We start from the raw sequence: 72,089 nt of genomic DNA, 5'->3' as shown, positions 1-72,089 counted from the left end.
AGGATATAGGCCCTATTTTTTCACTTAATGGCCTGAGGCATATTTTATGCTTTCACTTATGGTTTTATTGTTAAGTCTGTTTCTTTTCACAATATTCTGATAGCTTTCCCAAATGATCATTAAATTATAGTGGTCTTCTCAAATTCCCTAAATTTCCCTTTCTAGTGAGATTTCTACAACTACTTGTGTAACTATCCAAATCTATCCTATATGAGAAGGGAATAACTATCACATACAAACAGAACTGTCCCTAAGATCCCATTCAGGTTTTCTGTTGTACCCTTCAGTGAAAGGTAGACAGAAATGGGAAAGAATTTGGTGATATACAGGAACATATCTGTGGGTTGCTTCAGCAGAGTAGGTGAGACAACAGTGATGGGAAAATGGTCTGAGACCAGTAAAGTATCACTGGGCATATGAGCAGGGAAACCATAGAAAAGCAGTAAGCAAGACATCCCTATGTTGCTAACGAAACACCAGAAGCTGCAGTAGAAGGAAATCCCCTTAGCTAGTCACTAAAATTAGGGAGATATCTGAAAAATCTTCTGGATTATTGAGATAAATAAAATGAAATTTCTGAAAATAAAGGCCTTCATAGTAGTCTGAATATACAAAGATAGAAAATCTAGATTTGGTTTCTTACTGTAAAATGTAACCAGAGTTTTAATCAACTACTGTACATTCTGTAATGTTTAAGCTAAAATTAACTTATATTTAATAAGGCTAAAAGATGGTAGAAACAATTATCAAATATATGATTGTTTCTTAATTATGAAATTTTATACTACAAATTATCCTGATTGTGCAACTCTTTTAAAAACCCTTCACAAAGTATTTCCTGTTAGCCAAAAGTGCAACTCTAATTTGGTATTTTGTAGTATCATCCTGTAACATTTTAATCTAATTTCCATCTTTCTCCTGTATATACTGAAACATTATTTTGTAAGAATGAATGTATATCAAAGGATATAAGTTGTGTATGCCTCCTATGCTGTTCTGTATGCCTGGAATGCTACACAAGCTCTTATACTATGTAAAAACATCTTTAAGAAATAACTCACTTTTTAGATTTTTCGAACCTTATCCCCTCCTTGTTCACTTCCATTTGCCTTAACCTGCTTGTGAGTGGTGTTAGGTTTAAACCCTCCTCTCTCCTCCTAAGTAATCTAATGAGAGTATTCACCAAGATGTTGACATTTTAAGTTTATGCATATCTTCCTGACTGGATCATGAGTTCCTTGAGATAAATGTTTTGTACTATCTTTTTCCTTTTTTCACATTTTTGGAACTTAACACAGTGTTAGGTGACTAGAAATAATTTGTTAAACATGAATTAATTTGAAGAATCAACAATAAGATGTTTAAACTCTGAAAATATTAGAAATGCTACCAAGAAATACTTTTAAATTTCTATTTTAAAAAATAATTATCAGAATCCAAAATTTCAAGATTCATGATAAAATATTACAAGTTTTGCATGATACTACATAAGTAGAAATCATATAAAAACTATTTATTTTTTGGAATCACTATTCATCAAGCAAGAAGAACTTCCCAAAGTTAGAGTAAAACAAACACATTACTAAATACTATAATTAATTGAGTTAGAAAAAGGAGACACTCAGACTTAAGTTGAAGAATGTACAGAAAATCATTAGACCATTAAGGTAAATCAAATCCCTTATGATTAAACAGTGGAAGTGAAAAATAGATTCCAGAGGTTAGATCAGATAGACAGTGTGCCTGATAATCTATATTTGTAACATTGTACAGGAGGTGATGATCAAAACCATCCCCAAGAGAAAGAAAAGCAAAAAGACAAAATAGTTGTCTGAGGAGGTCTTATAAGTAGCTGGGAAAAGAAGAGAAGTGAAAGGCAAAGGAGAAAAGGAAAAGTATACTCATCTGAAATCAGAGCTCCAAAGGATAGCAAGAAGAGATAAGAAAGTCTTTCTAAGTGATCAGGGCAAAGAAATAGAGATCTCTTCAAGAATATTACTGCCACCAAGGGAAAATTTCATGGAAAGACAGGCACAAGAAAGGACAGAAATGCTATTGACCTAAAAGAAGCAGAAGATATTAAGAATAAGTGGCAAGAATACACAGAACTATACAAAAAAGTCTTGACCCAATAACCACAACGGTGTTATCACTGACTTACAGCCAGATATCTTGGGGTGTGAAGTAAAGTGGGCCATAGGAAGCACCACTAGGAACAAAGCTAGTGGAGGTGACAGAATTCCAGTTGCTCTATTTAAAATCCTAAAAGATGATGTTGTGAAAGTGTTTCACTCAACATGACAGCAAATTTGGAAAACTCAGCAGTGGTCACAGGACTGGAAAAAGTCAGTTTTTATTCCAATCCCAAAGAAGGGAAATGCAAAAGAATGTTCCAACTACCACAAAATTGTGCTCATTTCACATGTTACCAAAGTAATGCTCAAAATCCTTCAAGCTAGGCTTCAACAATATGTAAACTGATAATTTCTAGATGTATATGTTGATTTAGAAAAGGCAGAGGAATCAGAGATCAAATTGTCAACATCTGTTGGATCATAGAAAAAGATAGAGAATTACAGAGAAACATCTACTTCTGTTTGTTGACTATACTAAAACCTTTGACTGTGTAGATCACAACAAACTATGGAAATTTCTGAAAGAGATGGGAGTACCAGACCACCTCATTTGCCTCCTGAGAAAAGTGTATGCAGGGTAAGAAGCAGCAGTTAGAACTGGACATGAAACAACAGACTGATTCCAAATAGAAAAAGTAGTACGTCAAGGCTGTATATTGTTATCCTGCTTATTTAACTTCTATGCAGAATATATCATACAAAATGCTGGGCTGGATGAAGCACAAGCTGGAATCAAGACTGTGGAGAGAAACAGCAGATATGTAGATGACGCCTGCCTTATGGCAGAAAGTGAGGAGGAAAAAAGACCCTCCTGATGAAGTCAAAAAAGAAGAGTGAAAGAACAATGGAAACAGTGACAGACTTTATTTTCTTGGGCTCCAAAATCAGAGTGGACAGTGACTGCATCCATGAAATTAAAAGAAGCTTGAACCTTGGGGAAAAATGATATACCTCAACAACATATTACAAAGCAGAGACATTAATTTGCCTACAAAGGTCTGTAAAGTCAAAGCTATGGTTTCTCCAGTAGTCATGTATGGATGTGAGAGTTGGACAATATAAAAGTCTGAGCATCGAAGAATTGATGTCTTTAAACTGTGGTGAGAGTCCTTGAGAGTCTCACGGTACTCTTGAGTGTCTCTTGGGCAGCAAGGAAATAAAATTAGTCAGAGAGTAGGACATGACTGAACGACTGAACTGAACTGAACTGAACTTTACGGAAATCAACCCTGAATATTCAGTGGAAGGACTGAGGCTGAAGCTGAAACTCCAATACTCTGGCCACCTCATGAGAAAATGTGACTCACTGGAAAAGACCCTGATGCTCGGAAAGATTGTATGTGGGAAAAGAAGGGTCAAGAGAGGATGAGATGGCTGTGCTGCATCCTTGGCTCAGTGCAGATGTGACTGATCACACTCTGGGTGGTGGTGAAGAACAGGAAAGCCTAGTGTGCCTCAACCCATGGGTTTCAAAGAGTGGGACATGACTGCGACTCAACAACAATAGCAACAAAAGAGACATAGTGAATTGCTAACTCTGATGTTCATGTCAACAGGGCAATAGACACATGTAGATAAGTGAGAGAATATAGCTTGTTCCATAAGAAAAAATTGACCAAAGTAATTCCAGTTGCACTTCTTGGGAAACATGACTCAAGAACTACATCTCCCCAATTTAATCACTGTAAGCCTCACTTACTAATTTTGAATTAAATGATTGCCAAACTTCTAATATGATCAAAGCACCATACAGAGCACAAAAATGTAGCAGTCTTTACCCTCAGGAGGCAAATAATTAAAAAGAAAATATGAATACATGTATAGGTTCATTTTAGTAAATATGTTTTAAGCACCTATTTTTTCTAAGTCACTGTACTAGGTTTTGTATCTTAGAGGTAAAAATGGCCTGATTACTAGAACTATTACTCTAATCAGAAGGGTACCTAATTTCTAGAATATACAGCTTGTACCCTTGGGTAAAATTGTGTCCTTTTTCTCTATTATTCTATTTTTAATGGTATAAGAATTTATCTTAAACTTTATAAGTAAAGTCATAGAAGCCAGTACTCATCAAAGACAAGGAACAACCCAGATAAACAAAAAGTAGAAAGTTTTGAAACCAATGCTACAGTCTACATGGGCTTGGAAAAGGCCTAATATGATCCTCAGTTCAGTTCAGTCGCTCAGTCGTGTCCGACTCTTTGTGACCCCATGCATCACAGCACGCCAGGCCTCCCTGTCCATCATTCTACAAATCTAAGTCACTTCTAATACCTTGTAGAAAGGTTATGTCACATACTAATGAGGTCAAAGTCAAATGGTCAATAAAAATGGGGAAGAATTTATCTTTATCACAAACTCATTGGAACCATGAAGCTCATTGTGATAAACTAAATACATTAACATGTACAGTTCAGTTCAGTCACTCAGTCATGTCTGATTCTTTGTGACCCCATGAACCGCAGCATGCGAGTCCTCCCTGTCCATCACCAATTTCCGGAGTCCAGCCAAATCCATATCCATCGAGTTGATGATGCCATCCAACAATTTCATCCTCTGTTGTCCCCTTCTCCTCCTACCCTCGATCTTTCCAAGCATCCAATGAGTCAGCTCTTTGCATCAGGTGGACAAAGTTTTGGAGTTTCATCTTCAGAATCAGTCCCTCCAATGAACACCCAGGATTGATCTCCTTTAGAATGGACTGGTTAGATCTCCTTGCAGTCCAAGGGACTCTCAAGAGTCTTCTCCAGCACCACAGTTCAAAAGCATCAATTCTTCGGCGCTCAGCTTTCTTCACAGTCCAACTCTCACATCCATACATGACCACTGGAAAAACCATAGCCTTGACTAGACGGACCTTTGTTGGCAAAGTAACAACAAAAATTGGAGAATTTTGAGCATTACTTTACTAGTGTGTGAGATGAGTGCAATTGTGCGGTAGTTTGAGCATTCTTTGGCATTGTCTTTCTTTGGGATTGGTATGAAAGCTGAACTTTTCCAGTCCCGTGGCCATTTCTGAGTTTTCCAAATTTGCTGGCATTTGAATGTTAGTTATGGCATTTGTCAGCAAAAAGCAAAACAAACAAAACCGCACAAAAATTAACATGGTCTGATTTTCAATAGTTATAAAATAAAGGTAAATGAGATACGAATTTTCAGGTGAACTCTTTTAAGAATAATTGTGTTTTGGATATGTTTATTTAAAAATTTTTTGTGGGATTTTTGATAATAAATTTTGCTATGTCAATCTAAATGATGAGAATTCATTGAACATCTGTATGTGCTAAGTCGTGTCTGACTCTTTGAAACACTATGGACTGTATGTAACCCACCAGGCTCCTCTGTCCATGGGATTCTCCTGGCAAGATTGCTGGAGAGGGTTGCCATGCCTTCCTCCAGGGGATCGATCCATCCAAGGGACTGAACCTGAGTTCATTATATCTATCTGCATTGGCAGGCAGGTTCTTTACCACTAGCATCTGAACATCTAGGTCATTTCAAATAAAAGTTATAGAATATGTTCATAAGTCCAATCAAGATATGGTGGCATAACAGAGTTTACAATTGCTTACTTCATGGTGTTTGCTAGAGATTAAGATTTTTAGGGGTTAAAATTATGATACATGTAATTAAAGCTACTAAAACAATAGCAGAAGTATTTTGATATAATAAAGGCACGAGGAATGAAAGTGCATTTTTGACAAAGAAAAACAATGGTAGATTTATCTTAAAGTTGGCTGTTTTGGGGTGGAAGAATAGGGGCAAACTAATACGGATATAGAAATTTGTGGAAGTTTGTGGAAATTAAGCCCTGAAAAAGGAGTTTCATGTATGGTTGGGCTGGAGTTAGATTAAATTTAATTAAGGAAATGGATTTTGTTATTAAAAGTAGGCTGAGGCAGGATTAGATTTTGTTGTTGTTGTTGAGCCTACTGAATCTTTATTCAGATTCGAAATGCACACATGAACATATGTCCCTGTTGGCTATCATTATTTTGCTTCATTCTATATAGGATTCTAAATGTTTAATTTTTCTGAATTTTCAGCCATGTTCACTTCAAGCACATCAAATAATATGTTAGGTGGTTAAAAACACAGGAAGAATGGAATTTAATGCTGAGACAGAAAACCATAAAAAAATTCACAGATGCTCAAATATGAGTCTGAAACCAGATGACAAAGGTGTAAATCCCCTCGTCTATTTTTCTTAATTTATTAGATATATTGGTACTTTATGTCATGATTTATAACCAACATATTACATATGTTATACCCAATCACTGTATTTGTGGTATTACTCATTTAACAACTCTAAACACAAGATATAGAATTTCAACAGAGAAACTTAATCTGCCTTAAAATATATCTCAATTTTTATTTCAGATTGTGAGCTCAAGTGGTATTGAACATAGGTAGAATTATCTTACAGTATTCAGGGAGCTATGTGCAAGGGAAGACACATTTGAGTAGATACTTAGAGGTTAGGGCTGAATTTGACTCCCAGCTACAGTATATTTTCTTTAAAAAAATAATTTATTTTAATTGAAAATAAACTCCTTTACAATATTGTGGTGGTTTTTGCCATTCATTGACATGAATCAGCCATGGGTGTATATGTATCTTCCCTTCCCATAACCCCCTGCCACCTCCCTCCCCATCCCATCCCTCTGGGTTGTCCCAGTGCAACAGCTTTGAATGCCCTATTTTATGCATTGAACTTGGACTGGTCATCTATTTTACATATGGTAATATACATGTTTCAATGCTATTTTCTCAAATCACCCCACTCTTGCCTTTTCCCACAGAGTCCAAAACTCTGTATTTACATCTGTGTTTCTTCTATCATCTTGCATATAGGGTCATCATTACCATCTTTCTAAATTCCATATATACATGTTTATGTACTGTACTGATGTTTTTCTGACTTATTTCACTCTGTATAATAAGTTCCAGTTTTATCCACCTCATTACAACTGATTTAAATTGCATTCATGTTAATAGCTGAATAACACTCCATTGTGTATATGTACCACGACTTTCTTATTCATTCATCTGCTGATGGACATCTAGGTTGATTTCATGTCCTACCTATTGTAAACAGTGCTGCAATGAACACTGGGGCACATGTGTCTCTTTCAATTCTGGTTTGCTCAGTGTGCATGCCCAGCAGTGATATTGCTGGGTCATAGGGCAGTTCTATTTCCAGTTTTTTAAGGAAACTCCAGAGTGTTTCCATAGTGGCTGTACTAGTTTGCACTCGCACCCACAGTATAAGAGGATTCCCTTTTCTCCACACCTTCTCCAGCATTTATTTTTTGCCGACTCTTGGATAGCAGCCATTCTGACTGGCGTGAAATGGTACCTCCTTGTGGTTTTGATTTGCATTTCTCTGATAATGAGTGATGTTGAGCATCTTTTCATGTGTTTGTTAGCCATCTGTACATCTTCCTTGGAGAAATGTATATTTAGTTCTTTGGCCCATTTTTTGATTGGGTCATTTATTTTTCTGGTATTGATCTGCATGAGCTGCTTGCATATTTTGGAGATTAATTCTTTGTCAGGTGTTTCATTTGCTATTATTTTCTCCCATCCTGAAGGCTGTATTTTCACCTTGCTTATAGTTTTCTTCCTTGTGCAAAAGCTTTCAAGTTTAATTAGGCCCCATTTGTATATTTTTGCTTTTATTTCCATTACTCTGGGTGGTGGGTCATAGAGGATCTTGCTATGATTTATGTCAGAGAGTGTTCTGCCTATGTTTTCCTCTAAGAGTTTTATAGTTTCTGGTCTTACATTTGGATCTTTAATCCATTTTGAGTTTATTTTTGTTTATGGTGTTAGAAAGTGTTCTAGTTTCTTTCTTTTACAGGCTGTTGATTAGTTTTCCAGCACCACCTGTTAAAGAGACTGTCTTTTCTCCGTTGTATGTTTTTGCCTCCTTTGTCAAAGATAAGGTGCCAATAGGTGTGTGGATTCATCTCTGGGCTTTCTACTTTGTTCCATTGATCTATATTTCTGTCTTTGTGCCTGTACCATACTGTCTTGATGACTGTAGCTTTGTAGTATAGTCTGAAGTCAGCCAGGTTGATTCCTCCAGTTCCATTCTTCTTTCTCAAGATTGGTTTATCTATTAGAGAATTTTTATGTTTCCATGCAAATTATGAAATTATGTGGTCTAGTTCTGTGAAAAATACCATTGGTAACTTGATAGGGATTGCATTGAATCTATATATCACTTTGGGTAGTATACTCATTTTCACTATATTGATTCGATCCATGAACATAGTATATTTCTCCATCTATTTACATCAACTTTGTTGTCTTTAATCAGTGTCTTATAGTTTTCTATATATAGGTCTTTAGTTTCTTTAGGTAAATTTATTTCTAGGTGTTTTATTCTTTTTGTTGCAGTGGTGAATATGATTGTTTCATTAAATTCTCTTTCTGTTTTCTCATTGTTGGTGTACAGGACTGCAAGGGATTTCTGTGCATTAATTTTATATCCTGCAACTTTACTATATTCACTGATTAGCTCTAGTAATTTTCTGGCGGTGTCTTTAGGGTTTTCTATGTAGAGAATCATGTCATCTGCAAACAGTGAGAGTTTTCATTCTTCTTTTCAAATCTGGAATCCTTTTAGTTGTTTCTCTTTTCTGATTGCTGTGGCTAAGACTGCCAAAACTATAATGAATAGTAGTGGTGAGAGTGGGCACCCTTGTCTTGTTCATGATTTTAGAGGAAATCCTTTCAATTTTTTTTGCCATTGAGGATAACGTTAGCTGTATCATATATGACTTTTACTATGTTGAGGTATGTTCCTTCTGTGTCTTCTTTCTGGGGGGATTTTACCATAAAAGGGTATTGAATTTTGTCAAAGGCTTTCTCTGCATCTATTGAGATAAACATATGTTTTTTATTTTTCAATTTGTTAATGTGGTGTATCACATTGATTGATTTGTGAATATTGAATCCTTTCATCTCTGGGATAAAGTCTACTTAGTCATGATGTTTGCTATATTTTTGGATTCTGTTTGCTATATTTTTGGATTCTGTTTGCTATATTTTTGTTGAGAATTTTTGTACCTATGTTCATCAGTGATATTGGCCTGTAGTTTTCTTTTTCTGTGTGGCATCTTTGTCTGGTTTGATATTAGGGTGATGGTGGCCTCATAGAGTTAGCATGGGTGTTTACCTTCCTCTGGAATTTTCTGGAAGAATTTCACGAAAATAGCTGTTAGCTCTTCTCTAAATTTTTGTGCAATTCAACTGTGAAGCCATCTGGTCCTAGATTTCTGTTTGTTGGAAGACTATTGATTACAACTTTGATTTTCATGTTTGTGATGGGTCGGTTAAGATTTTCTATTTCTTCCCGGTTCAGTTTTGGAAGGTTATACTTTTCTAAAAATTTGTCCATTTCTTCCAAGTTGTCCATTTTATTGGCATATAGTTGCTGAGATAGTACTCTCTTATTATCCTTTGTATTTCTGTGTTGTCTGTTGTGATTTCTCCATTTTCACTTTTAATTTTTTTAAATTTTTTTTTCTAATTTTTTCTTGCTGAGTGTGGCTAATGGTATGTTTTACTTATTTATCTTATCAAAGAACTAGCTTTTATTTTTGTTGATTTTTGGTATAGTCTCCCTTGTTTCTTTTTCATTTATCTCTGCACTGATTTTTATGATTTCTTTCCTTCTACTAACTTTGGGGTTCTTCATTTTTCTTTTTCTAGTTGCTTGAGGTACCCATTTCAGTTATTTATTTCATGTTTCTCTTGTTTCTTGAGGTAATCATGTATTTCTATGAACATTCCTCTTAATATTGTTTTTACTGAATCTCATAGGTTTGGGGTTATCGTGTTTTTATTTTCATTTGTTCATATGCATATTTTTATTTCCTTTTTTATTTCTCCTATGATCTGTTGGTTATTCAGAAGCATGCTGTTTAGCCTCTATATGTTTCTATTTCTAATAAATTTTTTTTCCCCTTGTAATCGACATCTAATTTTACTAAATTGTGATCAGAAAAGATGCTTGAAATGATTTCTTTTTTTCTTTTACCAAGGCTAGGTTGATGGCCCAGGATGTGATCTATCCTGGAACAAGCTTTGTGTGCACTTGAGAAAAACGTGAAATTCATTGCTTTGGGGTGAAATGCCTTACAGATATCAGTTAGGTCTAACTGGTCCATTGTATCACTTAAAACTTGTGTTTTCTTGCTACTTTTCGGTTTGATTGATTTATCCAAAGGCATGAGTGGGGTATTAAAGCCTCCCACTATTATTGTGCTACTGTTGATTTCCCCTTTCATACTTCTTAGCATTTGCCTTAAGTATTGAGGTGCTCTGATATTGGTTGCATATATATTTATAATTGTTACACCTCCTTGGATTGATCTTTTGATCATCAAGTAGTGTTCTTCTTTCTTTTCATTGTATTTATTTCAAATTATAAAGGTCAGTCTTCATTCCAATCCCAAAGAAAGGGAATGCCAAAGAATGCTCACAATACCGCACAATTGCACTCATCTCACACACTACTAAAGTCATGCTCAAAATCCTCCAAGCCAGGCTTCAGCAATATGTGAACCGTGAACTCACAGATGTTCAAGCAGGTTTTAGAAAAGGCAGAGGCACCAGAGATCAAATTGCCAACATCCGCTGGATGATGGAGAAAACAAGAGAGTTCCAGAAAAATATCTATTTCTGCTTCATTGGCTATGCCAAAGCCTTTGACTGTGTGGATCACAGTAAACTGTTGAAAATTCTGAAAGAGATGGGAATACCAGACCACCTGACCTGCCTCTTGAGAAATTTGTATGCAGGTCAGGAAGCAACAGTCAGAACTGTACATGGAACAACAGACTGGTTCCAAATAGTAAAAGGAGTGTGTCAAGGCTGTATATTGTCACCTTGCTTATTTAACTTATATGCAGAGTACATCATGAGGAATGCTGGGCTGGAAGAAGCACAACCTGGAATCAAGATTGCTGGGAGAAATATGAATAACCTCAGATATGCAGATGACACCACCGTTAAGGCAGAAAGTGAAGAGGAACTATAGAGCCTCTTGATGAAAGTGAAAGAGGAGAGTGAAAAAGTTGTCTTTAAACCTAACATTCATAAAACTAAGATCATGGCACCTGGCCCCTTCACTTCATGACAAATAGATGGGGAAACAGTGGAAATGGTGACAGACTACTTTGGGGGCTCCAAAATCATGGCAGATGGTGCCTCAGCCATGAAATTAAAAGACAGTTACTTCTTGGAAGAAAAGTTATGACCACCCTATAGAGAATATTAAAAAGCAGAGATATATTTTGGCTCCAAAATCACTTCGGATGCTGATTGCAGCCATGAAATTAAAAGACGCCTTCTCCTTGGAAGGAAAGTTATGACCAACCTTGATAATATATTAAAAAGCAGAGACATTACTTTGCCAACCAAGGTCCGTTTGGTCAAGGCTATGGTTTTTTCCGTGGTCATGTATGGATGTGAGAGTAGGACTGTGAAGAAAGCTGATCACCGAAGAATTGATGCTTTTGAACTGTGGTGTTGGAGAAGACTCTTGAGAGTCCCTTGTACTGCAAGGAGATCCAACGAGTCCATTCTAAAGGAGATCAATCCTGGGTGTTCATTGAAAGGACTGATGCTAAAGCTGAAACTGCAATACTTTGGCCACCTCATGCGACGAGTTGACTCACTGGAAAAGACTCTGATGCTGGGAAAGGTTGGGGGAGGGAGGAGAAGGGGACGACAGAGAATGAGATGGCTGGATGGCATCACCGACTCTGTGGACATGAGTTTGAGTGAACTCCGGGAGTTGGTGATGGACAGGGAGGCCTGGCGTGCTGTGATTCATGGGGTCGCGGAGAGTCGGACACGACTGAGCGACTGAACTGAACCTAACTGCACTGATTTCAAACTCTATTTTGTATGATATGAGGATTGCTACTCCTGTTTTCTTTTGGTCTCTATATGCGTGGAATATTTTTTCCATCTGTTCACTTTCAGTCTGTATGTGTCTCTTGGTTTGAGGTGGGTCCCTTGTAGACAGAAAATATAAGGGTCTTGTTTTTGTATCCATTCAGCCAGTCTTTGCCTTTTGGTTGGGACATTAAACCCATTTACATTTAAGGTAATTGCTGATAAGTATGATCCCATTTAGAATCAAATCCCATTCCTATTTCAGAAGCCGCAAATAAACTTTGTACACACCATGACCAAAGGACTTACAGAAACTGAGACAGTACTGTCTTTGAGCTTCTCCTGTGGAGGTATGGGTGAGCAGTGGACTGCTGCAAGGACAGGGGCTCTGCATGAATCAGACATGTGTATGGCATAAGCCCTCTTGGTCGTCATTAACCCCATCATGGAGCTAGCAGACCTACAAGACCTTTCAGAACTAACTTCCAAAAAATATGCCCTTTTCATTATAGGGGACTGGAATGCAGAAGTAGGAAGTCAAGATACCTGGAGTAACAGGCAAATTTGGCCTTGGAGTACAGAATGAAGCAAGGCAAAGGCTAATAAACTTTTGCAAAGAGAACGCACTGGTAATAACAATCACCCTAGTCTATCAACACAAAAGAAGACTCTGCACATGGACATCACCAGATGGTCAACACTGAAATCAGATTGATTATATTCTTTGCAGTCAAACATGAAGAAGTTCTATAACATCAGCAAAAACAAGACTGGGAGCTGACTGTGGCTCAGATCATGAACTCCTCATTGCCAAATTCAGACTTAAATTGAAGAAAGTAGGGAAAACCACTAGACCATTCAGGTGAGACCCAAATCAAATCCCTTATGATTATACAGTGGAAGTGAGAAATAGGTTTATGGGACTAGATCTGATAGATAGAGTGACTGATAAACTATAGATGGAGGTTTGTGACACTGTATAGGAGACAGGGATCAAGATGATATTCAAGAATAAGAAATGCAAAAAAGAAAAATGGCTGTCTGAGGAGGCCTTACAAATAGCTGAAAAGAAGAGAAGCGAAAAGCAAAGAAGAAAAGGAAAGAAATAACCAATTGAAAGCATAGTTCCAAAGAAAAGAAACGAAAGATAAGGAAGACTTCCTCAGTTATCAATGCAAAGCAATAGAGGAAAACAATAGAATAGGAAAGACTAGAGATATGAAAATTAGAGATAACAGGGAATATTTCATGCAAAGCTGGGCTCGATAAAGTACAGAAATAGTACAGAAGCAGAATATTAAGAAGACTTGGCAAGAATACACGGAAAACTATACAAAAAAGATCTTCATGATCCAGAAAATCTTAATGGTGCGATCACTCACACTCACCTAGAGCCAGACATCATGGAATGTGAGGCCAACTGTGCCTTAGGAAGTATCACTATGAACAAAGCTAGTGGAAGTGATGAAACTCCAGGTGAGCTTTTTCAAATTATGAAAGATGGTGCTGTGAAAGTGCTGCACACAATATGCCAACAAATTTGGAAAACTCACCAGTGACCACAGGATTGGAAAAGATCAGTTTTCAATCCAATCCCAAAGAAAGGCAATGCCAAAGAACACTCAAACTACTGCACAATTGCATTCATCTCAGATGCTAGTAAAGTAATACTCAACATTCTCCAAGCCAGGCCTCAACAATATGTGAACCCTGAACTTCCAGATGTTCAAGCTGGTTTTAGAAAAGGCAGAGGCACCAGAAATCAAATTGCCAACATCCGCTGGATCATAGAAAAAGCAAGAGAGTTCCAGAAGATCATCTATTTCTGCTTTTTTGACTATGCCAAGGCCTTAGACTGTGTGGGTCATAATAAACTGTGGAAAATTCTGAAAGAGATGGGAATATCAGACTACCTCTCCTGCCTTTTGAGAAACCTGTATATAGATAAGGAAGCAACAGTTAGAACTGTACATGGGACAACAGACTGGTTCCAAATAAGAAAAGGAACACGTGAAGGCTGTATATTGTCACCCTGCTTCTTTTACTTATATGCAGAGTTACTGTTAGTCGCTCAGTCGTGCCCAAATTTTTGCTACCCCATAGACTACAGTCCACCAGGTTCCTCTCTCCATGGGATTTTCCAGGCAACATCATAAGAAATGCTGGGCTGGAGGAATCAAGATTGCTGGAAAAAATATCAATAAGCTCAGATATGCAGATGTCATCAATTTTATGGCAGAAAGTGAAGAAGAACTAAAGAGATTCTTGATGAAAGTTAAAGAGGATAGATAAAAAGTTGGCTTATTGCTCAACATTCAGCAAATTAAGATCATGGCATCCAGTCCTATCACTTCATGGCAAATGGATGGTGAAGCAGTGGAAACAGTGTCAGACTTTATTCTTTGGGGGGCTCCAAAATCACTGTAGATGGTTTTTGGAGCCATGAAATTAAAAGACGGTTACTCCTTGGAAGGAAAATGATGACCAACTTAGACAGCATATTAAAAATCAGAGACATCACTTTTTCAACAAAGGTCCATCTAGTAAAGGCTATGGCTTTTCTAGTAGCCTTCCATATATGTGAGAGTTGGACTATAAAGAATTCTTGGCACCAAAGAATTGATGCTTTTGGACTGTGGCGTGGGAGAAGAACGTTGAGAGTCCCTTGGGCTGCAAGAAGATCCAACCCGTCCATCCTAAAGGAGATTAGTCCTGGGTATTCATAGGAAGGACTGACGTTGAAGCTGAAACTCCAATATTTTGGCCACCTGATGCGAAGAGCTGACTCAGTGGAAAAGACCCTGATGTTCGGAAAGTTTGAAGGCAGGAGGACAAGGGGACAACAGAAGATCAGATGGTTAGATGGCATCGCAGATTCAATTGCCATGAGTTTGGGTAAACTCTGGGAGTTGGTGTTGAACAGGGAGGCCTGGTATGCAGCAGTTCATGGGTTTGCAGATTCGGTCACGACTGAGTGACTGAACTAAACTGAAAGCTACAAGAACTTAAACAGGACTGGGAAATAGACACTTGGATGGCACAAACAAAACCTTGTGTGCACCAGGACCCAGCAGAAAGGATCAGTGACCCTAGAAGAGACTGACACAGACTTGCCTGGGAGTGTCCAGGAGTCTCCAGTGGAGGCATGTGTCCATAATGGCTTGCTGTAGAGCCGGGAGCAGTGAGTGTAGCAGTACATGCATGGGATCTTTTAAAGGGGGTCTACATTATCTTCATTATCTCGACCATAGTTTGCTGCTACTGTTGCTGCTAAGTCACTTCAGTCGTGTCTGACTCTGTGCGACCCCATAATCAGCAGCCCACTAGGATCCTCTGTTCCTGGGATTCTCCAGGCAAGAATACTGGAGTAGGTTGCCATTTCCTTTTCCAATGCATGAAAGTGAAAAGTGAAAGTGAAGTCGCTCAGTTGTGCCTGACTCTTAGCAACCCCATGGACTACAGCCTACCAGGCTCCTCCACCCATGGGATTTTCCAGGCAAGAGTACTGGATGGGTTGCCATTGCCACCATAGTTTGGCCCCAGGTAAACAACAGGGAGGGAATACAGTTCCACCCATCAAAAGAAAATTTTATTAAACATTCACTGAGCATGGCCCTGCCCATCAGAACAAGACCCAGTTTGACCCTCAGTCAGTCTCTCCCATCAGGAAGCTTCTATAAGCCTTTATCCTTTTCCATCAGAGGGCAGACAGACTGAAAGCCACAATCACAGAAAACTAACCAATCTTATCACATGGGCCACAGCCTTGTCTAACTCAATGAAACTATGAGCCATGCCTTGTAGGGCCACCCTAGATGGATAGGACAAGGTAGAGTGTTCTGACAAAATGAGGTCCACTGGAGAAGGGAATGGCAAACCACTTCAGTATTCTTGCCTTGAGAATCCTCTGAACAGTATAAAAAAAAGTAAAAAGATAGAAGACTGAAAGATGACCTCCCCAGGCCAGTAGGTGCCCATTATGCTACTGGAGATCAGTGGAGAAATACCTCCAAAAAGAATGAAGAGACTGAGCCAAAACGAAAACAACACCCAGTTGTGGATGTGACTGATGCTGTAAAGAGCAATATTGCATAGGAACCTGGAAAGTTATGTCCATGAATCAAGGTAAATGGGAAGTGGTCAAACAGGAGTTGGCAAGTGTGAAATCTACATTTTAGGAGTCAGTGAAGTAAAATGGACTGGAATGGGTGAATTTAACTCACATGACTAATATACCTATGACTGTGGGCCGGCTGCCCGGGCGCAGAAGCGACGCCGGCTTGCACGACTGACTGGATGCAGAAGCGTGGCCGAGATGAGCTACCCAATGTCCGAGGCCAGGGGTGGCCACTGAGAGGAGCTAGCCCACTCCCGAGGTCGGGGAGGCGGCTGAGAGGAGCATCCCCACGTCCAAGTGGCGGCAGCTGCATGGACGCAAGAGGGCCGAGAGGAGCTACTCCACGTTCAAGGTCAGGAGGGGCGGCCATGAGGAGATACCCCTAGTCCAAGGTAAGGAGCACTGGCTGAGCTTTGCTGGAGCAGCTGTGAAGAGATACCCCACCACCAAGGTAAGGGAAACCTAAATAAGACAATAGGTATTGCGAGAGGGTATCAGAGGGCAGACACACCGAAATCATAATCACAGAAAACTAGTTGATCTGATCACATGGACCACAACCTTGTCTAGCTCAGTGAAACTAAGCCGTGCCATGTGGGGCCAACCAAGACGCACGGGTCATGTTGGAGAGGTCTGACAGAATGTGGTCCATTGGAGAAGGGAATGGCAAACCGCTTCAGTATTATTGCCTTGAGAACCCCATGAGCAGTATCAAAAGGCAAAATAATAGGATACTGAATGAGGAACTCCCCAGGTCGGTAGGTACCCAATATGCTCCTGGAGATCAGCGGAGAAATCACTCCAGAAAAAATGAAGCGATGGAGCCAAAGCAAAAACAATATCCAGTTGTAGATGTGACTGGTGATAGAAGCATGGTCCGATGCTGTAAAGAACAGTATTGCATAGGAACCTGGAATGTTAGGTCCATGAATCAAGGCAAATTGGAAGTGGGCAAACAGAAGATGGCAAGAGTGAACGTCGACTTTCTAGGAATCAGTGAACTAAAATGGACTGGAACGGGTGAATTTAAATCAGATGACCATTATATCTACTACTGTGGGCAGGAAGCCCTTAGAAGAAATGGAGTAGCCATTATAGTCAACAAAAAAGTCTGAGTACTTGGATGCAACCTCAAAAAAGAAAGAATGATCCCTGTTCGTTTCCAAGGCAAACCATTCAATATTACAGTAATCCAAGCCTATGCCCCAACCAGTGATCCTGAAGAAGCTGAAATTGAACGGTTCTATGAAGACCTACCCCATGGACGGAGAAGCCTGGTAGGCTACAGTCCACGGGGTCGCAAAGAGTCGGACACGACTTAGCGACTGAACGGAATGGATGAAGACCTACAAGTCTTTTTTAGAACTAACACCCCCAAAAGATGTCCTTTTCATTGTAGGGGACTGGAATGCAAAAGTAGGAAGTCAAGAAACACCTGAAGTAACAAGCAAATTTGGCTTTGGAGCACAGAATGAAGCAGGGCAAAGGTTAATAGAGTTTTGCCAACAGAATGCACTGGTCATAGCAAACACTCTCTCTCAACAACACAAGAGAAGTCTCTACACATGGACATAACTAGATGGTCAACATCGAAATCAGATTGATTATATTCTTTGCAGCCAAAGATGGAGAAACTCTATAGAGTTAGCAAAAACAAGACCAGGATCTGACTGTGGCCCAGATCATGAACTCCTCATTGCCAAATTCAGACTTAAATTGAAGTAAGTAGGGAAAAACACTAGACCATTCAGATATGACCTAAATCAAATCCCTTATGATTATACAGTGGAAGTGAGAAATAGATTTAAGGGACCAGATGTGAAGATAGAGTGCCTGATGAACTATGGACGGAGGTTTGTGACATTGTACAGGAGACAGGGACCAAGACCATCCTCATGGAAAAGAAATACAAAAAAGCAAAATGGCTGTCTGAGGAGGCCTTACAAATAGCTGTGAAAATAAGAGTGAAAAGCAAAGGAGAACAGGAAAGATATACCCATTTGAATGCAGAGTTCCATAAAATAGCATGGAGAGATAAGAAAGCCTTCTTCAATGATCAGTGAAAAGAAATAGAGGAAATCTATACAATAGGAAAATTAGATATCTCTTCAATAAAATTAGAGATATCAAGGGAATATTTCCTGCAAAGATGGACTCAATAAAGGACAGAAATATTATGGACTTAACAGAAGTGAAAGTTATTAAGAAGAGGTGGCAAGAATACACAGAAGAACTATACGAAAAAGATCTTCACGACCCAGATAATCATGATGGTATGATCACTCACCTAGAGCCAGACATCCTAGAATGTGTAGTCAAGTGGGCCTTCGGAAACATCACTATGAACAAACCCAGTGGAAGTATTGGAATTCCCCCAGTTGAGCTCTTTCAAATCCTAAAAGATGTTGCTGTTTAAGTGCTACACTCAATATGCCAGTAAATGTGGAAAACTCAGCAGTGGCCATAGGCCTGGAAAAGTCAGTTTTTATTCCAATCACAAAGAAAGGCAATGCCAAAGAATGCTTAAACTACCGCATAATTGCACTCATCTCACATGCTAGTAAAGTAATGCTCAACATTCTCCAAGCCAGGCCTCAACAATACATGAACCGTGGACTTCCAGATGTTCAAGCTGGTTTTAGAAAAGGCAGAGGAACCAGAGATCAAATTGCCAACATCCGCTGGATCATAGAAAAAGCAAGAGAGTTCCAGAAAATAATCTATTTCTGCTTTACTGACTATGCCAAAGCCTTTGACTGTGTAGATCATAATAAACTGTGGAAAATTCTGAAATAGATGGCAGTACCTGACCACCAGACCTGCCTTTTGAGAAATCTGTATCCAGGTCAGGAAGCAAAATTTAGAACTGGACATGGGACAACAGACTGGTTCCAATTAGGGAAAGGAATACGTCAAGGCTGTATATCGTCACCCTGCTTGTTTAACTTGTATGCAGAGTAGATCATGAGGAACGCTGGGCTGGAGGAAACACAAGCTGAAATGAAGAATCCTGGGAGAAATATTAATAACCTCAGATATGCAGATGACACCACCGTTATGGCAGAAAGTGAAGAGGAACTATAGAGCCTCTTGATGAAAGTGAAAGAGGAGAGTGAAAAAGTTGTCTTTAAACCTAACATTCATAAAACTAAGATCATGGCACCTGGCCCCTTCACTTCATGACAAATAGATGGGGAAACAGTGGAAATGGTGACAGACTATTTTGGGGGCTCCAAAATCATGGCAGATGGTGCCTCAGCCATGAAATTAAAAGACAGTTACTTCTTGGAAGAAAAGTTATGACCACCCTATAGAGAATATTAAAAAGCAGAGATATATTTACTTTGCCAAAAAAGGTCCATCCAATCAAAGCTACAGTTTCTCCAGTAGTCATAAACGGATGTGAGAGTTGGACTGTAAATAAAGTTGAATGTTGAACAATTTATGCTTTTGAACTGTGGTGTTGGAGAAGACTCTTGTGAGTCCCCTGGACTGCAAGGTGATCAAACCAATCCATCATAAAGGAAATAAATCCTTAATGTCCATTGAAAGGATTGATGCTAAAGCTGAAACTCCATTACTTTGGCCACATGGTGCGAAGAACTGACTCATTGGAAAAGATCCTGATGCTTGGAAAATTGAAGATAGGAAGAGACAGAGTCGACAGAATGTGATATGTTTGCATAGCATCACCGACTTGGTGGACATGGGTTTGAGCAAGCTCTGGGGACTGGTGGTAGACAGGGGTGTTTGGCGTTCTGCAGTCCATAGGGTCATAATGAGTCAGAAATGACTCAGTGACTCAAGTGATTTAGAATTCTTTTGATATTTTTGGCAAAGTGAAGTTGCTCAGTTGTGCCCAACTCTTTTGGACCTCATGGACAGTAGGCTATGCCAGGCTCCTCCGTCCATGGGATTTTCTAGGCAAGAGTACTGGAGTGGGTTGCCATTTCCTTCTCCAGGGAATCTTCCCGACCCAGGTGTTGAACCCAGGTCTCCAGCATTATAGACAGACGCTTTACCAAACTTCCTATAAAACTCTAATTAAATTTCTCTTGATCTCCAGCTAATGTTAGAGTACTTCTGAGAGCCCCTAAGTCAACTCAGAGAGAAGCAGTAAACTAGGACTTTTTTTCTATGTTAAATTGTATAAGAAACTTTGTCAAATGAATGATAAGCCTCTTCGGTTTATACCGTATGGATAAATGTCATTAATATAGACATTCTAGAATTTTTTTTTAAGTTTATGAAACTTGGGACTATGCTGGCATATAATATTATCAGTCATTAATTTCAGTTACCTTAAAATATTGTATGTCATAGCAACTTGGTTAAATTTCTTTGTCAAAAATATTTTAATTAAAGCTTTAACCTTGTGTTTTTAAGTCTTTTGTCATTCAGAGACAGGTTAGCTGATGCCTTGCAAAAGTGCTTCATCTTCAAGAAGATTTATAGAAAGAATTTTTGACAAGTAAAGGCTTCTGATAACTTTCAGATTATACTTCTGAACTGGCTAGGAACTGTAAAAAGTCTAATAGAAGTGATTTCACAAAACTGTTGGCAGAAAAGATCAGTTACATGGGATTGGATAATAATAAATATTATAATTTGGGGTTTTATCTGAAATATTATTGGGTTTTAATTTATTTTACAGATACTGAGAATCCTTTCCCCTTAAGCTAATTATGATTTGCAGCAACTTTTCAAATCTTATCTTTTTAAGTAGAATTTAAAGGGCTTCCCCAGTGACTCAGTGGTAAAGAATCTGCCTGCAATGCAAGAGATACAGGAGACATGAGTCCGATCCCTGGGTGGGGATGATTCTCTGGAGGAGAGAGCATGGCAACTCATTCCAGTATTATTGGCTAGAGAATCCCATGGACAGAGGAACCTGGCAGGCTACAGTCCATAGGGTTTCACAGAGTTGGACATGACTGAAGTGACTTATCATGCACACACAGAATCCCTCTTAGATTCCCAGGAACTTAACCAGGTAGAAAAGTAATGCAATCTCCTAACAGGCACAAGAATTTCAAAGTATTTTGGGACTCCAGAAAAAGAGAAATTCACCCAAATCTGCAAGGAAAAACCTTGACAGGCCCTAATTCTGTCTCTCCTGACCTTGAAAGACCATTTTAAAGTTCAGTCTGAGATTACTTATGAAAAGTCCTACCCCAGTGAATTTAAAGAAGCCTATGTGCAGGCAAATTAGCCTTAAGGTACTCACATGGGTAAAAATGAGGGTAATGTTAGACGGAAAATAATTACATTTCAATGGATATTACAGTCTAGACTTGTTAGTTGAGGTCAGTATTTACTGCCTAACGCTTCCCAGATGGCCCTTTGCTGTTTTGTTATATTATTGTAAAGTTTGGTTGAATTCCTAAGAGAATACTCTGTTTCTAAAGTTAATCACAGCAGTTTATCTTTGGATGAGGATTTGATGCCCCATGACCTGCAACCAGGAGATTACGCAGCTGATATGGGCCTCAGTTAAAGAACTGTGCCCAACCTAGATAAAATGACCCTTATCAAGTACATTTAACTAGCTTATGTGCAGTAAAACTGAATGAAACTGACTCTTGAATTTATATTTCCCACTTGAGAAGGACCCCTCCATTATACTCATGTGCAGAGGGTACTGTTGACCCAAAATGACACCCACACAATGATGAGAAGAAGACAGCAGTGGTGGGCAGTTGAACCAGAAGTCCAGAACAAGCCTGTAAGATGTAGCATACTACCATTTGGCAAATGTTTTCTCCCTATCAACATGGAAAGTTATAGTTTTACTTTAAACCACAGTGATGTGGTAAATATTTAGAATGTGAAGATAATTCCTTAGTGGAGTTTTCACAGAGTGTAACTATTTATGATCTTAACACTCTTTGTTTTAAGTCAATTGCTGAAAGCACATATAAAATGCTAGTGTATAATAGGGTATAACTGATAAAATGCATAGCCTGTATAATATTTCCTGGTTAACACACCTCTGAGATAATAACTGTGTATGATTAGTTTTTCCCCAACATGGATAACTAGAAAGATATATACGAAAAGCAAATTTAGCATTTAGGTAAAAAAAAAGTAAATTTAGCATGACAAACCCAGGGAAGGCAGCAGCCATTCGGGCATCAGGAGACAAATAATTTTAAGTGCTCTACATATAAACCTTCAAGTTGTGAAGTTTCAAAGATGTCAACGTGCATTTGCATGTCTCAATTCAGTTAGTTCAGTTGTTCAGTTGTGTCCAACACTTTGTGACCACAAGGACTGCAGCATGCCAGGTTTCCCTGTCAATCATCAGTTCCTGGGGCTTGCTCAAACTCAAGTCCATTGAGTCGGTAATGCCATCCAACCATCTCATCCTTTGTCGTCCCCTTCTCCTCCTGCCTTCAATCTTTCCCAGGATCAGGGTCTTTTCAAATGAGTCAGTTCTTCCCATCAGGTGGTCAAAGAATTGGAATTTCAGCTTCAGCATCAGTCCTTCCAATGAATAATCAGGACTGATTTCCTTTAGGATTGACTGGTTTGATCTACTTGTAGTCCAAGGGACTCTAGAGTCTTCTCCAGCATCACAGATCAAAAGCATCAATTATTTGGCATTCAGCTTTCTTTATAGTCCAACTCTCACATCCATACATGACTACTGGAAAAATCATAGCTTTGACTAGACAGACCATTATTGGTAAAGTAATGTCTCTGATTTTTAATATGCTGGCAAGATTGGTCATAGATTTTCTTCCAAGGAGCAAGTATCTTTTATTTAATTTCATGGCTTCAGTCACCATCTACAGTGATTTTGGAGCCCAAGAAAATAAATTCTGTCACTGTTTCTATTGTACACCCATATATTTGACAGGACGTGATGGAACCAGATGCCATGAACTTAGTTTTCTGAATGCTGAGTTTTAAGCCAACTATTTCACTCTCCTTTTTCACTTTCATCAAGAGGCTCTTTATTTCTCTTCACTTTCTGCCATAAGGGTGGTGTCATCTGCATATCCGAGGTTATAGATATTTCTCCTGGCAATCTTGTTTTCAGCATGTGCTTCATCCAGCCTAGCATTTTATATGATGTATTTTGCATATAAGTTAAATAAGCAGGGGGACAATATACAACCTACTGTACTCCTTTCATGATTTGGAACCAGTCTATTGATCCATGTCCTGTTCTAAATGTTGCTTCTTGACCTGAATACAGATTTCTCAGAAAGCAGGTAAGGTAGTCTAGTATTCCCATCTCTTGAAGAATTTTCCACAGTTCGCTGTGATCCACACAATCAAAGCCTTCAATGTGCTCAAAAAGGCAGATTTTTTTCTGGAACTCTCTTACTTTCTCATAGATCCAATGGATGTTGGCAATTTGATCTCTGGTTCCTCTGTCTTTTCTAAATCCATCTTGAACATATGGAAGTTCACGGTTCACATACTGTTGAAATCTGGCTTGGAGAATTTTGAGCATTATTTTAATTGCATGTGAGATGAGTACAAATGTGCGGTAGTTTGAGCATTCTTTGGCATTGCCCTTCTTGTGGAATAGAATGAAAATTGACCTTTTTCAGTCCTGTGGCCACTGCTGAGTTTTCCAAATTTGCTGGCATATTGAGTGCAGCACTTTTACAACATCATCTTTCAGGATTGGAAATAGCTCAACTGGAATTACATCACCGCCAATAGTTTTGTTCCTATTGATGCTTCCTAAGGCCCACTTGTACAAAAAAGATCTTCACGATGAAGATAATCACAATGGAGTGATCACTCACCTGGAACCAGACATCTTGGAATGTGAAGTCAAGTGGGCCTTAGAAAGAGCATCACTACGAACAAAGCTAGTGGAGGTGATGGCATTCCAATTGAGATATTTCAAATCCTAAAAGATGATGCTGTGAAAGTGCAAACACTCAATATGCCAGCAAATTTGGAAAACTCAGCAATGGCCACAGGATGGGAAAAGGTAAGTCTTCATTCCAATCCCAAAGAAAGGCAATGCCAAAGAATGCTCAAACTACCTGACAATTGCACTCATCTCACACGCTAGTAAAGTAATGCTCAAAATTCTCCAAGCTAGGCTTCAGCAATATGTGAATCGTGAAATTCCAGATGTTCAAGCAGGTTTTAGAAAAGGCAGAGGCACCAGAGATCAAATTGCCAACATCCGCTGGATTATTGAGAAAGCAAGAGAGTTCCAGAAAAACATCTATTTCTGCTTCATTGACTATGCCAAAGCCTTTGACTGTGTGGATCACAATAAACTGTGGAAAATTCTGAAAGAGATGGGAATCCCAGACCACCTGACCTGCCTCTTGAGAAACCTGTATGCAGGTCAGGAAGCAACAGTTCGAACTGGACATGGAACAACAGACTGGTTCCAAATCGGAAAAGGAGTACATCAAGGTTGTATATTATCACCCTGCTTATTTAACTTCTATGCAGAGTACATCATGAGGAACGCTGGGCTGGAAGAAGCACAAGCTGGAATCAAGATTGCCGGGAGAAATGTCAATAACCTCAGATATGCAGATGACACCACCCTTATGGCAGAAAGTGAAGAGGAACTCAAAGGCCTCTTGATGAAAGTGAAAGAGGAGAGTGAAAAGGTTGGCTTGAAGCTCAACATTCAGAAAACAAAGATCATGGCATCTGGTCCCATCACTTCTTGGGAAATAGATGGGGAAACAGTGGAAACCGTGTCAGACTTTATTTTTTTGGGCTCCAAAATCACTGAGGATGCTGACTGCAGCCACGAAATTAAAAGACGTTTACTCCTTGGAAGGAAAGTTATGACCAGCCTAGATAGCATATTAAAAAGCAGAGACATTACTTTGCCAACCAAGGTCCGTCTAGTCAAGGCTATGGTTTTTCCTGTGGTCATGTATGGATGTGAGAGTTGGACTGTGAAGAAAGCTGATCGCCAAATAATTGATGCTTTTGAACTGTGGTGCTGGAGAAGACTCTTGAGAGTCCTTTGGTCTGCAAGGAGATCCAACCAGTCCATTCTAAAGGAGATCAATCCTGGGTGTTCATTGGAAGGACTTATGCTGAAGCTGAAACTCCAATACTTTGGCCATCTCATGCGACGAGTTGACTCACTGGAAAAGAGTCTGATGCTGGGAGCGATTGGGGGTAGGAGGAGACGGGGATGACAGAGAATGAGGTGGCTGGATGCCATCACCGACTCGATGGACATGAGTTTGAGTGAACTTTGGGAGTTGGTGATGGACAGGGAGGCCTTTCGTGTTGTGTTTCATGGGGTCGCTGAGAGTCGGACACGACTGAGCGACTGAACTGAACTGAACTGAACTGAAAGGCCCACTTGACTTCAAAGGCCAGGATGTCTGGCTCTATGTGGGTGATCACACCATTCTGGTTATCTGGGTCAGGAAGATTTTTTTGTATAGTTCTTCTGTGCTTTATTGCCACCTCTTCTTAATATTTTCTCCTTCTGTTAGGTCCATGTCATTTCTGTCCTTTATTTTGCCAGCCTTTGCATGAAATGTTCCCTTGGTATCTCTAACTTTCTTGAGGAGATCTCTAGTCTCTCCCATTCTATTGTTTTTTCTATTTCTTTGCATTGATCACTGAGGAAGACTTTCTTCTGTCTCCTTAATATTCTTTGGACCTCTGCATTCAGATGGGTATATCTTTCCTTTTCTCCTCCACCTTTGGATGCAAAGAATATAATCAATCTGATTTTGACACTGATCATTTGCATTTCTAATCACGTTAGTTCGCATGTCTGGCGTACATTTTCACATGTGTGCATCTTGTTCCAGTGGTTGTGTTTTTTTGCACTTTACAGTACTGTATAGAGTGCAGAAGTACATCATCTTTATTTCAAACCAGGGTGTCTGGAATCAAGTGTAAAAACAGTGATGATGTAGCTCATACTACTAAGAAGTGCCAAGTAAGTAATAAAAATGGAAACAAAAGTGAAAATAATTAGAAAATGGAGAGGGCTGAAAAGATGGTAGACATTACACATTCTTATAATAGTATGAATCATTCAACCATTGGCATAATTCTAAACAACAAAGACAAGATAGTGGAACATGTGAAGTCTATTCTCAAAGAATAGACTAACTCTGTTGTTTGGTGACAATGCTTCTGATCATCTGAAATTGAAGTCTCTTTAGGTTATCATTCAAAGAATCCGAGAGTCCTGAAAAACATAGCCAAAAGCTCTCTTCCTGTTGTATGGAAGGGTAACCCCAAAGTCTGGGTCACACATGTAATTTTCCAGGACTGGATTTTCCAACACTTTACACCAGAAACAGAAAAAAATATTGCTTGGACAAAGCATTCCATTCAATACTCTTTTGTTGCAAGGGAAAGTTCCAGGCTAGCCCGCTTTCATGGATGACTTTCATCCCAATGTTAAAGCAGTGCATCTGCCACTGAATACTATATTGCTCACTCAAACTATGGACTAGGGAGTTATAGTGGCTTTCAAGAAATCTTATTTATATCACACTTTTTCAGGCAGGGCATGCAAGTGATGAATTAGGAATAACTTTGCAACAATTTTGGAAGAACTATAACATATACAATTCCATTAAAAACATTGATTTTTCTTGGCATAAGATTATGTTCATTATCATTAATGGGCTTTAGAATAACCTGTGCCCACAGTTGTTCATGATTTTTTGTAGATCTTTACAATTTGCCTTCCATCTCCAAATGCTGAGGATACTTCGTCTCTACCATCTCACACCTCCTCTCACTCTTTTGGTCAATAACTCTTTTTTTCTTGTTCACTCAAAGCCATTCTCTGTATGCCTGCTGTTGTATTGTATTACTGTACTTTTCAAGGTACTCTACTGTAAGGTTAAAAATATTTAATTTATTTTGTATTTGTTTGTCATGTATTATTTGTCTGAAAAGTATTATAAATCTATTACGGTATAGTAATAGTTGAGATCATGTATGGATGTGAGAGCTGGACCGTGAAGAAAGCTGATCACTGAAGAATTGATGCTTTTGAACTGTGGTGTTGGAGAAGACTCTTGAGAGTCCCTTGTACCGCACGGAGATCCAACCAGTACATTCTAAGGGAGATCAATCTTGGGTGTTCATTGGAAGGGCTGATGCTGAAGCTGAAACTCCAATATTTTGGCCACCTCATGCGACCAGTAGACTCACTGGAAAACACTCTGATGCTGGGAAGGATTGGGGGCTGGAGGAGAAGGGGACGACAGAGAATGAGATGGCTGGATGGCATCACTGACTCTATGGACGTGAGTCTGTGTGAACTCCGGGAGTTGGTGATGGACAGGGAGGCCTGGCGTGCTGTGATTCATGGGGTCGCAAAGAGTTGGACATGACACACCAACTGAATTGAACTGAACTGAATAGTTGAGAAAAAAAGGGACATGAAAGACAAAGGAAAAAGAAAGTATATATACCCATCTGAATGCAGTTCCAAAGACTATCAAGTTTTCATTGAAATGAATATAAATAACTTTCTCTCTTCTAATCCTGAAAAATTTACTTTGTCCTCATGTAGCAAATAATCAGAGCAGTCATCACTCCAGTTCCCCTCAGGATTGAGGAGTATCAAAGAAATGATGGGGAATTATAACTGAACAGAACTCTATGAGGCCTTCCCAGAACAGACCTCTCCTGTATCTTCTGCTTAGCTCTTCTCTGGAGTAGCTAGAAAATAGCATGCAATGCAAATTTCCTGAGTTGTTTTACAGATGCTAAAAACCCACCAAATGGAAGAAATTAGCTACTTGATGAGCATGACCATGAGACAGGCCCCAGATGGGCAGGAGCCTAAAGATTGACTGTGTTAACCCCTGTGACCTTGTCCTATTACTTTGCCATCAGCCAATCAAAGAATTTTGCACAAGCTGAGCATATATTCTGGAACTCCTCCTCCTTCACCTTGCCTTTAAAACATTTTTGTGGAAACCCAGTGGGGAGTATGGGCTTTTCAAATATTGGCTATCCTGGACTCCTTGTCTGGTGCTTTACAATAATAAATAGTGCACTTTCCTTCACCACAGAAATGAAAACAAAATCAGAATTAAATAATACCAGTTCTGTTAAATTTTTAATAATTGGTAGATATCAATATTGAATGAGAGCTCAATTTGAGTGTAAAGTAAAATTACCAAAGGTCTAAAATGGTGGCATGATGTAAGTTTGTGAAATAATTGTATTATACTTTTATAATTTATCTTAATATGATGCAAAGTGAATGGCAGTGTTTTTTTCTTTTTTCATTTTTCCAAAATTGCCTGGCTTTTCTAAATATTTCTAACAATATTAATATTGTCTCTAACTTATTTTGAATGGTTGTGTTCAACCTTATTTTAAGGAATACATGCTGCCATGTTTTGGGAGTTGAGGACTTGAGAAAATTAAAAAGAAGATTCTAGTTAAGAGTTGTCCATACTAACGGTAATGAGGCAAAGGAAGGCATAAAAATTCAGAACATTGGCTAAAGAAGTAATCTACAGTTACAAATCCATATGAAAGGGGAGAGGCAAATGTGAAATTTTGATAGCAAAATAAAACTATTCAGACTCAAACCAGGAGAATAACAAGCTCACAAGCGTGCAACTCTACATATTGGGTAACTCCAGCTGGATGGGAATCCATAGATGAGAGAAAGAGAGTTCAATTCACTGCTCTTCAAGTTGTTATGTTTATATCCTTTTAACAACAGCCCAGTGGAAATAAGAAAGATGTCTATATTTTACATAGGAAAGCCAGCAAGCATAAAAATGTGCAATATATTTCTTAAGATCAGACATAAGGTAAGCAATGAAATTGGAAACCTGAACTGAAATTAGCTAAATCTTCAAGATCTCTGTTTTTCCAGTATAACAGTTTGATTCAAAAGAGCAGTGATTTTTATCACAATATTATGAAATGTCATAGAGATCTATGGCTTTTATTTATTTTTAAAAAACAGTCCTTATTTATTTTTAAAATTGTATATAGCGTTTTCTGTGGTTTAAATTGTTTAAAGTATAAGTACTTCATAAATAGAAACAATCAAGATACGGCTAAGCAAAAACAAGAAAACAAATTCAATACTAATTTCACCAGCCAGCAGCAATAAGTATGAACACATATGATGCACTTTCTTACAGAATTACTGTAGATAGACCCCCCACAAACAAGCACACTGACATTTTTAAAGGAATTTCTGACTTTTAAAACCTTTCAGCTTTACAGAAAACTCTGGAGGATAATTTATGAAGTTTTAGAACTTCTTGGAACAGACCAGATAATCATCGGTCAAGAGACTATGCAAGGTAAATTTACAATCCAAGTAGCTCTGAGATAGAGTTCAGAATATATATAGGAGTATAGTATGCTCCCTTGGATTATTTTTCATGAAATAATAGTTCTTTTATCTTGTATATACACATGAGATACAAAGCAGGAGATTCAAAGAAGAAAATGAAGAAATTAATATCTATAACATTGTCTCTGTGACAAGCACTGTATAGATTCCTTCATACCTACTTCATAAACTTTAGGTTATGCTTTCTGGTGAGCACTTGAAACCCTAATCTTAGTGAAATGTACACCATCTTTAGATACTTATGATTGTCGGCTGGTCAATGGTATCTCTGAGGTGGAAGGCTACTCAACTATCAGATAAAGGGGAACTGGAAGGATACTTGGAGGTATGAAAAGCTACTTTGAATCTGACTTGGAGCCACAGTAGGCACTTGGGCATACTAATGTGCTGAATTAATGAAAACTTCACCATTGTCCCCTGAACCAGTCAAACAACAAGACATACTGTAATAAATATTCTAAAATAAATATAAATACACTCTAAAAATACATTAGAAATTCCTTTCAGCCTAAAAACAAAAAGGAAGAGAGAATAAAAGAAAAACTCATAGATTAAAATTGATGTGGAAATCATTTTTCCAAATAACACATGCAATATGTTGTAGGAAGTAAGCAATCCCACTTGCAGACTGGTTATGCATTATGAGTATATGTTTATTCCGACAAAGCCAACTGAAGTTATGTTTTAGAAAACCACTTTTAGAATTCCCCATGTTGTATTCGCTGGCAATATTCGGTCAGCATGATACAGGATGCACAGGCTGGTGTACTGGGATGAACCAGAGTGATGGGGTGGGGAGGGAGATGGCAGGGTGGTTCAAGATGGGGAATACATGTACACCCGGGGCAGATTCATGTCAATGTATGGCAAAACCAATACAATAATGTAAAGTAATTAGCCTCCAATTAAAATAAATAAATTAAAATAATAATAATAATAAAGATGGATTGAAACTTGGAGAGGCAATCAATTTGCCCTAATGAAAAAAATTGTTAACTTTGGAATTAAAAAATTCTGAGTGTGACTTTACACTGAGAGTCTTATTGAATTGACAAGTAAAAGCTGGGAATGATATCCAGGATGACTACTCCCACCTTAAAAATTGTTGGAAAACACATAGCTCAGTGATTTAACGTATTTAATAAGTTCTATCTGTTGTTGTTTTCATGAAAAAAATAAACCACATAATGATAAAGTTGGGCAATACAATTTGTGAATCAAATGTAAGATGAGTTATTTTCTGTTTGTTATTTATAAACTCCTCTGGGACCTTACCAACGTAAAATTTCTCATATTTTTCATGGTGAGAATTAACACAGTGGGTATTATATCAACTACAACAGAATAAGTACTAGCCTCCAGGAGTATCTATGTTGAAAGGTACCATTATTTTTGATGCTTGAGTGATGGAATATTTGTCTAAAGAGCAATATCTCTGCTTTATGCACAACTCTACTTCCCAGATACTTACTTAGGGACATGAATTCTATGCAGACTCATCTCTACAGAAACTGATCTGAGGTCCTTTGCAAAAAAGCATGACTTGGTTGACAGGATGTTGTTTAGTAATTCAATCATGTCTGACACTTTTCAACCCCATGAACTGCAGCATGCCAGGTTTTCCTGTCCTTCACCATTTCCTGGAGTTTGCTCAAACTCATGTCCATCGAGTCTGTGAAGCCACCCAAATATCTCATCCTCTGTCATCCCCTTCTCCTCCTGCCTTCAATCTTTCCCAGCATCAGGGTCTTTTCCAATAAGTCAGTTCTTCACATCAGGTGGCCAAAGTATTGGAGTTTTAGCTTCAACATCAGTCCTTCCAATGAATACCAAGGACTAATCTCCTTTAGGATGGACTGGTTGGATCTCCTTGCAGTCCAAGGGATTCTCAAGAGTTTTCTCCAGCACCACAGTTTGAAAGCATCAGTTCTTTGGCACACAGCCCTTTTTATTGTCCAGCTCTGACATCCATACATGACTACTGGTAAAACCATAACTTTGACAACATGAACTTTGTAGGCAAATGATGTTGCCTGAGCACAAAATTCAACCTACAAATTTGATTCTTCCCTCAGGCTAAAATGATTTCTCTTTACTTTTCTTCCCAGGGACTTAGAAAAATGCCTGTCTGTTAGAGGAAATTATATAAATCACTCAAGGAAAACTGAGGCCACATTGCTACAGTCACACCATAGGATGGCTTTCTTAAAAAAAAAAAAAAAAAAAAGCACCTTCTTTATTGAGGTATGATTGACATGTAAGACCTAGACATAGTTAATATATACAAGTCAATGTGTTTAAACCTAGATAGTCACCCTTAAAATCATCACCATCATCACATTACCAAGCCAAAACTAGAGTCTATTTGCTGTACGCATTAAAGCCAATCTACCAACAACTAGTTGTGGTAAAGTGCAGTGTGTGTTGCAAAGCATCATACAAGGAGTCAAAGACTGTTAATTCTCAAAAACAGAAAACTTCTGGATAAACTTCAACAAATTATTTTTAAAGGTAAGGTGAGGGAGTGGAGTCCCAGGATATGTGATCATCTTGTGAATGATTCTCTGATTGGTTGATGGTGAGGTAACAGGGTGGCATCACAGGGGTTAACATGATCAATTCTTAGGTTTCAGGGGGCCTGGGGGATATGTGTTCATGATCATTAAATGGTCAACTCCTTCCATTTGGTGGGGGTTTTAGCATCTGTAAAACAACTCACTACATGTGCTTTGTGCTAAATTACTTCAGTGGTGTCTAACTTTGTGCAGTCCTATGAACTGTAGCTTTCCAGGCTCCTCTGTCTATGGGATTCTCCAGGCAAGAATATGGGAATGGGTTGCCATGGCCTACTCCAGGTAATCTTCCTGATTCAGTGATCAAACCTGCATTTCTTATGTCTCTCTTATGACTCCTGCATTTCCAGGCAGGTTCTTTACCACTAGTGCCACCTGGGAAGTCCAGATGTGCATCTGATACTATTATCTAGTTGCTTCAGAGAGGAAATAAAGCAGAGTATGGTGGGGGACTCTGTCCTTAAAAGCCCCCATAGGGTTCTGCTAAGTCACAATAAAAGCCATACACACACACACACACACATCTATATCTATATCTATCTATCTATACACACACACACACACACATATATAAATCTTCCAAAGATTCCTCCTGCCCTAAGATCTATCCTCTTAGCAAAACTTTAAGTATATCACACTGTATTGTTAGTGGGTGTAAAATAAATAAAATTCTGGAGATCTATAGAGCATAGTATCTATAGCTATCAATGCTGTATTTGTTGGCATTCTTGAAGGGCATCGCTTCTTCCTGCTCTGAATGACTGAAACTTCTTCCATGTGACATGTGTCCCTTTGCTATTCAGATGCTCTAGGTGGAAAGAAAAAGGTACAGACATAAGGATAATAAATTACCCACATCTCCTCTGGGAGAATGTATGATATGACAATTCACTTGAACAAAATCTTGGTTCAGGTCACCACAGCAAAAAAAGAGGAAAGCATAGTCAATTTTCACCTTGATAATTATGATCACCCTGAGTAGCAACTCTTAGATTAGCATCAAATGTTTAAAAAAAAAAAAAAAAGCAGAGAGCTGAATATGCAAGAGAAAATGCTGATCAGACATGCTACAGATCACAAAAATATTGCTCGCTTGTATACAATTGTCAACTAAAAAAAAAAAAAAAGCAAAGAAAAACTACAACATAAAAGTTGAGAGCTGTTTTATTTGGTGGGAATTTTTAGGACTTCAAACCTAGAGGACAGCATCTCAAGTAACCATGAGAGAACAGCTCCAAGGAGGCAAGGGGGGGACTAGTATATATAGGATATTTGCAAAAAAAGGGAAGGTATTCAAATACATCCAAAGATTACTGTTGATTAAAGAAAGCCAGATATGTCAACCTACAGAATTTAGCACTTTTCTATGTATGGACGCACATAGGCAAGTCTGGTTCAGTCTCTTGTGGGGTCACTGCTTTCTCCTGGGTCATGGTGCACACAAAGTTTTGTTGTGTCACAAAAAGTCTGTTTCCCCAGTCCTGTGGAAGTTCTCGAATCAAAGTCAAATTCCCTGGGAATTCTCAGTCCTTTTGCTGGATACCCATTTGGGGAAATCTGTTGTGGGCCCTAGAACTTTTGCAGTAGGGCGAGAAATTCTTTGGTATAATTGTTCTCCAGTTTGTGGGTCATTTGCTTGGCAGCTGTATACTAGAGCTAATACTAGTCTTCTAAGAGGACTTTTGCTACATCCATGCCTTCCAGGTCTGCTGCAACCAGAGCCCCTGTCCCTGTGGCAGGCTACTGCTGACCCGTGCCTCCACAGGAGATACTATTCAAAGTCATGTCTGGCTAAGTCTTTTGTGGGGGAAGGGGGTCACTGCTCCTTTCCCTCAGTCCTGGTGTGCACAAGGTTTTCTTTGGACCCTCAGAGCATCTCTAGAGGGTCTGAGATTTGATTTTAAAATGCAGTCGTACCTCTCCTACTGTCTTGTTGGGGCTTTTTCTTTTTCCTTGGAAACGGAGAATACACACACACACACACACACACATATATATATATATATATTTGGTATGACCCAACATTCTCCTGCCAATGGTTGTTCAGAGCTAGGTGAAATTTTGGTGTTCTCACAGGAGAAGATGAGTGCACATCTTTCTAATCCACCATAGTTTATCCAAGAAGACCAGGTCATGGGTGAGACTTCTGACAAAATGTGGTCCACTGGAGAAAGGAATGGCAAGACCACTTCAGCATTCTTGCCTAGAGAACCCCCTGAACAGTGTGAAAAGGCAAAAAGATGTGACACTGAAAGATGGACTCCCCAGATCACTAGGTGTCCAATATGCTACTGGAAAAGAGCAGAGAAATAGCTTCAGAGGAGTGAAGAGCCTGAGCCAAAGTGAAAACAATGCCCATTTGTGGATGTGTCTGGCGATGAAAGTAAAGTCTAATGCTGTAAAGAACAATATTTCATAGGAATCTGGAATTTAAGGTCCATAAATCAAGGTAAATTGGAAGGGGTCAAACAGGGGATGACAAAAGTGAAACTGAATTTTAGGAATCAGTGAACTAAAATTAACAAGAATGGGTGAATTTAATTCAGATGACCTATATATCTACTACTGTGGACAGGGATCCCTTAGAAGAAATGGAGTAGCCATCATGGTCAACAAAAGAGTCCGAAATGCTGTACTTGGATGCAATCTCAAAAACGACAGAATGATCTCTGTTCGTTTACAAGGCAAACCATTCAAAATTACAGCAATCCAAGCCTATACCCAAACCAGTAAAGTTAAAGAAGCCAAAGTTGAACGGTTTTATGAAGACCTACAAGAACTTTTAGAAATAACACCCAAAAAAGATGTCCTTTTCATTATAGCAGACTGGAATGCAAAAGTAGGAAGTCAAGAAACACCTGGAGTAACAGTCAAATTTCGCTTTGGAGCATGGGATGAAGCAGGGCAAAAACTAATAGAGTTTTGTCAAGAGAACGCACTGGTCATAGCAAACACCAGCTTCCAACAACACAAAAGAGGACTCTACACATGGACATCGCCAGATGGTCAACACCGAAATCAGATTGATTATATTCTTTGCCGCCAAATGGACGAACTCTACACAGTTAGCCAAAAAAGAACAGGAGCTGACTGTGGCTCAGATCATGAACTCCTTATTGCCAAATTCAGACTTCAACTGAAAAAATTAGGGAAAAACAGTAGACCATTCAGAAATGACCTAAATCAAATCCTTTATGATTATACAGTGGAAGTGAGAAACAGATTTAAGGGACTAGATCTGAAGATAGAGTGCCTGATGAACTATGGACGGAGGTTCATGACATTGTAAAGGAGACAGGGACCAAGACCATCCTCATGGAAAAGAAATGCAAAAAAGCAAAATGGCTATCTGAGGAGGCCTCACAAATAGCTGTGAAAAGAAGAGACACGAAAAGCAAAGGAGAAAAGGAAAGATATAAGCATCTGAAAGCACAGTTCCAAAGAATAACAAAGAGAGATAAGAAAGACTTCATCAGCGATCAATGCAAAGAAATAGAGGAAAACAACAGAATAGGAAAGATAAGAGATCTCTTCAAGAAAATTAGAGATACCAAGGGAATATTTCATGCAAAGATGGGCTTGATAAAGGACAGAAATGGTGTGGACCTAACAGAAGCAGGAGATATTAAGAAGAGGTGGCAAGAATACACAGAAGACCTGTACAAAAAAGATCTTCACAACCAAGATAATCATGATGGTGTGATCACTCACCTAGAGCCAGACATTTTGGAATGTGAAGTCAAGTGGGCCTTAGAACGCATCAATATAAGCAAAGCTAGTGGAGGTGATGAAATTCTAGTTGAGCTATTTCAGATCCTAAAAGATGATGCTGTGAATGTGCTTCACTCAATATGCTAGCAAATATGGAAAACTCAGCAGTGGCCATAGGCCTGGAAAAAGGTCAGTCTTCATTGCAATCCCAAAGAAAGGCAATGCCAAAGAATGCTTAAGCTACCACAAAATTGCACTCATCTCACACGCTAGTAAAGACATGCTCAAAATTCTCCAAGCCAGGCTTCAGCAATATGTGAACCGTGAACTTCCAGATGCTCAAGCTGGTTTTAGAAAAGGCAGAGGCACCAGAGATCAAATTGCCAACATCTGCTGGATCATGGGAAAAGCAAGAGACTTCCAGAAAAACGTCTATTTCTGCTTTATTGACTATTCCAAAGCCTTTGACTGTGTGTATCACAAAAAACTGTGGAAAATTCTGAAAGGGATGGGAATACCAGGCCACCTGACCTAACTCTTGAGAAACCTGATGCAGGTCAGGAAGCAACAGTTCGAACTGGACATGGAAGAACAGACTGGTTCCAAATAGGAAAAGGAGTATGTCAAGGTTATATATTGTCACTCTGCTTATTTAACTTATATGCAGAGTACATCATGAGGAATGCTGGGCTGGAAGAAGCACAAGCTGGAATCAAGACTGCTGGGAGAAATATCAATAACCTCAGATATGCAGATGACACCACCCTTATGGCAGTAAATGAAGAGGGACTAAAAAGCCTCTTGATGAAAGTGAAAGAGGAGAGTGAAAAGGTTGGCTTGAAACTCAACTTCTAGAAAACAAAGATCATGGCATCTGGTCCCATCACTTCATAGGAAATAGATGGGGAAAGAGTGGAAACAGTGGCTGACTTTATTTTTTTGGGCTCCAAAATCACTGCGGATGCTGATTGCAGCCATGAAATTAAAAGACGCTTACTCCTTGGAAGGAAAGTTATGACCAATCTGGATAGAATATTAAAAAACAGAGACATTACTTTGCCAACCAAAGTCCGTCTAGTCAAGGCAATGGTTTTTCCCATGGTCATGTATGGATGTGAGAGTTGGACTGTGAAGAAAGCTGATCGCCGAAGAATTGACGCTTTTGAACTGTGGTGTTGGAGAAGACTCTTGAGAGTCCCTTGTACTGCAAGGAGATCCAACCAGTCCATTCTAAAGGAGATCAGCCCTGGGTGTTCTTTGGAACGACTGATGTTAATGCTGAAACTTCAATACTTTGACTACCTCATTCGACGTGTTGACTTACTGGCAAAGACTTGATGGTTGGAGGGATTGGGGGCAGGAGAAGAAGGGGATGAGCGAGAATGAGATGACTGGATGGCATCACTGACTCAATGGACATGAGTTTGAGTGAACTCCGGGAGTTGGTGATCGACAGGGAGGAGTGGTGTGCTGTGACTCTTGGGGTCGCAAAGAGTCGGACACAACTGAGCGACTGAACTGAACTGAGAGAAAGTTTACATGACATAAAAATTCATCCATTTCAAATTAACAAGCTACTGTTTTTTCACTATATTTATAATGTTCTACAATAACAACCACAATCTCATTTTCACCAAACCAAAGAAATGTGCTCATTTACAGTCCTTCCCTCTTCCCATCCTAGGCTATGTCATAATGACTAATCTATTTTCTGTCTTTATAGAATTGCCTATACTAGACATTTTGTATAAATGCAATCAAAAGATGTGTTCTTTTTTGTCTGACTTCTTTAAATAAGATTTTTTTTTTTTTTAGGTTTTATATATATTGTAGCATGCACAATATTTGTTTTGTTTTATAGCCAAATATTGTTCCAGTGTCTGGATACAATATATTTTATTTATCCTTTTGACTCCTCATGCTTTCTTTGTTTGGAACAAAACTACTTATGAGCTGAGATTTCAATGAAGTCAATATACATAACTGTTTAGTTGATCTGCTCCAAAATTGGAACAAGACATATAGAAAGGTAATAAGAGTATTCTGAACTTTTGCCAGAAGGTTGTGATTCCTCTTATTTCTGCAGTATTATTGTTAGTTTACAATACTTGATATTCAGCACGTGCCATGGCCTCTGAAGTCCAGAAATTCTTACTATGAAAAAAAATCTGACACTGTTTCTAGACCTGGTATTTCACATGTCTTTGGTCATTTCTTGATTGTCTTATGAGCATCACTCCCATGTCAATACTTAACAAATGGGTACCTGAGATCTCTGATGTGCAATTTCTGGGTCATAGCCTGTATTTCTAAGTAGTCCCCTGCTGCTGCTGCTAAGTCGTTTCAGTCGTGTCCGACTCTGTGCGACCCCATAGACGGCAGCCCACCAGGCTCCCGCATCCCTGGGATTCTCCAGGCAAGAACACTGGAGTGGGTTGCCAGTTCCTTCTCCAAGTAGTCCCCTAATGACCACCAAATATATCTTGGATTTTCCACATTTTCTAACACATACCACAACTTTCTTTGCTTTTTCATTTTTTATATTCTATTATCCCAACAGTCTGAAAACCTGACATAACTGACCCTCAAGAAATGGACAGTGTCAAGCCTTCCTCAGAAGGCCCTATAGCATTAAAACTGTTAAGGATTCAATTTTAACTGTCACATATTTAAGGCAGGCCTCTCATTCAGCCTTATTAGCTTTTATCTCAAAGCAAGGCCCCAGTATTCTTGAGACAGAACATCCACCTTTGGTCTTATCATTGTAGTTCCCTAACAATATTGACTACTTTGTTAGTTATCCTGAAGTTTTCTGTGCAAAATGGAAAATTACATGATTCCACCAGTAATAGCTATCCTAAAGTTTTTGCAGCTCATATAAGCTAACAAAATAACTATAATTTGTAAGAGAAATATTTGTCAAAATTTCAAGAACTGTATAATAGTTCTTTCCAAGTATTGATACACCTTCAGTTTGGTTCTAAAGCAAAATTATTTAAAAACTGTACTTTCTTCAATGAGATTTTTAGTGACAAATGAGTAAGTTCAGTTCAGTTCAGTTCAGTTGCTCAGTTGTGTCCGACTCTTTGCGACCCCATGAATCACAGCTCACCAGGCCTCCCTGTCCATCACCAACTCCCGGAGTTCACTCAAACTCATGTCCATCAAGTCAGTGATGCCATCCAGTCATCTCATTTTCTGTCGTCTCCGTCTTCTCCCACCCCCAATCCCTCCCAGCATCAGAGTCTTTTCCAGTGAGTCAACTCATCACATGAGGTGGCCAAAGTATTGGAGTTTCAGCTTTTACTCTAAAAAGCAATATTTGAATGAATCATGGCTCAGCTTATTTTCTAAGCACTGTGTTAAAAAAGTAAAACTGTCCTTGCAAAACAAAGTCATAGGTAACATATATCATGGAACAAGCTAATGATGAAAGAATCTATTCTACCTGTATAATGTGCTATAGGTTATATATATTTGTATATATATTTATTAACTTTAGTTGCCCTAAAAGAGAGGAGGCAAATGTCTCTCTCTCTTTCATTTTTGATAGGATTGTTGAGAGGAAAGATTGATGAATACAGTTTTAGAGTGAAAAGAGACAAAAATTTCAGACACTGGATTTTACTCTCCAGTGAAGAAAGACTGAGATAGATGATATTGTTCAGACTTTCACTGTATCTCAATGAAAGTTGGGCAAAATGTTGGAAAAAGGCAGGACCACCAAATTGCAGACTCTTCTTCAGAGGGCATCGTGTTGTTCTGAATATTTGTCACCCCACGTACTTCAGCATACCAGGATCCACAGTCCTTCACTGTGTCCCACAGTTTGCTCAGATTCTTGTGGAGTAAGTGATACTATCTAACCATTTCATTCTCTACTGCTCCCTTCTCCTTTTCCTTCTATCTTTCCTAGCACTAGGGGGCTTTTTCAGTGAGTCAGATCTTTGCATAAAGTAGCAAATTATTGGAGCCTCAACTTCAGCAAGAGTCCTTCCAATGAATATTTAGGGCTGATTTGCTTTAGTATCGACTGGTTTGATATTCTTGCAGTCCAAGGGACAGTTAAGAGACTTCTCCAGTGCCACAATTCGAAAGCATCAATTCTTCAGTGCTCAGCCTTAACTATGGTCCATCTCTCAAACCTATACATATTGCTGTTATTGTTCAGTAACTCAGTTATGTCTGACTCTTTGAGAACCATGGACTACAGCATTCCAGTCTTCACTGACCTTCACCATGTATCAGAGTTTGATCAAAATTATGTGCACTGAGTCTGTGATACTAGCTAACCATCTCATCTTCTGTCATCCCTGTCTGCTACTGCTTTCAATCATTACAAGCATCAGGGTCTTTTCCAATGAATCAGTTCTTCCCGACAGGAAAAGCATTGGAGCTTCAGCTTCAGCATCAGTCCTTCCAATGAATATTCAGTACTGTTAACTCTCTTTGCAGTCCAAGAGACCCTTAAGAGTCTTCTCCAATACCACAGTTCTAAAGCATCAATTCTACACCTCTCAACCTTCTTTACTGTCCAACATTCATATCCATACATGATTACTGGAAAAATCATAGCTTTGACTAGACAGACATTTGTCGGCAAAGTAATGTGTAATGTCTGTGTTTTTTAATGTGTTATCTAGATCTGTCATAGCTTTTCTCCCAAGGAGCAAGTGCCTTTTAATTTCATGGCTTCAATCACCATCTGCAGTGATTTTGGAGCCCAAGAAAATGAAGTATCTAACTCTTTCAATTGTTTCCCCTTCAATTTGCCATGAAGTTGTGGAACTGGATGCCATGATCTTAGTTTTTTGAATGTTGAATTTTAACCCAGCTCTTTCACTGTCCTCTTTCACTTTAATCAAGAGACTCTTGGAGAGAACAAGATGGCAGAGGGGTAGGTGAACATGGAGTATCTCTGTATCTCTGTCAACAGATACATCAGGAATACACCTGGAGATACAAAAGTGCAAGCAGAAAATAATATATAGAACCACAAAAACCTCAGTAGGACAAAGGAACTAGGGGGAAAAACAAGAGTGTTAGTAGGACTGGACCTGCCCTTGGCCAGTGGGGGTACTGAAGCAGTGGTCCAATCCACATTGGGAAAATTGTCTGAGTCAGAATAGAAACACTTAAGCTTGAGCGTGAAATAGCTGATCTGTGGCAGCCTAAATGGAATGAGAATCACACAATCTTTACCACAAACATACATAGCCCAGACAGGGAATTTTGAGCATATTTTTACTAGCATGTGAGATGAGTGCGATTGTGCGGTAGTTTGAGCATTCTTTGGCATTGCCTTTCTTTGGGATTGGAATGAAAACTGACCTTTTCCAGTCCTGTGGCCACTGCTGAGTTTTCCAAATTTGCTGGCATATTGAGTGCAGCACTTTCACAGCATCATCTTTCAGGATTTGAAATAGCTCAATTGGAATTCCATCACCTCCACTAGCTTTGTTCGTAGTGATGCTCTTTAAGGCCCACTTGACATCACATTCCAAGATGTCTGCCTCCAGGTGAGTGATCATGCCATCGTGATTATCTTGGGAGTGAAGACATTTTTTGTACAGTTCTTCTGTGTATTCTTGCCACCTCTTAATATCTTCTGCTTCTATTAAGTCCATACCATTTCTGTCCTTTATCGAGCCCATCTTTGCATGAAATGTTCCCTTGATATCTCTAATTTTCTTGAAAAGATCTCTTGTATTTCCTATTCTGTTGTTTTCCTGTATTTCTTTGCACTGATCGCTGAGGAAGGCTTTCTTATCTCTCCTTGCTATTCTTTGGAAATCTGCATTCAGATGCTTATATCTTTCCTTTTCTCCTTTGCTTTTCACTTCTCTTCTTTTCACAGTTATTTGTAAGGCCTCCTCAGACAGCCGTTTTGCTTTTTTTCATTTCTTTTCCGTGGGGATGATCGTGGGCCCTGTCTCCTGTACAATGTCATGAACCTCCGTCCAGAGTTCATCAGGCACTCTATCTATCAGATCTAGTCCCTTAAATCTATTTCTTACGTGAGCACAAGAGGGCCAAAGGATCTACTCCACGATCAAAGTTAGGAGGGGCGGCCTTGAGGAGATACCCCTCGTCCAAGATAAGATACAGAGGCTGCACTTTGCTGGAGCAGCTGTGAAGAGATATTCCACGACCAAGGTAAGAGAAACCCAAATAAGACGGTAGATATTGGAAGGGAGCATTAGAGGGCAGACACACTGAAATCATAATCTCAAAAACTAGTTGCTCTGATCATATGGACCACAGCCCTGTCTAACTCAATAAAACTAAGACATGCCGTGTGGGGCCACCCAAGACGGACGGGTCATGGTGGAGAGGTCTGACAGACTGTGGTCCACTGGAAAAGGGAATGGCAAACCACTTCAGTATACTTGCCTTGAGAAACCCATGAACAGTATCAAAAGGCAAAATGATAGGATACTGAATGAGGAATTCCCCAGGTCTGGAGTTGCCCAGTATGCTACTGGAGATCAGTGGAGAAATAACTCCAGAAAGAATGAAGGGATGGAACCAAAGTGAAACAAATACCCAATTGTGGTTGTGACCGGTGATAGAAGCAAGGTCCGATGCTATAAAGAGCAATATTGCATAGGAACCTGGAATGTTAGGTCCATGAATCAAGGCAAATTGGAAGTGGTCAAACAGGAGATGACAAGAGTGAACGTCGACATTCTAGGAATCAGTGAACTAAAATGGACTGGAATGGGTGAATTCAACTCAGATGACCATTATATCTACTACTGTGGGCAGAAATTCCTTAGAACAATGGAGTAACTATCATGGTCAACAAAAGAGTCCAAAATGCAGTACTTGGATGCAATCTTAAAAATGACAGAATGATTTCTGTTCATTTCCAAGGCATACCATTCAATATTACAGTAATCCAAGCCTATGCCCCAACCAGTAATGCTGAAGAAGCCGAAATTGAACGGTTCTATGAAGACCTACAAGACTTTTAGAATTATCACCCAAAAAGGATGTCCTTTTCATTATAGGGGACTGGAATGCAAAAGTAGGAAGTCAAGAAACACCTAGAGTAACAGGCAAATGTGGCTTTGGAGCACGAAATGAAGCAGGGCAAAGGCTAATAGAGTTTTGCCAACAGAATGCCCTGGTCATAGCAAACACCCTCTTCCAACAACACAAAAGAGGACTCTACACATGGACATCACCAAATGGTCAACACTGAAATCAGATTGATTATATTCTTTGCAACCAAAGATGGAGAAGCTCTATACAGTTAGCAAAAACAAGACCAGGAGCTGACTGTGGCTCAGATCATGAACTCCTTATTGCCAAATTCAGACTGAAATTTAAGAAAGTAGGGAAAACTACTAGACCATTCAGAACTAACCCTAAAGAGTACCAAATAGTGAGAACTCACACAAAGGAAACCACCTGAATACAAGTCCTGGCATCACCCAACCACCAGTAACACCCTGTGTAGGTCGCTTCATCTAAACAAAATAAAACAAAAAAGCAAACCAAAACATCAGTAGACAGGTTTATCACCTCACTTGGCCTTGTCTGTCAGAGGAAAAACAAACAAACCAATAAAAACTCAGTACAAATCTCACCCTATATGAAGATTACACAAACCACTGGACCAATCTGAAAAGGGTAGAAACTAAAAGGAAGAAAGAATTCAACCTTTAAACCTGAGAAAAGGAGACCTCAAACACAATATATATATATATATTTTAATGAAAAGGCAGAGAAACACTACAAAAATGAAGGGAAAAGCTAGCAATACATAAGTCCAAATAAATGAAGAGAAATTAGGCTAATTACCTGAAAAATAAGTCAGAATAATGATAATAAAGTTGATCAAAAGCCTTGGAAACAAAATGAAGAAAATGCAAGAATCAATTAACAAAGACATAGAAGAATTAAAGAATAAACATAGAAAGACAAACAACACAATTACTAAAATAAAAAATACTCTAGAAAGAATCAGTAGCAGAATATCTGAAGCAGAAGAAGAAATCAGTGAGCTGGTAGATAAAATGGTGGAAAGAACTTCTGAAGAGTATAATAAAGTAAAAAGAATGCAAAGAACTGAGGAAAGTCTCAGAGACCTCTGGGACAATATCAAAAGCACCAACATTGAATTATAGGGGTTTCAGAAGAAGAAGAGAAAAAGAAAGGGTGTGAGAAAATTTTTGAAGAGATTATAGTGGAAAATTTCCCCATCTTGGAAAAGGATATAGTCAGTCAAGTCCAAGAGGCTCAAAGAGATCCATACAGGATAAACCCAAGGAGAAACACGCCAAGACACATACTGATCAAACTAACGAAGACTAAACACAGAGAAAAAATATTAAAAGCAGCAAGGGAGAAGCAACAATTAATATACAAAGGAAACCTCATATGCTTATCAGGTGATGTTTCAGCAGAAACTCTGCGGGCCAGAAGACAATGGCAGGATATATTTAAAGTACTGAAAGGGAAAATTTTACAACCAAGATTACTGTCCCAATTCAGGATCTCATTAAATGCCACATTAAAAGGAAAAAGCTATGCATAATCTGATGAAATAATGATTTGGTCAGTGTGTACCTCCATAAGGATAAGACTGGATTTGAAGGAATGGAGTTCAATAGAAAACTGAGAGCTACAGCTCAGTGAGTCTCACTCAAACACGGGTCTACACACTGATCTCCCAGGTGAAAAGACTAAATGGCTTACTTGTGGTAATATAAACAGCTTTGGCGGGAAAGATCTCTCTACAGGAGGCAACATTTTATTTTAACCTTAAACCAGGCATTCCCATGCTATATTTATCTTTGGTTGAAACATAACTTTCAAATCTTTTAATCATACAATGCTTTGTATAACTCATTAGTTCTTTCCATAATTCAAAGAGGTAGAAATGAAAAATAAGTATAGCAAGCCCCTATATACAAGCAAGTTCCATTTCAAGAGTACATTCATAATTCCAATTTGTTTGTAGTGCAGGAAAGTTAACCTAGGTAACACCTAGGCAAACACCCTCTTCCAACAACACAAGAGATGATTCTACACAAGGACATCACCAAGTGGTCAATATCAAATTCACTGATTATATTCATTACAGTCAAAGATGGAGAAGTTCTAAACAATCAGCAAAAATAAGACCAGGAGTTGCCTGTGGTTCAGATCATGAAGAATTTATTGAAAAATTCAGATTTAAATTAAAGAAAGTAACAGAATATGACTAGACCATTCAAGTATGATCTGAATCAAATCCCCAATGATTATACGTGGAAGTGACAAATAGATTCAAGGGATTAAATCTGATAGATAGAGTACCTGAAGAACTATGGATGGAGGTTCATGACATTGTTCAAGGAGCAATGATCAAAACTATCCCAAGAAAAATAAATGAAAACAGGCAAAATGATTGTCTGAGGAGGTCTTACAAATAGCTGAGAAAAGAAGATAAGTGAAAAGTAACGGAGAAAAGGAAAGATATATCCATCTGAATGAAGAGTTCCAAAGAATAGCAAGGGGAGATAAAGTATTCCTAAGTGATCAATGAAAATAGAGGAAAAGAACAGAATGAGAAAGACTAGAGATCTCTTCAAGAAAGCTAGAGACACCAAGGGAAATTTTTATACAAAAATGGGCAAAATTAAGGACAGAAATGGTAAAGATATAACAGAAGCAGAAGATATTAAGAAGAGGTGGCAAGAATACACAGGAGAACTGATCAAAAAAAGATCTTAAAGACCCAGCAAAGCATGATGATGTGGTCACTCACCTAGAGCCAGATATCCTGGACTGTGAAGTCCAATGTGCCTTAGGAAGCATCACTTTGAACAAAGTTAGTGGAGGTGATGGAACTCCAGATGAGATGTTTCAAATCCTAATAGATGATGCTGTGGAAGTGCTGCTCTCAATATGCCAGCAAATTTGGAAAACTCAGAACTGGCCATAGGACTCGAAAAGGTCAGTTTTCATTCCAATCACAAAGAAAGGCAATGCCGAAGAATACTCAAACTACCGCACATTTGCACTCATCTCACATGCTAGCAAAATAATGCTCAAAATTCTGCAAGTTAAGCTTCAACAGTACATGAACTGAGAACTTCAAGATGTTCAAGATGGATTCATAAAAGGCAGAGGAACCAGAAATCAAATTGCCAACATCTTTTGGATCATAGAAAAAGCAAGAAAATTCCAGAAAAAAAGTTTGCTTTATTGACTATGCTAAAGTCTTTGTGTGGATCACAAAAAACTATGGAAAATTCTTAAAGTGACAGGAATATGAGACAACCTTACCTGCCTCCTGAGAAATCTGTATGCAGGTCAAGAAGCAACAGTTAGAATGGGACATGGAACAAAAGATTGGTTATAAATGGGGAAAGGAATAATTCAAGGATGTATATTGTCATTCTGCTTATTTAACTCTATGCAGATTCAGTTCAGTTTAGTTCAGTCGCTCGGTCGTGTCCGACTCTCCGCAACCCCATGAATCACAGCACGTCAGGCCTCCCTGTCCATCACCAACTCCCGGAGTTCACTCAAACTCATGTCCACAGAGTCGGTGATGCCATCCAGCTATCTCATTCTCTGTCGTCCCCTTCTCCTCCCTCCCCCAACCTTTCCCAGCATCAGAGTCTTTTCCAGTGAGTCAACTCGTCGCAGGAGGTGGCCAAAGTATTGCAGTTTCAGCTTTAGCATCAGTCCTTCCAATGAACACCCAGGATTGATCTCCTTTAGAATGGATTGGTTGGATCTCCTTGCAGTACAAGGGACTCTTAAGAGTCTTCTCCAACACCACAGTTCAAAAGCATCAATTCTTCGGCGATCAGCTTTCTTCACAGTCCAACTCTCATATCCATACATGACCACGGGAAAAGCATAGCCTTGACTAGACGGAACTTTGTTGATAAAGTAATGTCTCTGCTTTTTAATATACTATCAAGGTTGGTCATAACTTTCCTTCCAAGGTGTAAGCGTCTTTTAATTTCATGGCTGCAATCAGCATCTGCAGTGATTTTGGAGCCCCCCAAAATAAAGTCTGACACTGTTTCCACTGTTTTTCCATCTATTTCCCATGAAGTGATGGGACCAGATGCTATGATCTTTGTTTTCTGAGTGTTGAGCTTCAAGACAACCCCTTCACTCTCCTCTTTCACTTTCATCAAGAGGTTCTTCAGTTCCTCTTCACTTTCTGTCACAAGGGTGGTGTCATCTGCATATCTGAGGTTATTGATATTTCTCCTGGCAATCTTGATTACAGCTTGTGCTTCTTCCAGCCCAGCGTTCCTCATGATGTACTTTGCATATAAGTTAAATAAGCAAGGTGACAATATACAGCCTTGATGTACTCCTTTTCCTATTTGGAACTAGTCTGTTATTCCATGTCCAGTTCTGACTGTTGCTTCCTGACCTGCATACAGGTTTCTCAAGAGGCAGGTCAGGTGGTCTGGTATTCCCATCTCTTTCAGAATGTTCCACAGTTTATGGTGATCCACATAGTCAAAGGTTTTGTCATAGTCAATGAAGCAGAAACAGATGGTTTTCTGGAACTCTCTTGCTTTCTTCATGATCCAGCGGATGTTGGCAATTTGATCTCTGGTGCCTCTGCCTTTTCTAAAACCTGCTTGAACATCTGGGAGTTCACGGTTCACATACTGCTGAAGCCTGGCTTGGAGAATTTTGAGCATGACTTTGCTATGCAGATTACATCATGCCTAATGGCGGTCTGGATGAAGCACAAGCTGGAATTAAGATGTGCAAGTGATACCACACTTACGGCAGAAAGGGAAGAGGAACTTAAAAGCCATTTGATGAAGGTGAAAGAGGAGTGTGAAAAAGCTGGGTTAAAACTCAACATTCAAAAAACTAAGAACATGGCATTAGGTCTGGTCTCTTCGTGGAAAATAGATAAGGAAGCCTTGGAAACAGTGAGAAACTTTATCTTCTCGGACTGTAAAATCACTGTAGATGTTGCCTGCAGTCATGAAATTAATACAACCCCTTACTCCTTGGAAAGAAATCTATGGCCAACCTGGACAGCATATTCAGAAGCAGAGACATTACTTTTTTTTACAAAGATCCATCTTGCCAAAGCTATGGTTTTCCAGTTGTCGTGAATGGGTGTGAGATTTGGACTATAAAGAAAGCTGAGTGCCAAAGAACTGATACTTTTGAACTGCGGTGTTGGAGAAGACTCTTGAAAGTCCCTTGGACTTCAAAGAGATCAAACCAGTCAATCCTAAAGGAAATCAGTTCTGAATATTAATGCTGAAGGTGAAGCTAAATGCTTTGGCCACCTGTTGGGAAGAACTGACTCATTGGAAAATACCCTGAGGCTGGGAAAGATTGAGGGCAGGAGGAGAAGGGAACGGCAGAGGATGAGATGGTTGGATGGCATCACCAACTCGATGACATGAGTTTGGAAAGCTCCAGGAGTTAGTGATGGACAGGGAAGCCTGGCGTGCAATAGTCTATAGTGTCAAAAAGAGTCAGACACAACTAAACAGCTCAATTGAAGCCAACCTAACTCAATTGAGTATATAATATTGCACAATAATAGGTTTAGAATATTTTTCACACAATAATACATAAAAAACACATAAAATATTTTTAATCTACAGTACAATGCCTTAAAATGTATAGTAGTACAGTGTAACAGCTGGTGTACATGGGTTGTCATCAAGTGTACAGGCAAGAAGAGTTACATACTGGTGGAGGAAGTGGAGATGGGAGATAATAGAGTTAAAGTATAATTAACAATAGGAGATGGAGGGAAAGTTTCAATTTCATTCACAGCTGATGCTGGAACCCACTTTTGCAGATTTCAAAGTTCGCAACTTGAAGGTTTCTATGCAGACGACCAGATCTCTTTCTTGGTTTCCCCTTTAGAAACCTTGCAAACAAATCACGTGACCAAACAATGTGAACAAAATAACATCTAGAGGAAGATCACAATAAATCTCTTGACTCTCCCTTATGCATGGAGTAAGACAACTACTTTGACTCCCTATCTCAATGGTTAACTGAGTTTGCATCCCTTCTTATCTTTAAAAAATTCAAGACTTAGCAGAAAGAAAACTGGCTCTTACCAACCAAACTCACTTAGGAAAGCCATATTAGTAAGTCACAAGAAGATATCTTGACTGCCAGGATTCCAGCAATCCACAGCAATCTGATCAATGCATTCCCTTCCTAGTGGGAAGCATGCTTGATAAATCATTTGCACTACTGATATTTGCTAGAGAGCATTATCATATATTAATGACAAGTTAGTCTGCTAAAGAATTATTAAAAACACTTGATAATAAAGAAGGTATAAACAATTTACTCTTAAAGGTTTTCCAAGTTATTAAATCATCAGAAAGTATACGAACTAAATTAATTCAATATTCCCCATCATGGAAGATGTGTTCTTCTGTCTCCCCAGTTCCCATCTTCCCTTTCAATAAGTGATCAAATAGTCTTTTAGTCTAGTTATAAGAGGACGTGGGAAGGAGGAAATACATTTTTGTCTCTGCATTTGAACATCACAACTGACATTATAATCATTTAGTTATTAGTGAGATTGCACAACAAATGTCATTAAGCTCCTACTAGGGATTAGATGGTCTTCCCTTGTGGCTCAGTTGGTAAAGAATTCACCTGCAATGCAGGAGACCTGGGTTCAATCCCTGGGTTGGGAATATCCTCTGGAGAAAGGGAAAGCTACGCCCTCCAGTATTCTGGCTGGGAGAATTCCATGGACTGTATAGCCCATGTTGTCACAAAGAGACTTTCACTTTTCAGGCATTAGATACTCTGCAAGATGATGAAGGAAGAGAAGGGGATACCAGAGGATGAGATGGTTAGATGGCATCACTTACTTATTGGACTTTAGTTTAAGCAAGTTCCAGGAAATGGTGAAGGACCGGAAAGCCTGGTGTGTTGCAGTCCATGGGGTCGCAAAGAGTCAGGCAAGACTGGGTGACTTAACAATAGCAAGATACTGAAATTACACAGTTAAATAAGTAGTCCATGCTGCTGCTGCTGCTGCTAAGTCACTTCAGTCGTGTCCGACTCTGTGTGACTCCATAGATGGAAGCCCACCAGGCTCCCCCATCCCTGGGATTCTCCAGGCAAGAACACTGGAGTGGGTTGCCATTTCCTTCTCCAATGTGTGGAAGTGAAAAGTGAAAGTGAAGTCGCTCAGTCATGTCCGACCCCCAGCGACCCCACGGACTGCAGCCCACCAGGCTCCTCCATCCATGGGATTTTCTAGGCTAGAGTACTGGAGTGGCTTGCCATTGCCTTCTCCGAAGTAGTCCATAGTCTACAGGAATTCATAATACACGAGGAAGACACACACTTAAAATGCAAATATAGGCGACAGTGGAGAAATGCACAAAGGGTTGAATTAATTAATTCAGCAAGGATGGAAACGAGAAAGTAGAAGAATTCACAAATAAACTAGAATTCCACAAATGGGTAAGAAGGTATATTTTTAGGGATCAGAACTCTTTTGGTTCAAAGTAAAGACCCAGTACAAACTAGCTTGGAGGAGAAAAGATTTTATCCATTTCTAAAGCTAGAGTACTCACCGAGGTGCCCAGGTGCTCACACTACTGCACAATAATAGATTATAAGAGGCTGGTTTGTCTCTTTTTCTTTACTTATCCACATTGCCTTCATTTTCAGAGAGACCATCTACATTATGGGAGAGAGAACAGTCAATAGATTCAGACTTGCTTGTCCCTTGTATCCTTGGTCCTAGAGAATATCAAAGGGTCTCTTTTCAACGAACTTCTCTAAAAGTATAGGAAAAGACTATAGGTCTTTCTTGTGCAACATGCTTTTCCTTTTCCCTAAAACAGTGGTAGTACGCAATGTTAAGATATTTTCTTAGCTCATCAGTGGAGGGATGGGGACTGATGAAGATTATTATGACATAAGAGTAAGGTGGTCTCCATAGGAAGAAAATCTTAAACATTTCTTTTGGAAAGATAAATATGTGCCACTACTCTATGAATTGATGAGTTTAGTATGGTGGCTCAGATGGTAAAGTGTCTGCCCGCAATGTGGGAGACCCGGGTTCGATCCCTAGGTTGGGAAGATCCCCTGGAGAAGGAAATGGCAACCCACTCCAGTACTCTTGCCTAGAAAATTCCATGGGTGGAGGAGCCTGGTGGGTTGCAGTCCGTGGGGTCGCAAAGAGTCGGACACAACTGAGTGACTTCACTTTCACTCTGTGAATGTCTGGATGTATTGTGTTCTAGAACTCAAAGTTGTGGCTACAAGTGTATACAATTCAGAAAATAGTGGAAAAAGTGGTTGGGAAAGTTAAGCAACTTCTAAAGAAACTTTTAGAAGATCAATGCACCCAGCAATATGATGTGTAAATAGTTGACTGAAGAGACTGATGTTTATTTTAAACATCAGTAGAAACCATTACAACTCACAGCCAGAATATGCTTGCTGCTGCTGCCGCTGCTGCTAAGTCTCTTCAGGCATGTCCGACTCTGTGCAACCCCATAGACGGCAGCCCACCAAGTTCCCCCGTCCCTGGGGTTCTCCAGGTAAGAACACTGGAGTGGGTTGCCATTTCCTTCTCCAATGCATGAAACCGAAAAGGGAAAGTGAAGTCGCTCAGTCGTGTCCGAATCTTTGCGACCCCATGGACTGCAGCCTACCAGGCTCCTCCATCATGGGATTTTCTAGGCAAGAGTACTGGAGTGGCTTGCCATTGCCTTCTCCGAGAATATGCTTGGTACTTTACAAAGCACTTTAATAAACATATTACACTAAATCTCCATAAATTCCTATGAAATAGATGTAATTATCTTAATCTGATATTTAAAGAAAAGAATCTCAAAGACTGAGTTGTCTAAAATGGATAAAAACTGGAATCAAGATGAAGGTCCTAATCCAAATCTTAGACTCATATTCTCAATCTCCATACTTTTATATGATAGTTTAGGTAAAACTACCACCATGAAGAAGGTTAGTTTGAAAATGGCAGGTGCAAAAATGGTGAGTGGTTTTACAGAGAGAAACAAAGGATATTTGAAGATTTCAGCATTGATCCAGGAGTCTGCTCCATTACTATCTGGTGACTTGGCCAGATTGTTTAGTGGGATAGTGTGAATTATTTAATTGCCACAAATTGATTTTAAAATATTCATTCCTTAAGGGCAACAAAGCACTTTTCCTCTGACCTACATCTAATTGGTCAGTATTCCTGGAGCTGGCTGTGTGTGGCTGTGTTTGCCATTTAGCAAGCTCTGTAGGTGATGTAGATGCTCAGGCATATTTGGAGTTCATCATACTAACAGTATTTCCATACTAAAAATCTTTTTCCTAATATGTGCATTGATCTTTATCTCCAAGAACAGAATTGAATTGCTTATGAAAAATGCCAGGCATTTTAAACAACCTGTGTTTAGGACACAGAGTAACTGCCCTCTCATTCACTAGAATATATACTCTCAGGTTCAAAATGAGCAAAGATAATTTCCTTTATTGAATATTTGTCTCAGTTTTTTAATTTTAAAGTTTATTTGAAAATATTCCAAATATTCTCGAAATTTTCTAGTTTTATTGAGACAAATTGACATATAGCACCCTATAAACTTAAGGTGTACAATATAATGATTTGACTTACAAGTATCATGAAATGATTATAGCAATAACTTTAGTGACTAGCTATTATCACATATAAATAGAAAATAAAAAGGAATATTTTCTTGGGAAAAGTACTCATAAAATTTACTCTCTTCAATGCATTCATATATAACATACAGCCGTGTTCATTATACAAATCATGTTGTACACAACATCCCTAGCCCTTATTTATCTTCAGTTCAGTTCAGTTCAGTTGCTCAGTCGTGTCTGACTCTTTGCGACCCCATGAATCACAGCACGCCAGGCCTCTCTGACCATCACCAACTGCCAGAGTTCACTCAAACTCATGTCCATCGAGTTGGTGATGCCATCTATCCATCTCATTCTCTGTCGTCCCCATTTCCTCCCGCCCCCAATCCCTCCCAGCATCAGAATCTTTTCCAGTGAGTCAACTCATCGCATGAGGTGGCCAAAGTATTGGAGTTTCAGTTGAAAGTTTGTACTTTTGTCAACCTTCCTCCCATTCTCCCTCTTCCCCAACTCCCATTATCCATTTATCTCTCACTGGGCATTTAGGATACCACCATATCTTGGCTATTATAAATAATAATTCAATAACAATAGGGGTGAATATATCTTTTCAAACTACTATTTTCATTTTCTTCAGATAAATACCCAGGAGTGCAATTGCTTAATTACATATTAGCTCTGTTTTTATTTTTTGAGGAACCTCAATACAGTTTTCCATAGTTGCTATGCCAATTTACTTTACAACCAAGAGTGCACAAGTGTTCCCTTTTGTTCAAACCCTCAGCAACTTTTGTTTTTTGTGATCTTTTTGAAAATAGCCAATTTGAAAGGTGTGAGACAATACCTCACTGTGATTTTAATTTTCATTTCCTTGATATTTAGTGATTTTGAGCATCTTTTCATGTACTTTGTTGACTTATGCCTCCTTTGAAAAAATGCCTATCCAGGCCCTCTGCTCACTTTTAAATCTGTTTTTTTTTTTGTTTTGTTTTGTTTTGTTTACCTTTTTTGAATTGACTATAAGAGTTCTTTATATATTTTGGATATTAATCCCTTATTGAACATATCATTCTCAAATAACTTTTTCCACTCAGTAGCTTGTCTTTTCATTTTTTGATGGCTTCCTTTATGTGCAAAATTTTAGGTTTCATTGGATCTCATTTGTTTATTTTTTCTTTGTTTCCTTTGTCCAAAGAGACAGGTACATAGAACATTGCTAAGCTCAATGTCAAACTATGCCTATGTTTTCCTCTAGGAATTTTATAATTTGTGGCCTTACATTTAGGTCTCTAATCCATGTTTGAGCTTATGGTGTCAGAATGCAGCTTAGTTTAATTCTTTTGCATGGAACTGTCCAGTTTTCCCAACATCATTTCTTGAAAAGGGTATCTTTTGTCCATCGTACATTCTTTAAAAGTTATTTTAGTTAATTTTTGGCTTCATTGGGTCTCAGTTTCTGTGTTCAGGCTTTCCAGAATTGTGGTGAGTGGGGGATACTCCTTAGTTGCAGTGCACAGACCTATTGTTACAGTGGCTTCTCTTGTTACAGAGCACAGGCTCTAGGTGGGGGACTTCAGTAGTTATGAGGCATGAGCTTAGTTGTCTTGTGGCCTGTGAGATCTTTCTGGACCAGGGATTGAACCTGTGTCCCCTGCACTGGTAGACAGATTCTTAACCATTGGATTGCCAAGGAAGTCCTTCTATTGTGTATTCTTGCCTCCTTTGTCATAAGTTAATTGATTTCATAAACGTGGGTTTATTTCTAAGCTCTCTATTAATTTCCATTTGTCTATGTCCCTATTTTTCTGCCAGTACCATGCTGTTTTGATTACTGTGGTCTTGTGCTCTAGTTTGAAATCAAGGAATGTGAAACTTCCAGCTCTGTTCTTTCTCAAGATTGTTTTGTAATTAGGATCATTTGTGTTTCCATACAAATTTTATTTGTTCTAGTTCTGTAAAGAATGTTATTATTATTTTGATGGATATTTCATTGAGTCTGTAGATAACCTTGGGTAATATGATAATTTTAACAACACTAATTCTTCCAGTTCATATGCAAGATATATTTTTTCATTTGTTTGTATAGTCATCAATTATTTCATCAGTGTCTTATAGCTTTCCAAGCAAGGGTCTTTAACTTCCACAGTTAGATTTACTCCTATGCATTTTACTATTTTTTATTCACTTGGAAATGATACATTCACTTAATTTCACTTTCTGAAGTTTGACATTAGTATATAAAAACACAGCAGGCTTCTGTATATTAACTTTATAATTGACAATTTTACTGATTATTTCTCAGTTCTAAAACTTCTTTGGTGACATCTTTAGGATTTTCTTTATATACCATCATATCACCTGCAGAAAGTTACAGTTTTACTCTTCCTTTCCAATTTCAATGTGTTTTATTCCATTTTCTTGATGCTTACTGTGGGAAGATAGCCACTGATATATTGGATAAAATGGGTAAGTGTGCACATCCTTCTTTTTCCTGATCTTATAAGAAATGCTTTTCTTTATACTACTGGTGTGGTACTGACTCTAGGTTTGTCTTCAGTTCAGTTCAGTTCAGTCACTCAGTCATGTCCGACTCTTTGCAACCCCATGAATCACAACACACCAGGCCTCCCTGTCCATCACCAACTCCTGGAGTTCACTCAAACTCATGTCCATCAAGTCGGTGATGCCATCCAGCCATCTCATTCTCTGTCGTCCCCTTCTCCTCCCACCCGCAATCCCTCCCAGCATCAGACTTTTCCAGTGAGTCAACTCATCGCATGAGGTGGCCAAAGTATTGGAGTTTCAGCTTTAGCATCAGTCCTTCCAATGAACACCCAGGATTGATCTCCTTCAGAATGGACTGATTGGATTTCCTTGCAGTCCAAGGGTCTTATGTGACCTTTATTATGTTGAGACATATTACCACTGACCAAATTTGTTGACAGTTTTTTAAAATCATGATGGATTTTCATTTGTCAAAAGATTTTTTTTCTATATCTTTTGAGATGATCTTATAAATTTTATTCTTCAGTGTGTTGATAAATGTTGTGTTACACAATGTGCAGCTATTGAACCAATCTTTTTTTTTTTTTTTTTTAGGATAAACCACACTTATTATGGTGCACAATCCTTCTAATGAATTGTTTAATTCGGTTTGTTTATATTTCATTGAGGATTTTTGCATTTGTCAGTGATTTGCCTTAGGAACATTGTCTTATAATTTTCTTTTTTTGTGGTGTCTTTTTCTTATTTTGGTATCAGGGAGATACTGGTTACATAGAACGAGTTAGAATGCATTCCTTCCTGTTCAATTTGTTGGACTAGTTTGAGAATAAATTTTGGCTCTTCTCTTAATATTTCATTGAATTCACCTATAATGTCATCTTGCCCTGGAAATTTATTTGTTGGGAGTTTTTTTATTATTAATTCTACCTGATTGTTTGTAATTGGTCTGTTCATATTATATTTCTTCATGATTCAGCCTTTCCCATGTTTCTGGGAAATTATCCATTTCTTCTAGGTTATCCAATTTTTTGCATATAATTTTTGGCAGTAATCTTTTATGATCCTTTGTATTTCTGTGATGTCAGTTGTAACCTCGCTTTCATTTCTGATTTTATTTATTTGTGCCCTCTTCCTTTTTTTTTTCCCGAATGATTCGTCAATTCTGTTTATCTTTTCAAAGACCATCTCTTAGATTCATTGATTTTATTTTAAATATTGTTTTTAAGTCTCTTTCACTTATTTCTGGGCTGATCCTTATTATTTCTCTCATTCTATAAATTTGGGTTTTGTTTTTTTATTATTTTTGTGGTTCCTCTTCGTGGAAAGCTAGATCATTTATGTGAAGTTTTTCTTGTTTCTTGATGTAGGTTTCTATTGATATAAATATCCATTTTGGAACATCTTTTGCTGTGTGCCATATATTGATTCTGGTATATGACTTTTATTTGATTCTAATAATTTCTTTATTTGCTTTTTCACTTCAGTGACCAATTTCTTGTTTAGTAGCATATTGTTATTTTTCAGTTTTATTTAATTAAAATATAGTTGACTTACAATATTATATTAGTTTTGGTTGTACAATGTAGTAATTAAAAATTTTTACATATTATACGCCATACAAACTTATTAAATATTGGCTGTATTCCTTGTGCATTCATTAGATCCTTGTAACTTGTTTATTTTTTACTTGTAGAATTGTACCTCTTAATCTCTTTCAACCATTTTGCTTCTACCCCATCCCTGTTCACTCATGTAACCACTTTTGCTTTATATCTGTTTTATTTGTTCACTTGGTTTATTTTATTTTTAAGATTTCACATAGTGAAAGCATACAGTATTTGTCTTTCTTTGTTTGACTTATTTCACTATGCATAATAACCTCCAGGTCCGTCAATATTGTTAAAACTGGCAAGATTTCACTCTTTTTTTGATTCAGTAATATTCCATTATATATCCCTATAACATTTTTTTATCCAATTATCTATCAGTATGCACTTAGGTTATATCCATACCTTGGTTATTATAAATAATGCTACATGAACATTGAGGTGCTTATTTATGTATTTTTGAATTAGTTTTTCATCGTCTTTGAATAAATATCAGTAATGAAATTGCTGCATTATTTGTAAACTATGCTTTAAATTTTTAATTTTTTAGTAACTTCCATGCTGTTTTTCACAGTGGCTGTAAATTCTAGCTAACAATGCATGAACATTCTCTTGTCTCCATATTCTTGCTAGCATTTATTATTTGATGTCTTTTGGAAGATAGCTGTTCTGAGAGGTTCAAGGTGATATTTCTTTATGATTTTGATTTACATTTCCCTGATCATTAGTGATCTTTAGTATTTATTTGTCTACTGGATATTTTGTATCTTCTTGGAAAAATGCCAGTCTGGGTCATTGCCCATTTGTAATCAGACTTTTAGTGTTTTTTATATTGATTTGTATGAGTTCATTGTATATTTTTACATTAACCTTCCATTAGACATAGTTTGCAAATATCTGCTCCCTTTTCATTTTTTGAAGGTTTCCTTTGTTGTCAAAAGTTTAAACAATTTTTATGTATCACTTAAAATGTTTTAGCATTTACTTCCCTTTTCTGAGGAGACAGATCTAAATAATATTGCCAAGACCATCGTCAATGAATATACTGTCTATATATTTTTCTAGGGGTTTTATGGCTTCAGATCTTACATTTAGGTCTTTAAAATATTTTGTTTATTTTTATATGATGTGGGGAAATGTATTAGTTTTATTCTTTATCATCTATTTGTCCAGTTCTCCAAACACTATTTTTACAAAGAATGTCTTTACTCATTGTATATTCTTGCCTCCTGTGGCATAAATCTATTGACCATATGTGTCTAGGCCTATTCTTGTGTCCTCTATTATCATCCATGAATACGTGTGTCTGTTTGTGTGTGTGCATATGTGTGTTCGTGTGTGCACCAGTACCATGTTGTTATGAATAATATCAAGGAGCATGATATCTCCAACTTTGTTATTTTTTTCTCAAGGTTTCATTGGCTATTGAGGATCTTTTGTTTTTCTAAAAAAAAGCTTGGGATTATATGTTCTAATTGTGTGAAAAATATTGTGTATTTTGAGAGAAATTGCATTAAATCTATAGACTGCTTTAGTTAGTATGGACACTAGCAATATCAAATCTTCCAGTCCATGAAAATGGATTGCTTTCCATTTATTTGTGTCATATTTAACTTCTTTCATTAATGTTTTACAGAGTACTTTTTATTTTATATTTTTTTATTTGGAGAGCAATTGCTCTACAATATTGTGTTGATTACTGCCATACATCACCATGAATCAATCGTAAGTATACACACATACCCTCACTCTTGAACTTCTTTCCCACCTCCCACCCCATCCCCCCCATGTAGCAGTCACAGAGCACCGTGTTTGAACTCCCTGAATCATACAGCAAATCCCCACTGGAATCAATTTTACATGTGGCAAAATAAATGCTTCAATGCTGCTCTACCAATTTGTCCCACCCTCTCCTTCCCAAACTGTGTCCACAAGTCTAATCTTTATGTCTGCATCTCCACTGCTGTCCAGTTAATAGGCTAATCAGTATCATCTCTTGAGATTCCATATACATGTATTAATATATAATGTATATATTTTTTTCTTTTGTAAATACTTCATGCTGTATAATAGACTCTAGGTTCATCCACTACATTAGCACTGACTAAAATGCCTTCTTTTTATGGCTAATATTCCAATTTATATATGTACCTCAACTTCTTTATCCATTCGTTTGGGTACATGTGTCTTTTTCAGTTATAGTGTCCTCAGGGTATATGCAGAGTAGTAGGATTGCTGGGTCATATAATAGCTTTATTCCTAGATTTTAAAGAAATTTCCAAACTGTTCTCCATAATGACTATAATAATTTGCATTCCCAACAGTGCAAGAAAGTTATCTTTTCTTCACACCTTCTTTAGCTTTACTCTTGGTGGATTTTTTTATGATAGCCAATCTGAATGATTCATAGTCAGCAACAAGCCCAAAATGCAATACTTGGGTGGAATTTCAGAAACAACAAAACAATCCCAATTCATTTCCAAAGCAAACTATTCAGTATCACAGTAAACCAAGTCTGTGCTCCAACCACTAATGCCAAAGAAGGTGAAGTCAAATGGTTCTGTGAAGACCTGCAAAACCTCTAGAACTAATATCATAAAAGATGTTCCTTTCTTCATAGGAGATTGGAATGCAAAAGCAGGACAGAGATACTTTGAGTAACAGACGTGTTTGTCTTTGGAATACAAAATAGAGCAGGACAAAGGCTAACAGAGTTTTATCAAGAGAATACACTGGTCATAGCAAACAACCTCTCTGAACAACACAAAAGATGACTCTACACATGGGCATCATACAACGGTCAATACTGAATCAGATTGATCATATTCTTCACAGCCAAAGATGAAGAAACTCTATACAATCAGCTAAAACAAGACCTGGAGCTAAATGTGGCTCAAATTGTCAGTTCCTTATCACAAAATTCAAGTTTAATTTGAAGATAGTAGGGAAAACCATTAGGGCATTCAAATGACCTAAATCAAATCCCTTATGATTCTATAGTGGAGGTGATGAATACACTCAAAGGATTAGGTCTGGTAGACAGAGTGCCTGAAGAACTATGGACAGAGGCTTGTAACATTGTACAGGATATAATGACAAAAACCATCCCCAAGAAAAATAAATGCAAGAAGTCAAAGAGGTTGTCTGAGGAGGCCATACAAATACCTGCGAAAAGAAGAGAAAGGGAAAGCAAAGGAGGAAAAGAAAGATATATCCAACTGAATGCAGAGTTCCAGAAAATAGCAAGAAGAGAAGAGAAAGACTTCTTGAATCAAAATGCAAAGAAATAGAGGGAAACAATAGGATGGGAAATACTTCGAGAAAATTGGAGGTACCAGGGAAAAATTTTATGCAAATATGATCAAAATAAAGGACAGCAATGGCAAGGAATGAACAGAAGAAGAATAAATGGCAAGAATACACAGAAGAACTACACAAAAAGACTTAATGTCCTGGTGTAGCACGATGGTGTAGTCACTCACCTAGAGCCAGATACCCTGAAGTGAGATATCAAGTGGGTCTTAGGAAGCATTGTTGCAAAGGTAGTGGAGGTGATAGGATTCCACTGAGCTATTTCAAATCCTAAAAAAATGATGCTGTTAAAATGTTTCACTCAATATGCCAGCAAATTTGGGAAACTCACCAGCAGCCACAGGACTGGAAAAGTTTAGTTTTCATATCAATCCCAAAGAAAGACAATGCCAAAAATGTTAAAACACTGTACAAATGCTCTCATTTAACATGCTAACATGGTAATGCTGAAAATCCTTCAAGCTAGGCTTCAACAGTATGTAAACCAAGAACTTCCAGATATTCAGGAAGAATTTTAAAGGCAGAGGAACCAGAGAACAAATTGCTAACATCTTTTGGATCAGAGAAAAAGCAAAGGAATTCAAAAAAAAACAACTACTTCTGTTTCATTGACTACAATAAATCCTTTGACTGAGTTGATCACAATAAAGTGTGGAAAATTCTTAATAAATGGGAATGTCAGACCGCCTTACCTGCGTCCTGAAAAACCTGTATGTAGGTCAAGCAACAGTTAAAACCAGATCCAGAACAACAGATTGTTTAAAAATTGGGAAAGGAATACATCAAGTCTATATTTTGTCACCCTGTTTATTTAACTACTGTGAAGAATACGTCATGTGAAATGACTAACTTGATGAATCACAAGCTGAAATTAAGATTGCTGGGAGAAACATCAACAACGTCAAATATGCAGATGATACCACTTTAATGGCAGAAAGTGAAGAGGAACTAAAGAGCCTTTTAATGAAAGTGAAAGAAGAGACTGAGAAAACTGGCTTAAAACTCAATATTCAAAAAACTAAGATCATGAAATCTGGTCTCAGCAGCAGCAGCTACTGCTGCTGCTGTTGCTAAGTCACTTCAGTCATGTCCAACTCTATGCGACCCTATAGACGGCAGCCCACCAGGCTCCCCCGTGCCTGGGATTCTCAAGGCAAGAACACAGGAGTGGGTTGCCATTGCCTTCTCCAATGCATGAAAGTGAAAATTGAAAGTGAGGTCGCTCAGTCATGCCTGACTCTTAGCGACCCCACGGACTGCAGCCCACCAGGCTCCTCCATCCATGGGATTTTCCAGGCAAGAGTACTGGAGTGGGGTGCCATTGCCTTCTCTGCTAGTCTCAGCACTTCATGGCAAATAGATGGGGAAAAAGTGGAAGCTATGGCAGATTTTAATTTCTTGGGCTCTAAAATCCACTGTAATCAACGACTGAAGCCATGAAATTAAGACATTTGCTCCTTGGGACAGAAGCTTTGACAAAACTAGACATTGTATTAAAAAGCAAAAACATGACTTTGCTGACAAAGGTTTGTATAGTCAAAGCTCTTTTTTTTCCAGTAGTCATACACAGATGTCAGATTTGGACCATAAAGAAGGTTGAGTACAAGGAATAGATGCTTTCAAATTGTGGTTCTGGAGAAGTCTCTTGGGAGTCCCTTGGGCAGCAAGGAGATCAAGCCAGTCAATTCTAAAGGAAATTGACGCTGAATAATATTCATTGGAAGGACTGCTGTTGAAGGTGAAGCTCCAATACTTTGGCCATCTGATACAAAGAACCAACTCATTGGAAAAGACCCTGATGCTAGAAGAGATTGAGGGCAGGTGGAGAAGGGGCTGACAGAGGATGAGATGGTTGGATGGCATCACTGACTCAATGGACATGAGTTTGACCAAACTCTGGGAGATGGTAAAGGACAGGGAAACCTGGCATGCTGTAGTTCATGGAGTCACAAATAATACGGGACCAGGGGCTGAACAACAGCAACAACAACATAGGTTTGGGTACAATGTGTTTTCACTGTAATTTGTTTCTAGATTTTTTTTTTTTTATCTTCTTTTTCTTTGATTTCTTCAGTAATTTGTTGAATATTTTGAGGCATTTTTTTTAACCTTGTTATGATTTTGGATTTTACAGTGATTTTGCTATAATTAAATTGTAGTCCCATAGTCTTATGGTCAGAAAAGATGGTTGATATGATTTCTTTCTTTTTTTTTTTTTAATTTCCCTAGTCTTGGTTTATGACCCAAGATGCCATCTATTCTGGAGAATATTCCTTGTGCACTTGACAAAATAGTATATTCTGCATTTGAATGAAATATCCTGAAGATATCAATTAATCCATTTGATCTAGTATGTAACATAAGGCTTATATTTCCTTATTAATTTTCTGTATAGATCATCTCTCCACACATTTTTTATATTTTTCTGTTGCTGTCAATTTCCTTCCCCCACCTTTATTTTTTTTTTTGGGGGGGGGGTCTGTATTTGCCTTATGTATTGAGGTGCTCCTTTATGTGATATATACATCTTTACAGTTATTATGCCTTTTCTGGATTGAGCCCTTGATAATAGTAGTGTCCTTCCTTATCTCTTGTAATACTTTTATTTTAAAGTATATCTTGTCTGATTTGAGACTTTGTACTCTGGCTTTCTTTTGGATGGAATATCTTTCTTCTCAGTTCTGGTCTGTGTGTGTCTGTAGGTCTGAAGTGGGTCTCCTGTAAATAGCATGTATATGTGTCTTATTAATGTACCCATTCAGCCAGTGTGTGTCTTTTGGTTTGAGATTTAATCCATTTTCATTTAAAGCATTTATTAATATATATGTCTCTTTTGGAATTTTCTTAATTAATTTGGATTTGTTTGTGTAGGTCTTTTCCTTCTTTTTATTTCCTGCCTAGAGTAGTCTCTTTAGCACTTGTTATAAAGCTCATTTGGGGTGCTGAACTCCCTTAATCTTTACTTGTCTGTAAATCTTTTGATTTCTTCATTGATTTTTAATGGGATCCCTCCTGGTTAGAGTTATGTTGGTTGTAGGTTTTTCACTTTCATCCCTTTAAATATATACTGGCCTGCAGTATATATTTCTGGCCTGCATATTTTCTGCTGAAAAATCAGCTCTTAACCTCATGTGGTTTCCCTTGTATATTACCTGATGCTTTTCAATTGCTGCTTTTAGTATTTTTTCAATGTGTTTACTTCTGTTACTTTGATTAGTATCTGTCCTGGCATGTTTCTTCTTCGGTTTTTCCTGTATGGAATTCTCTGTGCTTCTTATACTTCACTATTTCCTTTCCCATATTATGGAAGTTTTTGACCATAATCTCTTCAAAAATATTCTCAGATACTTTGTTTTTCTCTTCTTCTTCTGCGACCCCTATAATTTGAATGTTGTTACATTCAATATGTTTTCCTGAGGTCACTGAGACTGCCCTCAATTCTTTTTATTCCTTTTCCTTTATTTGCTCTTCAGCAGTCATATCCACTATTCTATCTTCTGGGTGACAAATCCACTTTTCTGTCTCAATTTTTCTACTATTGATTACTTCTGGAGTATTTTTCAGGTTTATCAGGTGACTCAGTACAAAAAAAAAACCCACCTGCAAAGCAGGAGACCAGGATCCAATACCTGGCTCAGAAAGATCCCCTGGAGAAGGAAATGGCAGCCCACTTAAATATTCTTGCCTGGGAAATCCCGTGAACAGAGGAATTTAATGGGCCTCAGTCCACAAGGTCACCAAGTGTCAGACGTGACATAGCAATCAAATTAGAGGAGTTTAAAATTCAGTAACTGTGTTGTTCACCCTTCTAGGTCCTTGTTAAATGTGTTAAATGATTCTTTCACTTTCTTTATTCTATTTTTTTGAGATTCTGGATTATCTTTACTATTATTTCTCTGAATTCTTTTGAGGTAGCTTGTCTATTTCCTTTTCATTTATTTGGTCTTCTGTGTTTTAATTTTATTCCTCCAGCTGCACTATATTTCTTTGTCTTTTTATTTTGTCTAACTGTGTTTGAAGTCTCCTTTACCTGGGCTATCATAATTCTTCATGCTTTTGGTCTCTGCTTCCAGTAGGTGAAGTTAGTCTAGTGTCTCATGTAGGCTTCATGCTTTTCAGAGGGGTGGAGAACTGTACCTGCCTTGTGCTGGAATGAGATGAGTCTTTTACTTCTGATGGTTAGGGCCATGTGAGGTGATGTGTTTTGGGGTGTGTGTGGACAGCCTGTCTACTGTGGATTGGTTTTGTGTTCTTGTCTTGTTTGTTGTTTGGGTGATGTATCCTGCACTGTGTACTGCATGCTGTTAGGTGGTGCTGGGTCTTAGATACAGGTGGAGAACTTTGTGGGAGTTCTCTTTGATTAACATCCCTTGAAATCAGGAGTTCTCTGACGGTCTAATGTTCTAGGCTCAGTGCTCCCACCCATGAGGCTCAGGCACAACTTTTGGTCAGGGAGCCAAGATCCCATAAGCCTCTTGTTATGTTATTTAAGGGGATTAAAACAAACAAGTAAGAAAGAAACAAAAAAAAAATTCTAGAGAAATTTTTAAAATATAATTAGACAAATAGAAGCAATAACAAAGGAACATAAACACACACACTCACACCCGCACACAGACGAAACCAAAACGGATCAAAAAAGCCAAAATACAAGAGACTGACCTAGCAAGCAAAGGAAACAAAACATAATGTCAATCAATTAAGAACAGAATTAACTAAAACAAAAAACAAGATAAACAAGACCAAAGCAGAGTGTCAACTGGAGAATAGAGCAAAGAAAAGAAAACTAACAAATAAATATGTAGGAAAAAAAAAAGAAAATAAAATAGAAAAACCAAGTTAAATAGAAGTATTTAAGAAAGATCTATATATATATTAGTGAAAAACTGCAGTAAGAACCAGAAAGTTAAAGTGAAGTCGCTCAGTCATATCTGACTCTTTGTGACCCCATGGACTGTAGCCTACCAGGCTCCTCTGTCCATGGGATTTTCCAGGCAAGAATACTGTAATGGGTTGCCATTTCCTTCTCCAGGGGATCTTCCAAACCTAGGGATCGAACCCGGGTCTTCCACATTGTAGGCAGGCAGACACTTTACCGTCTGAGCCACCAGAAAAGGACCAAAAAAAAAAAAAAAAACAAACAAAATTTCAGTAAGCCAAAGTAGAAGCTGAAATATATTAAATAAATAAAAATGTTTTTAAAAGTTCATAAAAGCCTAAATAGAGATAATAAAAAATAAAAAAACAATTACAACAATGGACGAAAAAAAGATGAGGAAAAAAAAAAATCCAGAGCCAAATACAGAATGAATCAAAATATAAAAATTACAAACTTTTTTTCCCTAGGAGGCCTGAGACTACTGGAGAGGACTGGTCTCTGGACCTGATGTGGGAAGAGCTCCGACTCTAATTTCTCCATAATCCTACATGTCCTTGCTTCCAAGGTCCATAGCTGCCAGAGCTAGAGCATTTCTTTTGTGGGAACTCTCATTATCCTTTTATATATTCCATAGACACAGAGTCTCCCTAACTAACATTGCAGATTTAACCTGAAACTTATTGCTGAAAATGTACAGCTGGTCGGAATTATTTTGATCCTCTTTCTTAGTGTCTCCACCCTGGAGCTTAACTGTGGCTTTATCCCAAGCTCTGCATGTGGTCATCCACAGGAGTTTGCTCCTTAGGCTACCCTGGAGGATTTGGGTTGGCATGAGTGTTCATTGGAAGGACTGATGCTAAAGCTGAGACTCCAATACTTTGGCCACCTCACACGACGAGTTGACTCACTGGAAAAGAGTCTTATGCTGGGAGGGACTGGAGGTGGGAGGAGAAGGGGACGACAGAGAATGAGATGGCTGGATGACAACACCGACTCAATTGACATGAGTTTGAGTGAGTTCCAGGAGTTGGTGATGGACAGAGAGGCCTGGCGTGCTGTGATTCATGGGTTCACAAACAGTCGGACACGACTGAGTGACTGAACTGACTGACTGACTGACTGAGTGAAAATCAGGTGTGGAAGCAACATGGTTGCTTAGAACTTGTGGGCCTTCATGACACTTGGTGTGCAGGGAAGCCAGAAGCACTACAGGTTCAGGAGGTATGTCTCTATTAGGATTCTTTTTAATCCTCTGGCAGCTGGACCTCAAAGAACCTCACTGGCTGGTCCTTCTCCATTGCTCAGTACATCAGGTCTTCAAAGGACCACCCTTACTGGGGTGTTTCTCTCCAGGCCAGCTGCTGGTCCTGAGGTAGGGAGAGACAGACGACACACTGATGCCTTAACCCCCTGCATGTGACTCAGCAGTAGTGCCCTGCCTCCATGTCTGCACAGGTTTACTCCAAAGCTATTCGTTACCACAGATTTCCTCCTTCCCTTCCCCTTGGGGCTATTTCCCTGAAGTCAACAGCAGTCCCAGACATCATGCATTCTGGCAGACTAACGTCATTGACCAGGGTACTTAGGATAAACAGTACCAATTATCTGTGTGGTCTTCACTCATCCATACTGTCACATAGTAGATGCTTCATTCTCTGACAGCCTCAAACGCTTCCCTTTAGCCCCAACTGATTGCCCCAGATGTGAGGAACTCTCCCCTGTTTCAAGTCCCCCATTCTAGGAAGCAGGTCTGGTCCCGCTCACTCTCCTCCTTGTCGCCCTTCTTTCCTTCATCCTACCTAATTTTCTGTGAATCTATGTATTATTTTTCCATGGTCATGGACTCCTGCTAATAGTCAGCAGGTACTCTGTGAGATCGTCTGCATTGGAAGATGTATTTCTGATGCATCCATGGAGAGAGATGCACTCCACGTTCACGTACCCCTTGCTATCTTGTCAACTTTTCCTTTGTGATTTGATGACTTTCTTTAGTGTTATTTTTTCTTCCTTTCTCTTCTTCTTTTTCTTTTGTATATCTATTTTAGGCTATTTTTATTTGTGGTTACTGAGAAGTTTATATACATACATATATCTAAATATACATCAGTTCAGTTCAGTTCAGTCGCTCAGTCGTGTCCGACTCTCCGCGACCCCATGAATCACAGCACGCCAGGCCTCCTTGTCCATCACCAACTCCCGGAGTACACTCAAACTCATGTCCACAGAGTCGGTGATGCCATCCAGCCATCTCATTCTCCGTCGTCCCCTTCTCCTCCCGCCCCCAACCTTTCCCAGCATCAGACTCTTTTCCAGTGAGTCAACTCGTCTCATGAGGTGGCCAAAGTATTGGAGTTTCAGCTTCAGCATCAGTCCCTCCAATGAACATCCAGGATTGATCTCCTTTAGAATGGACTGGTTGGATCTCCTTGCAGTATAAGGGACTCTCAAGAGTCTTCTCCAACACCACAGTTCAAAAGCATCGATTCTTCGGCGATCAGCTTTCTTCACAGTCCAACTCTCACATCCATACATGACCACGGGAAAAACCATTGCCTTGACTAGACGGACCTAAATATACATAGACCTGTTTTAAACTGATAGTCATTTAGTTAAAAATCATTAAAACTCTAACTTACTTACTCTGCCACGACCTTTTATGCTTTTATTTCATATGTTATATCTTTATGCCTACCCTTTGCATGTGTGTGTGTGCTAGGTCACTTCAGTCATGTCTGACTCTTTGCAACCGTACTGGTTGTAGCACATCAGGCTCCTTTGTCCATGGGATTTTCCAGGCAAGAATACTGGTGTATACTTCCATGCCTTCCTCCAGGGGATTTTCCCAACTGCATCCTGTACATTGCCTGCATTGGCAGGTGGGTTCTTTACCACTAGTGACACCTGGAAAGTCCTATAGCTATACTTGATTTTTAAATGCTTGCTTTAAACCTTTTCAACTAGTTTAGTCAAGGGAACATTTCATGCAAAGATGGGATCGATAAAGGACAGAAATTGTATGGACCTAACAGAAGCAGAAGATACTAAGAAGAGGTGGCAAGAATACACAGAAGAACTGTACAAAAAAGATCTTCATGACCAAGATACTGACGATGGCGTGATCACTCACCTGGAGCCAGATATCGTGAAATGTGAAGTCAAGTGGGTCTTAGAGAGCATCACTATGAACAAAGGTAGTGGAGGTGATGGAATTCCAGTTGAGCTATTTCAAATCCTGAAAGATGATGCTGTGAAAGTGCTGCACTCAATATGCCAGCAAATTTGGAAAACTCAGCAGTGGCCACAGGACAGGAAGAGGTCAGTCTTCATTCCAATCCCAAAGAAAGGCTATGCCAAAGAATGCTCAAACTACTGCACAAAGGCACTCATCTCACACACTAGTGAAGCCATGCTCAAAATTCTCCAACCCAGGATTCAGCAATATGTGAACCATGAACTCCCAGATGTTCAAGCAGGTTTTAGAAAAGGCAGAGGCACCAGAGATCAAATTGCCAACATCTGCTGGATCATGGAGAAAGCAAGAGAGTTCCAGAAAAACAGCTATTTCTGCTTCATTGACTATGCCAAAGCCTTTGACTCTGTGGATCACAATAAACTGTCGACATTCTGAAAGAGATGGGAATACCTGACCACCTGACCTGTCGCTTGAGAAACCTGTATGCGGGTCAGGAATCAGCAGTTCGAACTGGACATGGAACAACAGACTGGTTCCAAATCGGAAAAGGAGTACATCAAGGTTGTATATTGTCACCCTCCTTATTTAACTTATATCCAGAGGATATAAATGATGAGGAATGCTGGGCTGGAAGAAGCACAGCTAGAATCAAGACTGCTGGGAGAAATATGAATAACCTCAGAAATGCAGATGACACCACCCTTATGACAGAAAGTGAAGAGGAACTCAAAAGCCTCTTAAAGAAAGTGAAAGAGGAGAGTGAAAATGTTGGCTTGAAGCTCAACATTCAGAAAACGAAGATCATGGCATCTGGTCCCCTCACTTCATGGGGAATAGATGGGGAAAAAGTGGAAACTTTGTCAGACTTTATTTTTTTGGCCTCCAAAATCACTGAGGATGCTGATTGCAGCCATGATATTAAAAGACACTTACTCCTTGGAAGGAAAGTTATGACCAACCTAGATAGTATATTAAAAAGCAGAGACATTACTTTGAAAACAAAGGTCCATCTAGTCAAGGCTATGGTTTTCCCGTGGTCATGTATGGATGTGAGAGTTGGACTGTGAAGAAAGCTGATCACCGAAGAATTGATGCTTTTGAACTGTGGTGCTGGAGAAGACTCTTGAGAGTCCCTTGGACTGCAAGGAGATCCAACGAGTCCATTCTAAAGGAGATCAATCCTGGGTGTTCATTGGAAGGACTGATGCTAAAGCTGAAACTGCAATATTTTGGCTACCTCATGCTACGACTTGACTCACTGGAAAAGAGTCTGATGCTAGGAGGGATTGGGGGTGGGAGGAGAAGGGGAAGACAGAGAATGAGATGGCTGGATGGCATCACCAAATCGATGGACATGAGTTTGAGTGAACTCTGGGAGTTGGTGATGGACAGGGAGGCCTGACGTGCTGTGTGATTCATGGGGTCACGAAGAGTCGGACACAACTGAGCAACAGAACTGAACTGAACTTAACTTAACTGAAAGGGTTTATCCGTTACTTGTACTATATACAATGTTACCGGTAAGACTTCTTTGATTTGTTTTCTTCTTGTTACACAGTTATTGTTGTTTTTGTTTTTTTGCTTAAAGTAAATTCTTAGGCATTCCTTGTAAAGTAGGTTACTGATGATGAACTCTTACTTTTGCTTGTCTAAAAAAACTCTGTCTGTCTTTGCATTATAAATGATAACCTTACTGGGTAGAGTGACTTCAATTGTGGTTTTTTGTTGCTTTTTTTTTTTTTTTTCCCTGCCAGTACTTTAAATACATCAGACCACACTCCTATGACCTGCCAAATTGCTGCAAAAAAGCAGCTAATAAAGTATTGGTGTTCCTTTTATGTGACTTTTTGTTTCTCTTGCTGTTTTAAAAATTCTACCTTTTACATTTGTCTTTTTAATTATGATATGCTTTGGTATGAGTCTCTTTGTGTTAACTTGATTGGGATTCTCATATTTTTTGGATATATGTATCCATTTGCTTTTTCAGGTTAGGTAAATTTTGAAATATGATTTCTTCCTTTTTCCCTTGCTTCACTTTCTGGGCCCACTGTGTTGCAAATGTTAGTATGATTTGATTTCCACTATTCTGTCCTCCCAGTCATTTATGTATTCTTTGTTCTCACCGAATTCCTTCTGTGTACTTTTCATTTCAAATGTTATGTTCTTCAGATTGATTCTTTAAATTTTCTATTTATTTGTTGAAGTACTCACTGTGTTCCTTTTCATTTTCCAAGGTTCAGTGGATATTTTTATTACCATTTCTATGAAGACATTATCAAGTAAATTACTTGTCTCTGTTTCATGAGGGTTAATCCTTGGGTTTTATCCTGTTTTTTGCTTGTAACATAGTTGTATCTTCTCATTTTTGTTTTAGCCTATCCCAATCATGAAGGCAGGTCTCTGTGTGGGAGACTCTTTATGTAATCTTCTTATGCCCGGTGGTTTTATAAGCAGAGATGAGCCTGAAGTGAACCTGAGCTGTTTTCTTCCAGGGTGCACTGGCGGTCACTTTCTTGATTATGGGGTCATGGCTAGAATTAGAGGGCTAGTGCTAGTGCTTGATGTAAGCCAGGGATTATCCCACGTCCAGTGTTGTCATCACACTGCCTGGGGGCAGAGTCATGACTCCATGAGTTGAAACAGGAACCCTAATAGATCTGGGATTAACCCTGGAGCAATGGCAATTGGCATCTTTGCCAGTGGTGGGGTAGCACCCCAAGGAGCTGGATTTAAAATGCTGAAGGTGCAAGGCTTCTCCTGGAATAACGGTGGTCTCCACCTTGGTTAGCTATGGGACAAGAAATGAGGGGCTGGAGGTTTAGTTACAAGTAAGATCTGTTTCTTCTGGCATGATGAAATGATCTGCTTTGGCCTACCAAGCCCCCTAGGGCTAGGTTGTTTTTTTGTTTGTTTTTCCCCTATAGTTGACTTTTTACTCTTACTGCTGTCATAAAAGATGCTTGGTATGATTTTTTTTTTTTAATGTACTTAAGACTTTTTTTTAAAATTTATTTTATTGGAGGCAAATTAACTTACATTAATATATTGGTTGGTTTTTCCATACATTGAAATTAATCCGCCCCGGGTGTACATGTGCTCTCCCTCCCGAACCCCCCTCCCATCTCCCTCCTCCCCATATCCTCCCTCCATGTCATCCCCGTGCAAATTCATGGCAAAATTAAAAGACGCTTACTCCTTGGAAGGAAAGTTATGACCAGCCTAGATAGCATATTAAAAAGCAGAGACATTACTTTGCCAACCAAGGTCCGTCTAGTCAAGTTTTTCCTGTGGTCATATATGGATGTGAGAGTTGGACTGTGAAGAAAGCTGATCGCCGAAGAATTGATGATTTTGAACTTTGGTGCTGGAGAAGACTCTTGAGAGTCCCTTGGACTGCAAGGAGATCCAACCAGTCCATTCTAGAGGAGATCAATCCTGGGTGTTCACTGGAAGGACTGATGCTAAAGCTGAAACCGCAATACTTTGGCCACCTCATGCGACGAGTTGACTCACTGGAAAAGAGTCTGATGCTGGGAGGGATTGGGGGTAGGAGGAGATGAGGACGACAGAGAATGAGATGGCTGGATGGCATCACCGACTCTATGGACATGAGTTTGAGTGAACTCCGGGAGTTGGTGATGGACAGGAGGCCTGGCGTGCTTTGGTTCATGGGGTCGCAATGAGTCAGACACGATTGAGCAACTGAACTGAACTGAACTGAACTGATACAAACGTAAAAGGATGTTTCTCTTAAGATACTGTGTTGCCATAATGACACCTGGTTTCACCTGAAGTTAACTATTCTCAAACCTTGAGTTAACCAATGCATTTTTCTTATGGAAATGTTTGTCTTAAGTTATGTTAATGTACTATGCATTTACCCCACAATCTGTCTTCAAGTCAGTTCTGCCTAATGGCTCAGAACCTACTTGAAAAACCAGTTTGTTATATTCAGATAATGTTCCCCTAATGTATATAAACGATACTGTTTGTATGGTAATCTGCCCTTCTACAAGATTCAAGTCAATATTTTTATGGCCAGTGATGAATCATATGGTGCCAAGATTACCCAAAAATGCATCTTATGGATGTGGGGCCTGGTGCCATTCTGAGTTTTAAGACATTCCTTTCTTACAGTAACAGACTGCTAGTGACTATATAACATCCAGCTGAAGACTAGCAGGGTGGTACTCTTTCTGCCCCC

Source organism: Moschus berezovskii, chromosome 20 (assembly GCF_049115385.1).
Source record: "Moschus berezovskii isolate FMDL1 chromosome 20, NW_MosBer_1.0, whole genome shotgun sequence".
NCBI lineage: Eukaryota > Metazoa > Chordata > Mammalia > Artiodactyla > Moschidae > Moschus > Moschus berezovskii.
The sequence above is the reverse complement of the archived record's forward strand: the minus strand, read 5'-3'. Positions refer to the sequence as shown.